Raw genomic sequence first — 72,089 nt, 5'->3', positions numbered from 1 at the left:
ATTTAAACTTATATGCCGCCACTCCCCTGGGGCTCGGAGCGGCTTACAAGAATAGATAAAATCTAACAAAGTTTAAAAGCAATTTAAAACAATTTAAAAACAACAGTATCAAACATTAAAAGCCTGTCGAAACAGGTATGTCTTGCATGCCCTGCGGAAAGCTGATAAGTCCCGCAGGGCACGAACTTCAGGTGGCAGAGCATTCCAGACTGATGGCGCTATTGCTGTGAAGGCTCTGCATCTGGTTGCCGTTAGACGCAAGGTCTTGACACTGGGGACTTCCAATAGATCTTGGTCCTCAGAACGGAGGGATCTCTGGGGTTGGTAGGGGGTGAGACGATCCCTCAGATACATTGGCCCCAGACCATGCAAGGCCTTAAAGGTGAGTACCATCACTTTGAAAGTGATCCGGTGCTCAATTGGTAACCAATGCAGCTGTAGTAAGATTGGTGTTATGTGGCATCTCATCGGAATTCCCGCAAGAAGCCGAGCAGCTGCGTTTTGTACCAACTTGAGCTTCCGAATCACCGACAGAGGGAGGCCAATGTAGAGGGTGTTACAGTAGTCCAGTCTTGAGATGACCGTGGCCTGGATCACCGTAGCTAGGTCATCCCTGAACAGGTAGGGGGCCAGCCGTCTAGCCTGCCGCAGGTGAAAGAAGGCGGTTCTGCTCACGGCGGAGACCTGGGCCTCCATTGTCAGCAGAAGGTCCAAAAGGACTCCCAGACTCTTTACCAATGATGACGGGCGTAACACCTCGCCATCCAGGGTGAGCAAATGGATGTCCCCACTGCCCGGTCCACCCAGCCATAGGATCTCCGTCTTTGCTGGATTCACCCTCAACCTGCTGGCACGCAGCCATCCAGTAATGGCCTCGAGGCACTGATGGAAACAATCGGGTACAGAGTCCGGTCGGCCTTCCATCTTCAGCACCAGCTGAGTGTCATCGGCATACTGATAACACTCAAACCCAAAACCTCGAACCAGCTGAGCAAGTGGTCGCATATAGAACTACAAGAAAGGAGATTCCATCTGAACATTAAGAAGAACTTCCTGACTGTGAGAGCCGTTGAGCAGTGAAACTCTCTGCCCCAGAGTGAGGTGGAGGCTCCTTCTTTGGAAGCTTTTAAACAGAGGCTGGATGGCCATCTGTTGGGGATGCTTTGAATGCGATTTTCCTGTTTCTTGGCAGAATGGGGTTGGACTGGATGGCCCATGAGATCTCTTCCAACTCTATGATTCTATAATTAGCCTGAAGGAGAGAATGTTGAGGTGAGACATGATTGTCATGTTTAAATATTTGAAAGGAGATAGATTAAATATATCTCATATATTTAAAATAATGATATATATATATATAAGGCTTATTTTCCGCTCCCTTGGAGACTAGGACCTGTAGCAACGAGTTCAAATTACAGGAAAGGAGATTCCACCTGAATATTAGGAAGAACCTTTTGACTGTAAGAGCTGCTCAGTAGTGGAACTCTCTGCATCTGAGTGTAGTGAAAGCTTCTTCTTTGGAGGCTTTTAAACAGAAGTTGGATATCTATCTTTCAGGGGTGCTTTGATTAAGCTTTTCCTTAATGGCAGGGGGTTGGACTAGATGATCCATGTGATCTCTTCCAATTCAATTATTCTATGGTTATATGATTAGGAATGGCTAAGAAAAAAAATTGGCATGCCCCATTCTCCCATTTTCTTGTTCTTGCAAAAAAGAGACCTCTCTGGATCCATTTTTCCAACTGCTTATGTTGTCTTGACTTGCAAGTATTGAGAAAGCCCTCTGTATTCACCTCTTCTCAGGTGGATAGCAGGGCTTGGTGTCAATTCTCATTCACTGGGTGGAATGGGATCTCTCCAGAGCCCACAGTTGTATATGTTGTTGTTCATTCGTTCAGTCGTCTCCGATTCTTCGTGACCTCATGGACCAGCCCACGCCAGAGCTCCCTGTCTGCCGTCACCACCCCCAGCTCCTTCAAGGTCAGTCCAGTCACTTCAAGGATGCCATCCATCCATCTTGCCCTTGGTCGGCCCCTCTTCCTTTTTCCTTCTACTTTCCCCAGCATAATTGTCTTCTCTAGGATTTGCTGTCTCCTCATGATGTGGCCAAAGTACTTCAACTTTGTCTCTAGTATCCTTCCCTCCAGTGAGCAGTCGGGCTTTATTTCCTGGAGGATGGACTGGTTGGATCTTCTCGCAGTCCAAGGCACTCTCAGAACTTTCCTCCAACACCACAGCTCAAAAGCATCGATCTTCCTTCGCTCGGCCTTCCCTAAGGTCCAGCTCTCACATTCGTAGGTTACTACAGGGAATACCATGGCTTTGACTATGCGGATCTTTGTTGCCAGTCTGATGTCTCTACTCTTTACTATTTTATCGAGATTGGACATTGCTCTCCTCCCAAGAAGTAAGCGTCTTCTGATTTCCTGGCCACAGTCTGCATCTGCAGTAATCTTTGCGCCTAGAATTACAAAGTCTGTCTCGGCCTCCACATTTTCTCCCTCTATTTTCCAGTTGTCAATCATTGTCAATCAGTTGTATATGCCTAGTGCAAAACCAGGCATCTTCTAGCACCACCTACCCTTCTTGAAAAGCAATTTACCAAATGCAAGCTTCTTTCTCTGTCGTGTTGCAATGCAAATCACTTGGCAGAAGACATTCCCATCTAAATAGCCTACTAAACATTACATGATATAGTCATAACAATTTTTAAAGTACAATTCTATACTGTTTTACTGAAACAGTTTGCAAGAGTAACATTTCAATACTTATGCTTATAGTTTAAAGCACAAGACATGTGGATTTAAAAAATAAAATAAAAAGGTTTATTGCCCTTGCAAAGTCAGCTGAATCTTTAGAAATTCTGACAATATTTTTTTTCGATTTTTTAAAAAAATATTTTGATACATCCCAACAATTATCAAAAATTTTGCCATACAGGACTTATTTCAATAAACATTATTTCAAAAGTAAATTTTCCTTAAATGACATTCTATACATTCCTTAATTATTTATCGCCCAACAAACCCCCCTCCCCCCATTCCCCCCACCCCCACCCCCACCCCCCTGGAACAGCAATTCTAAATCATGTCATTGCATCAATTTAACCATGTGGAAAGCCTGGTTCAAAATACTGTATTTGTCGTCTCCGTCTATTTTGTCAATTAACACAGACCATTTCCTAAACCAGTCTTGTTCTCTTTGACTATTTATATACTTGTTTTTCCCTTGATTGATAAAATCATTAATTATATATTCTGATAGATAAGCCCACCAGGTTTCCAAATCCCATTTTGTATCGTCTCTCCATCCCCGGGCTATTGTGGCCTGTATTGCGGCTGTCATATATTTTAGGATTTCTATCCAATTATTATCTTCCTTTGCCTTTATGGTGAGCGACATGAACCTGGCTTTATCCCACATTAATTCTTTCCCTATTATGTTTTCCACCACAGTCCTTATTTTACCATAATAATTCTGAATTTTTCTACAATCCCACCACATGTGGGAGAATGTACCTATCCCCCCACATTTGTGCCAGCTAGGGCTGGGCGGTTTCGTTCGTTAATTTCGTAATTCGTTATTAATTCGTTATTTTTTTATAACGAAGCGATATTGAACCATTCAGGAGCAACTAAAAATCGAAACGAATTTTTCAATTCGTTTCGTAATTGTTTCGAAATCGTTTCGAAATCGTTTCGTTATTATTTCCGCATGTCTGGTGCAAGTTTTATAGTTGTTGTTTGTTTTATCAGTGAAAAAAAATATAATTATCACACCAACAGTCAACAACAGAGGGAGAGGGAAGCTTCAGAAGTTCCCCCTGTCCCATTTGGAGGTTTTTTTTAGTGTATTGCGAGTCTGCGTCCGCCATTAACAAATCGATTCATTATTGTTTCGTAATTGTTTCGTAATTTCCGAAATTTCGTAAATTTCGAACTTTTTTAAAGAAAAATTTCGGAATTCTTTTAAAAATCGAAACGCAAAAACCCCCTAAAAACGAATCGAGTTTAGAAACAAATTTTTCCGTGGTTGCCCAGCCCTAGTGCCAGCATTTGTTTGAGATATTTCCCATTATGTGTGCTAATTGGGTGGGTGGTCCTATGCCATTTGGAGATTATTTTCCTTTGGGTTTCCTTGATCCTCATATGTTTAATTTTATGAATATTGTCAATCCAAGACACAATTAATTTCTCACTGAAGTTTTTCTCTTGTTGCCAATTTTCTATAAGGGTTGTTTTTTGTTTTGTAAGTTAAGGAGATTAATTCCTCATACAGTAGCCCAATAATCCCTTTGTCTATTTCTACTTTCCTTTTAGTTATTCTGCTACTTCTCTTCTTTTCATGGCCTGAGCTTTACTGGACAGGCCTAACCAGGCTATCCAGTTTCCTCGACCACATTTATCTTTATCTTATCCCTCATCTATGGAAAGCATCCTCAGAGGTTGTGAGGACCTCACAACCTCTGAGATGCTTGCCATAGATGCAGGCAAAACGTCAGGAGAGAATGCCTCTAGAACATGGCCATATAGCCCGAAAAAACCTACAACAACCCAATGATTCCAGCCATGAAAGCCTTCGACAATATAAAGAACACAATGTCGGATGAGGTCCTAAGTAAATTGCTTTTTAAATACCTTAATGTTACAGGTCTTTAGCCTGTTGTATAAAATTCACTCTCTGCTTATCCAACAGGCATCAACTCAACAACTGCAACGGAACACAAGACATAGCATAAGACAACACTTGAGTCATGCTATATCTCTGCTTCATTATTTAATGAAGCTACAGGCCTGTAACTACAAAAGCATCTAAAGGTTACAGTTATATAAGAGGCAAAGTTATCCTTGTGTTACAGTCATTGTGACCAGTCATTTGTAAGTAATCATGTCAAAGCTCTGTGTAGCACTGTGAATTAGGTACAGGAATATTGTTTTCAGGCACAATGAATTATCATATATACTCATGTATAAGTACGTAGACATCATGTATAATCTGAGAGCGGGTTTGGGGGTCAAAAATATGAATGTGTATATGACCCATGGATAAATCAAAGGTCACATTGCAGAGGGGAAAGAGATGATGCTGCCTTGATGCTGCCATTTTGCCACCCAGGCATTCAAAATAGCTATAAGGTAGTGCCACGGCAGAGAGAGTAGAGCGGGGTTAGTGCCTCTTTTAGGTTCTCTTGGGAAAGATTAGAAGAAGGAGGAGGAGGAGGAGGAGGAAGAAAGAAGGAAGAAGAAGAAGTTTATTTTTCTACCCCGCCTCCATCTCCCCGAAGGGACTCGGGGTGGCTTACATGAGGCCCAAGCCCAGGCAGAATACAATTAAAATAAAGCAATAACAATTAAACAATCGTAAAAACAGCATAAAACAACATAACAAAAATAACTAGCAACAACAATAACAGCAGACTAATTTTGGAGGTGGGAGGAAAACCACTACGTGAACTATTATTTATTTATATTATTTATTTACATCGCTTCTACCCCACCCTTCTCACCCCCGAGGGAGGACTCAGGGCGGCTTACACAGGCAACAATTCAATGCCATAATATCAATACAACAACATAAAATCAAATACATAAAAAATTAACAATAACATTAATTAAAATCACATACTCATATACTAACATAGTCGCCTAATCAAAATCACATATCCGTTTCCCATTGTCATAATCCTGTGGTCCGATTCAGTGCCTAAGTGCTGCTGACTCCAAAAACCTGACTCCAAAACCACGACTTCAGTTTTTTCCTAAAAGTGAGGAGGAAGGACGCCGATCTAATCTCATTGGGGAGCGAATTCCACAAGTGAGGGGCCACCACTGAGAAGGCCCTGTCCCCCACCCCCACCAGACGCGCTTGTGACGCCGGTGGGACCAAAAGCAGGGCTTCCGCAGTAGATCTTAAATTACGAGGTGGAACGTAGAGAGAGATAGTTCAGAAAAGTAAGCTGTGCCGGAGCCGAGTTAAAGGATAAAGTGGTTTAGTAAGGTAGATGATAATGAATAACAGCATAAGAAAAATCATAGAAACAGAGCAAATTAACAGGATTAGTTTGTGCTGGTTAGGCTGTACCAGGAGCTCCAACTTTATTTTCTTTCTGTTATCTGTTTGCAGTCATAGGGCAGGCCTCCTGTCCATCATAATTAAGCTTTGGTTCCGCCCCTTGTTCAGGGCTCTGGGAGGGAAAGGAGCCATTTTTTGGGCAGTCTCACATAAGGAAGCTAAACTATAGGAGGTAGACCAGCTTCTTTTCTCAAGAACATTCAGGGAAACAGAAACAGAAATTCCAGGGAAAATGTCTCAAGGCTCTGGCTGAGATCTCACAGCCTCTCAGCCTCACAGCAATCAGCGGGAAAACAACCCTGAGGTTTTCAAAGAATTCTCTGAGGGAGGACAACACTACAGATCCATGGAACTCCATCAGAAATCTCTACAAGCCTTGGCTGGTAGGTCTACTTGATACCCAGACGCATTTGGAATTGGTAGTAGGACCCACACTGATGAGGCATAGATAGTAAACAGCCCGGGAGAGGTTAAATAGGGTTTTTTCCTACAGAGAAAGTACAGTTAATTAAAGTCAGGTACCAGTCCATTGAGGACTATAAATATATAAATATGTGAGAGGAAGTCACAGGGAAGAGGGAGCAAGCTTGTTTTCTGCTTCCTTGGAGACTAGGACGCGGAACAATGGCTTCAAACTACAAGAGAGGAGATTCCATCTGAACATGAGGAAGAACTTCCTGACTGTGAGAGCCGTTCAGCAGTGGAACTCTCTGCTCCGGAGTGTGGTGGAGGCTCCTTCTTTGGAAGCTTTTAAACAGATGCTGGATGGCCATCTGTCAGGGGTGATTTGAATGCAATATTCCTGCTTTTGGGCAGGGGGTTGGACTGGATGGCCCATGAGGTCTCTTCCAACTCTTTGATTCTATGATTCTATGACTCCCAGGAATTTGGGTGCACTGCAATGCTCCAGTGGGATTCCTTCCCAGGTAATCCTCACAGCTCGGGATGCTTGTCTGTTCTTGAGGTGAAAAGCACATGTCTGTGTTATAGATGGATTAGGGATCAGCTGGTTTTCCCTGTAATAGGCGGTAAGAGCACCTAGAGCTTCGGAGAGCTTCTGTTCAACCATCTCAAAGCTCCTTGTTTGAGTGGTAATGGCACGATCATCAGCATAGATGAAACTCTCTGTCCCTTCTGGGAGTGGCTGGTCATTTGTGTAAATGTTGAACATGGATGGAGCAAGCACGCTCCCCTGAGGCAGGCCGTTCTTCTGTTTCCGCCATCTGCTTCTCTGGCCCTGGAACTCAACAAAAAAGCTCCTGTTTTGTAGCAGGTTTCCTATGAGGCGGGTGAGGTGGTAGTCCTTTGTGATATTATACATTTTTCTCAGGAGGCGGTGGTTTACAGTATCATAAGCCACTGGAGCAGTGCAGGATGAAGTCCTATGATAGATGCAAAATATTGTATTATGACTGCATTAACTGCTACATTTTGATATAAACCAACAGCACCAGCTAGTAGGTGCGAGCAACTGTTAGGGGGCCATGTTGACCCCCATAGGACACTGAAGAACCACATATCCCTTTTGCATTCCTTGCAAAAATTCAAGTTTATATCCCAAATGCCCTTTAGGGGGTCAGACGGCATTTCTACCATGCTTTTGATCCTCTCTGGGCCATTTTATGTCCAGGGAACACTGTTTTTTAGAACATGAAATTATCTGAAAGTCACAACGAAGTTCAGACGCCACTGCTGCTTAGTAAGGAAGGCTGGTACCACTGATTGCAAGTACACATTGTATAACCGTATTGCTGTGAGCTCTTTCCATAGCCCCAGCCATGAAACCCCCAATTATAGTGAAACAGAAACTTAATACCAGCTGGTATTGTGTTTTCCAATTTTTGTTGGTTCCATCAGGTGCTGCAAGACTTCCAAAGGGCTTCTGAAGTTGTTAGAAGATGACCAGAGAGGCCTACTGCCATCTACCGGCTATATGATTCAATTACACATATATTGGCAAAGTAAGCAAGGAACCAGAACCAAATATTAAAGGAGCACAGCCATTAAACCTTTCAATCTGATCCAAAGCCAGCTGTTACATTTGCCCGGAAGAATGTGCAGTGTCTTTGTGGACTTTGGGGCAAAAAGGATATTAGTTGGGTTGTGCCTGTAGGAAAAGGAAAACAATACCTTTCAGAACAGTCACTGCTGAACATTGCCACCTTCAAATAGATTGGTGAAAGGCTTCTATGGGTCAAACTCTTACTTCCAGAGAGAATGTGGATCTATACAGCATTTCATCATCCAATGTTACTTTATCTGTCATTCAATGGAAAACCAAGATTTGTAGATCACTTCAGAACTAGGCTTCTCCACTAGAGAGTTATTATGACTGTCTAAATTTTTCACCAAACTGTCCATAGACTGTTAAAATAGTATGAAATGATTATAACTATGTAGTGTATATCTACCTAGAGTGTATTTATGAAATACTAGCCATCCCCTGCCACGTGTTGCTGTGGCCCAGTCAGTCTAGATGTGTTTTGTGTGTGTATATATGTGTATATGTGTGTGTTTGCGTATATATGTGGTTTTGCGCATGCATTGTAATGTAATTTTTGGTTGTTTTTTTTTACTTTTAAGTCCCTTCTGCTGTATTTTTCAGTGTTTTTATAAGTGATGATCACTCGTTGGCCTGATAGGTGTATTGTGTCCAAATTTGGTGTCAATTTGTCCAGTGGTTTTTGAGTTATGTTAATCCCACAAACGAACATTACATTTTTATTTATATAGATGTACTAGCCGTCCCCTGCCGCACGTTGCTGTGGCCCACATGGGGGTTCTGTGTGGGAGGTTTGGTGGGGTTCAGGATGCTCTGTGATTGTAGGTGAACTATAAATCCCAGCAACGGCAACTCCCAAATGTCAAGATTCTATTTTCCCCAAACTCCACCAAGGTTCACATTTGGGCATATTGAATATTTCTGTAGAGTTTGGTCCAGATCCATCGTTGTTTGAGTCCACAGTGATCTCTGGATGTAGGTGAACTACAACTCCAAAAGCAAAGGACACTGCCCATCAAACCCTTACAGTATTTTCTGTTGGTCATGGGAGAACTGTGTGCCAAGTTTAGTTCAATTCCATCATTGGTGGGGTTCATAATTCTCTTTGATTGTAGGTGAACTATAAATCCCAACAACTACAACTCCCAAATGACAAAATCAATTTTTTTGAGTGGAGAACATACATTGGGTTGTTAGGTGTATCGTGTCCAAATTTGGTGCCAATTGCCCCAGTGGTTTTTGAGTTCCGTGAATACCACATACGAACATTACATTTTTATTTATATAGATGTATATTGTCCTGCTGGCAGCCTAGGCCAAAATGATCTTTGGTGCATAGCAAACACAATCCTACCCAGTGCAAATTCTCAAAAGTCTTTCCCTCTCCCCAACAACGAATATTTTAAATGTAGTACATTTAAAACTTAGAAAATAGAAAAGAAAAAAACAGATAAACAGAAAAAACTATATTGAGAACCAGATATTTTTTGTTATAGGATTTTAAGGAAAATGTTACATTTTCCTTAATGTTACATTCACATACAGATGACAGGGTTGTCATCTGTACACGGATGATGTCCAACTCTGTCACTCCTTCCCACCTGCTACTAAGGAGGCTGTTCAGGTCCTGAACCGGTGCTTGGCCGCTGTAACGGTCTGGGTGAGGGCGAACAAATTGAAATTGAATCTAGACAAGACAGAGGTACTCCTGGTCAGTCGCAAGGCCGAACAGGGTATAGGGTCGCAACTTGTGCTGGACGGGGTCACACTCCCCTTGAAGGCACAGGTTCACAGCTTGGGTGTGATCTTGGACTCATCGCTGAGCCTGGAACCTCAGGTTTCAGCGGTGACCAGGGGAGCATTCGCACAGTTAAAACTTGTGTGCCAGCTGTGCTCGTACCTTGGGAAGTCTGACTTGGCCACGATAGTCCATACTCTGGTTACATCCCGTATAGACTACTGCAACGCTCTCTACGTGGGGTTGCGTTTGAAGACTGCTCGGAAGCTTCAAATGGTCCAACGCTCGGCAGCCAGGTTACTAACAGGAGCGGCACTCAGGGAGCATACAACTCCTCTGTTGTGCCAGCTCCACTGGCTGCCAGTTTGCTATCGGGCACAATTGAAATGCTGGCGTTAGCCTATAAAGCCCTAAACGGTTCTGGCCCTACTTACCTCTCCGAACGCATCTCCTCCTATGAACCAACTAGGACATTAAGATCATCTGGGGAGGCCCTGCTCTCGGTCCCGCCTGCATCACAGGCACAATTGGTGGGGACGAGAGACAGGGCCTTCTCGGTGGTGGCCCCTCGGCTATGGAATGCCCTACCGGTAGACATCAGACAGGCCCCTTTGCTGCTGGTGTTTCGGAGGAAGGTCAAGACTTGGCTCTACGAGCAAGCGTTTGGCTAAACAGTGCAATTGAACAACTGAACACAGGAAGTCGGTAAAATTGAACATAGGAATGGCACAAGGATTATGAGAATTGATCTTGTTCTGTTTTGAGGCGTCATGAATTGATAAGGAATTGATAATAATTGTTGATTTTGTTGTAATGTGTGATGTGTTTTTTAACTGTATATTACTGTATAACTTGCATTGTGTAAACCGCATTGAGTCGCCTAATCTAGGCTGAAAAATGCGGTATAGAAATAAAGCAAATAAATAAATAATTTTTAAAAGAAGCATTGCAAGTAATGGGTAAACATACACAAAATATGAAGGAAAATAATTGTTTAGCTGAAAAGAAAACAAAGGGTGGGTGCCAATTACTCTGGTTCTTAGTCTGAATGTTGTGATGCCTGTGGGCGTCTTTCCCCGTTTTTCTTGCTGTTGTCTTTGCTGAAGAATAAAGCTGTAAGAGGCAGAAAATCCAGGACCTGTCATCACATCCATGACGTATCGGTGTTGCCTGGCGAGTGGCATCTTTATTGCTGTGTGACTTCTAATCCCAGCGTATGCAGATGAGTTGGGGGGAGGATGGTCAGTCATGCTGCAAAGATGCCTTTCTTTTTTTAAACAGCCATTGCTTCTCTGAGTGGCAGTGATATGACTGTCAGCTCCCATTTCCTGATGCCCCATCTCACATGACTGACTTCTGGAAGCGGGGCAGCGTCACATTCACAGAGCCGCTATCCAATTCCTAATCAGTAGACAACAGCTGGCATGGACAGTAAGCGGGAGAGTGACTGCCACTGGCTTCACTCCACAATGTACTTGGAGGAGGACAAACAGTTGCTGCTCACATGTGAATTTTGGAGTCCCCTTTTATAATCAGGAGGTTGATGGAAAAAGAAATCCCTACTACAGTACAAATATAATACGAGTCGGGTTGGGAGCCAAATAGCAAGTGATCTCCTCAGGTGATGTCCTAGGGTCATGAGGGGACGTTCCTCATATATAACCATTGGCTTAGTAACTCTTTCCTATTTTAGTTCAGCAACATGGGCAATGTTACGGACAGACTCCTGGTGACAATGCCTGTGGTGTGTCAGTTTGAGATTTCCACACAATGGTACGTGGAAATTATGATTTGACCTTTCCACTGCTCCATTCTTAAATCTCAGATGGCAATGAGAAATTGAGAAGTCGCACAATCAGAACCCCCGAATGGGAAAAGATATGGAATTGCAAATTAAGATACACAAATTCTTATGATCTAAGGTAATGTTCTGGTACGGCCGTACCAGGAGCTCCAGCTTTTGCATGTGCAAGTGTGATACACCTCCCGCAGCCAACCCAAGAAGTACGCTCAAACATGATGTTGGGATGAACAATGGACACAACTCATTTATTGATAACAGGAACAAGGGTTGGCAGCCAAGCATGGGTCCTGGATCACGATCGGGCAGCCCAATACTGCCCGATCCCGCACACACCAGGGTGCCGCCGGCACAATACCAAGCAAACGCAACTCGGCACCCCTGGGACCACCAGCCGTTCCCCCTTTCCACTAGGGGGGATATCAAACCAGATCCAGGGCCCATGCCCCACACTAACAAGGAGTTGTGACGAGAAGCATGAAACAAACAAGTAACTGTTAACGGGTAACTAGGACAAGGTAAACAACAACAAAAGTTATCCCAGTGCGTGCTGGGGAGCCTGGGGCAAAAGTTATCCCAGTGCCTGCTGCCCCAGTGCCTGCTGGGGAGCCTGGGGCAGCCTTATAAAGGCTGCCCACAAAGAGGGAGAGGCCAGCTCAGGCCTCTCCCGCAGCGAGGTGTGGTCAGTTGGTCATTGGCCAAGTGACCTGCCGACAGGAAACCTTCCCACCATCTGAGGGGGGCTTCTGGGAGGAAGAAGCCCCCCTGAGGCAAGAATGGTGGGGGGGGATGCCCTGCACCACAACTTCTTTGGCCGGGTAAGTCGGGCCATGTCTTATCTTGCTATTTGTTGAGTGTTGCATGTTTTTTAAAGTTTTATGCATTTGCAGTTAGATGGCTTTCCTTACTTTGCAGTTATTGGGTCAATGACCTGTCAATTATCATTAGGTTCCCTAGTGCCACCCCCTTTTAGGGTTTTGGAGGGAATAGGAGCCATTTTAGGTCAGTCCACACAGAGAAGTCTTTCTTACAGGACTTGAACCAGGACCTCCTGTAAAAGGCTTCATCATTTACAGCTTGGCCAGGAGAAATAGCCCCATAGCCTGGCCAAGGATATACAGTCTCAGCACAGCTTTTGCTGGGAACTTTACAGTTTGCTGAGGAACTTACAGCCTCTCAGCTTTCTTGCTAGGAATCCAGTCCCACAGCGCTTCAGCCAGCCATCACTGGGAAGTGAACATCTTCCTCCTCCTGGAAGTTCTGCAAAGGTCTCTGTTCGGTAAGGGCCCTTCGCGGCAACCATAAAGCAGATTGGACCGGGTGTAGAGGCCCCACGCCAACAAAAGAGGAGACAGATTGCCCAGGGAGAGGTCGGGGATTTTCCCAACAGTGAAGGAACAGTTGCCTGCCCTTGGGGCCAAGATCGAAAAAGCCAACAGTTTATTAAGAAAACTTTGAATCCAATCGTTGAAGCCTTGTTATTTGTTCAGTAATAATGATTTTGTTGCATCTTTAAAGACTTTGAAGCCCATCTTTTCAGGAAAATCCCAAAAAACCTCTCTCTGAGGCAACCCCGGCGTCCCGTTGGGCTCACAAAAATTAAGTCCTGTTTATAGTCTTTTATAGGAGACCAGCGCGCGACAGCACAGGTAAACTGGATTAAAATGATGTACAAATGATACATCACACCTAGTAATGATACATCACACCTAGTAAAAACATTTCTGATTTATTTATTTATCGTGTCAGGGGCAGACCAAACAGTTGCATTGCATTTTTTAACAAACAAACAAGCAGACAAACAAAACACAAAGTTTGCAAGCTTGGTAGTTGATTAAATGTCCTTTGACCAGTATCTGGCCACTTGGAGTGCCTCTGGTGTTGCTGCAAGAAGGTCCTCTATTGTGCATGTGGCAGGGCTCAGGTTGCATTGCAGCAGGTGGTCAGTGGTTTCCTTTTCTCCGCACTCGCATGTCAAGGATTCCACTTTGTGGCCCCATTCTTAAGGTTGGCTCTGCATCTTGTGGTGCCACAGCACAGTCTGTTCAGCGCCTTCCAAGTCACCTGGTTTTCTGTGTATCCAGGGGGGAGTCTCTCATTTGGTATCAGCCATTGATTGAGGTTCTGGATTTGAGCCTGCCACTTTTGGACTCTCGCTTGCTGAGGTGTTCCAGTGAGTGTCTCTGTGGATCTTAGAAAACTATTTATTGATTTAAGCCGTTGACGTGCTGGTTGATATCCAAACAGGGGATGGCCCTTTCACTATTGGTTGCTACTTCCTGGCGGATGTCAGGTGGTGCAATACAGTGTAATTTCTCCAGTGGTGTAGGGCACAGGCACCCCGTCTGCCCTGAGCTCCTCTCGCTGCTTTTCAAGGCTTCCACCAGAAGTGGACTCCTCGAAGGGTGGCGAGAAGAGGGTGGCACAGGGCAGCAGCAGTGAGGTCTTACCTCTTTCTCCTCCAGGGTCTTCCTTCTCCTCCTCTCCATTTGGAAGTCCTCAAATATAGAGGAGGAGGAGGAAGAGGCCAGGGGAGAAGGAGATAGGCAGGCATTGCTGTTGCTGCTGCCCCACACTCCTCTCGCCTCTCTACAAGGCTTCCACGAGAAGCAGAGGCCTCGAAGGGTGGCAGGAAGAGCACAGCACAGGGCAGGAGTAATGAGGCCTGCTCTCGTCCAGGCTCTTCTTTCTCCTCTTCTCCGTTCTCATCTGGCAGTGCCTCCAAATCGAGGTGCAGGCCTTGAGGCAGGGATGCAGCTTCCTCCTCCTCCTCCTCCTCCTCCACCTCACCATCACCTCCTTCAGCCCCGGACCTCCGCCATCAAGGAATGGCTGTGGGGGTTCTGAGGGCATTGCAGCAGGGTGAGTCCCGAGCAAGAACATTTCTGGTGGCGGCAATGGCAGCAGGGAAAGCCTTCCTGGCTGGCCCAAGCCCTCCTGCATTGCGCCCGGGACCCAGCAGCTATTCCAGGGAGTCGGAGGGGGCAAGGCCAAAGGAGTCAACGTTGTGACCCCTCTGAAATGGCCAGGTGACCCCTCTGGGGGTCATGACCCCCAGGTTGAGAACCACTGCACTAGAACCTTCAATGTCATTGGAGGGAGGGCCATTGGTGTCTCCTGAGTAGTAGGAGCTATAGCTGTTTGTGGAGGCAGGACCTTGCCATACACGCATACATATTTTCGTCAACGACTTAAATCTAGAAATAGTTTTCTAAGATCTACAGAGACACTCACTGGAACACCTCAGCAAGCGAGAGTCCAAAAGTTGCAGGCCCAAACCCAGTACCTCAACCAATGGCTGATACCCAATGAGAGACTCCCCCCTGGGCACACAGAGGACTGGGCGACCTGGAAGGCACTGATGCAGAGCCAACCTTCAGAAATGGGGCTACAAAGTGGAATCCTCGACATGCGAGTGTGGAGAGGAGCAAACCACTGACCACCTGCTGCAATGCACCCTGAGCCCTGCCACATGCACAAGGGAGGACCTTCTTGCAGCAACACCAGAGGCACTCCAAGTGGCCAGATACTGGTCAAAGGACATTTAATCAACTCTCATACTCACAAATTTTGTAATCTGTTTGTTTGCTTTGCTCTGTTAGAAATGTAATATAATTGGACTGGTTGTTCTGATACGACAAATAAATAAATACATATTTTCACTTTTATTGTGTGTATAGATGAGGGTGCATACAAGCACTCTTTAAGATAACATAAATTTGGCAATTGATTTTGCTGATTGTGAATTTTGGTTCTATGGCAGGATGTGTAGCTTGAGCTTTCCTGATAGCATAAAGGGAGAAATAAGAATGCAACAAGAGGCGGGGGAATAGCAAAAGTTTCTACCCAAACCAATGGAAGCTAGATTGAGACAGCTCTCCAAAGCGCCACCTGTATATGTTCATCACCGAGAATGATTGTGTCTTCGTGCAAAGACAGTGCACAATGAGAGGATGAATGAATAGTCGGGTGCCTATCAGTTACATATACCTCTAACCTACAAAGCTTAACAAAGTATACTGTCACTTGCTTGCCCAAACCGAAAATTAACACAAGAATTAATTAGTGCCCAGAAGAAGAAGAAAACAGCCAGCTTTTAACTTGTTTAACAAAAGGTCAAAAGAAATTCAATTTACAATCTGTACAAAAATAGGATCAACAATCCCCATTTGGTGCTAACGCATGGAATGTTCTTGGCTTTATTATTGCCTGTGATTTAAAAACTAACTATGCCACTTTGGCATTATGACTGAGCACCATGATAACACATTCAGGGAAAGATTAAAACATGTTAATTATATATTCAAGCTATTTTCTCACTATTGGCCAGAATAATATTTTTATTTTTATCTACACACAGTCCTCAAGTTACAAACAGCTGACCTACAAATGACTCATAGTTAAGAACAGAGTGGGACAGCAGGAAGTGAGAGAAACCTACCACTCGAAAGGGAAATTCACTCCTGAAAGGGTTATTATCAAGGGGGAAAGGGGTCTCTGCTTCGACTTACGAACAAATTCAGCTTTAGAACAAACCTACAGAACCTATCTTCTTCATAACTTGGGAACTGCTTGTATTATTGTGTACTTTTAAATATATCTATCTAACATTTACAAGGCCTGGACAAAGGTTTTTCGCAAAGGACCACATAAAAAAAGATTTCTCATAATAATTTGTCAGGGGGGATTAAAGAGTGATGAAATCATTCTCCAACACAGAATGAGGGGAGAATACACTGCCATAGAATCATAGAATCATAGAATCAAAGAGTTGGAAGAGACCTCATGGGCCATCCAGTCCAACCCCCTGCCAAGAGGCAGGAATATTGCATTCAAATCACCCCTGACAGATGGCCATCCAGCCTCTGTTTAAAAGCTTCCAAAGAAGGAGCCTCCACCACACTCCGGGGCAGAGAGTTCCACTGCTGAACGGCTCTCACAGTCAGGAAGTTCTTCCTCATGTTCAGATGGAATCTCCTCTCTTGTAGTTTGAAGCCATTGTTCCGCGTCCTAGTCTCCAGGGAAGCAGAAAACAAGCTTGCTCCCTCCTCTCTGTGGCTTCCTCTCACATATTTATACATGGCTATCATATCCCCTCTCAGCCTTCTCTTCTTCAGGCTAAACATGCCCAGCTCCTTTAGCCACTCCTCATAGGACTTGTTCTCCAGACCTTTTATCATTTTAGTTGCTCTCCTCTGGACACATTCCAGCTTGTCAATATCTCTCTTGAATTGTGGTGCCCAGAATTGGACACAATATTCCAGGTGACCAAAGCAGAATAGAGGGGTAGCATGACTTCCCTAGATCTAGACACTATACTCCTATTGATGCAGGCCAAAATCCCATTGGCTTTTTTTGCCGCCACATCACATTGTTGGCTTATGTTTAACTTGTTGTCCACGAGGACTCCAAGATCTTTTTCACACGTACTGCTCTCGAGCCAGGCATCCCCCATTCTGTATCTTTGCATTTCGTTTCTCCTGCCAAAGTGGAGTACCTTGCATTTGTCACTGTTGAACTTCATTTTGTTAATTTTGGCCCATCTCTCTAATCATTCTGAACTGGTACAGTGTTGCTCCATGTGGTGTCAGCATCCGGGTGGGTGAAACTGTGGGTGTCTTCAGACACTTACGGACCCATTGCTAAAATTCTACCCTTGGAAGACAATCATACTTGGCCATGAATGATCACCGATGGTGGTGGTGATTGTTGGTAAGAATGAGTATGATGGAGCAAGTGGCACCACCTATGTATAGAACTGTTAGTTGCAAGATTTAAACTGTTGTATCATGCTTAATCGTGCCCCTTTTACCTGCCTATGTATAGTTGTATGGATTGGTTACTTATAGCTGTCAATCAGTACTGTTTGGCTCCACCTCTTCCTGCAGGAGGGGAGTGCTTCCTTTCTTTTCATTCTGCCATCAGAGTTCCTACCATATGGACATGAGTAAGAGACTTGACTCTAAAAGACCCTGATTTAAATTACCTCTTAGCACCAGTTCTGAGGTTTTTTACCCTTGAGACTTGTGCTTCATGTTCAGACCAACCTGAATGACGTTGGAAGTCTCAAGCGCCTTCAAACCGGTTCTTTTGGCACCAAAGGAAGATCCTGAGTCTTCAAAACATAGGCCATCTGAACTGGGGTTGTGGTTTGCTCCGGCATTCACAGCCATTGAGGAAAGAGGAAACTTGGTGAGGCTTCTCAGCTTCAAACACCTTGGACCCAGGACTGAGACTGTAACGTATATTTTCCTTCACCCCTCTGAAGTTTCCAGCTCATTGCTTTAAAGAAATAACTCTTTGTGATCAATAAAACTTATTTTGAGTTATTTACAGCGTTTTGGGTTTTTGAGAGTTCCAGTTTCCTATTGGAGGGCAACAAGCAGGTGCCTTTCCACAATGATACCGAAAGTGTAGATAAGGATTTGACCCGAGAAGCTCACCTTGGTCAGGTGGAGCTCGCGTCTGGCAAACAGACGGGAGGCTAGCTCGGTGAGAGGTCATCGCAATGCTTTTATGATGCTGAGAGCCTAATGTTTTGATGTTAGAAAGGTATTTAGGCTTTCTGGAAACTCTGTGAAAGCGTCAGTTCAACATAGCTTATTAGCCTGAAAGCTTCATGGAATAACTTTAGCCTGGAAAGCAGTACGCTTGGGATTTCTTGCATTGTGATTCTTGGGGCAAATGTTTCATTGCTTGTACCTGGGACTCTGGTTTGAACTTTGCCAATGGGATTATGTCTCCTGCTTTTACCTGAAGATTTTTGGAACTGTATTCTGCATTTAACCTTAATTTCTGGGACTTTGCAATGCTTATTCTTTATTTTGACTTGGATTTTTTCCTGAATAAACTGTAAAACTACAGCTCTTGTGTGGTGGTGTTTGGAAGCAAGGTGAAGCCAACTTTGAGTTGCAACACTGTGTTCTCCACTCAGAGTGGCCATACAACCCCTGAGTGAGCAGCATCTACAAAAATGGTAGTCACATTATAAATAGGTTATTATTAATAATAGTATTTCAAAGTATTGCATTCTGCGTTTTGAAAAAAAATACACAATTTTTCAAGTAGTTGACATTTATAACAACTTTAAGACAGTTCCAGGATCTCTGCTAGAAAATCTTCTGCTTTGAAGATAACAGGGGAATTGTTTTGCTTTGGAAAAGACATGAAAATATCTTCAATGTGATGGCCATGACGAGAATGAATGCTAGGGATAGGCAAATGCACTGAGCGCATGGTACTAATGGTCCATCTGTGCCTGACATCAAATACCAGATGCTTTTGTTCAGCTGAGTTTGGAGGCACCTACTTAATAAACAGATTGGAAGGTATGTGCATGAAAGAGAAATAAATACAGATTTCATCTGTGATTGACAAGCCATTTACACTGCAGTGTTTCTTGGATCCATGCGTTTTGGCTTAACAAATTTGCAGTATTAAGCCGCTCCAGCAACAAAACAGGGCTGGCTTCCAGCTCTGTTTTCAATCTCCTTTATTGCAGTTCTATAGGAAATCTGTCAAGTAGGAAAGAATTTCAGATTGTACATGGGCAAAAACATTGTAGGGTATAGATAGCTATGTTAAATATTTTAATATGAAATTACTCAGTACCATTAATACTGTAGTATTCATTAACTTATCCACTTTAATTTCTTAAATGCCACAATTAAAATCATACCTTGTTTGCTATTGGTTATGAAAATAGTGTTTAATATCACAAAATTATGATTGCTGGTACTACTATATCTTAAGGATGTAAACCAATTAAAGAACATTATCACCTGCCGTTAGAAAGATTCATAAATGAGGTGAGTGACTAGGTGTGACCCAAAATGGCCACCATTATTAAACCCTGGGTAACACTCCATGCTTTTTTTGTAGTGAAAACACAAATTTGCACCAAGAAGAGGTAATTTTTTGCTGATGTTGGCAACACTAATGGAAATAACAGAACACCGGAAGATGTTGAACAACTTTATCCATGTGTTCCTGATTGGACAATTGCACTAGCCGAGAAGCGTGCTTACAATTTGGGACAAGCTAGAGGCATGAAGACAAAGGATGATTTTTTGCATATTTAATTTAGAAATATTTTATATGCTAACCAAGAGGCCTCCCCATGGGGTTCGCTACCTTCCCTGATGATGTTTTCAAGAAATAATTCTTCAATGGCACATGTGGTGTTATCTTATTGTGGTCTGAAATCTGATGATGCTGGATGTAATTTTTATTTGGCTTTTACATTATAATACTTTTCTAGTGTTGATGAAAATGACTTTTTTTGTAATACACATCAAAATAGAACATTTAAATTGTAGTGTAGTGTATTGTTTTAGTATCCGCTGCTTTTTAGGGAGATAATGCGGGATAGGAATAATGATGATGATGATTAGAAACAAATGCGGTCATCGCTAATAGTCAACATGGATTTATCAAAAACAAGTCATGCCAGACTAATCTGATCTCTTTTTTCGATAGAGTTACAAGCTGGGTAGATGCGGGGAATGCCGTGGATGTAGCGCACCTGGATTTCAGTAAGGCCTTCGACAAGGTCCCCCATGACCTTCTGGCAAGGAAACCAGTCCAATATGGGTTAGGCAAAACTACGGTGAGGTGGATCAGTAATTGGTTAAATGGACGAACCCAGAGGGTGCTCACCAATGCTTCCTCTTCATCCTGGAAAGAAGTGACAAGTGGAGTGCCGCAGGGTTCCGTCCTGGGCCCAGTCCTGTTCAACATCTTTATTAATGACTTAGGTGAAGGGCTAGAAGGCAGGATCATCAAGTTTGCAAACAACACCAAATTGGGAGGGATAGCCAATACTCCAGAGGACAGGAACAGAATACAAAATGATCTTGACAGACTAGAGAGATGGGCCAAAACTAACAAAATGAAGTTCAACAGTGACAAATGCAAGATATTCCACTTTGGCAGGAAAAACAAAATGCAAAGATACAGAATGGGGGATAATGCCTGGCTCAAGAGGAGTACGTGTGAAAAAGATCTTTGAGTCCTCGTGGACAACAAGTTAAACATGAGCCAACAATGTGATGTGGTGGCAAAAAAAGCCAGTGGGATTTTGGTCTGCATCAATAGGACCATAGTGTCTAGATCTAGGGAAGTAATGCTACCCCTCTATTCTGCTTTGGTTAGACTACACCTGGAATATTGTGTCCAATTCTGGGCACCACAATTCAAGAGAGATACTGACAAGCTGGAATGTGTCCAGAAGAGGGTGACTAAAATGATCAAGGGTCTGGAGAACAAGCCCTATGAGGAGCGGCTTAAGGAGCTGGGCATGTTTAGCCTGAAGAAGAGATGGCTGAAAGGAGACATGATAGCCATGTATAAATATGTGAGAGGAAGCCATAGGGAGGAGGGAGCAAGCTTGTTTTCTGCTTCCTTGGAGACTAGGACTTGGAACAATGGCTTCAAACTACAGATTCCATCTGAACATGAGGAAGAACTTCCTAACTCTGAGAGCAGTTCAGCAGTGGAACTCTCTGCCCCAGAGTGTGGTGGAGGCTCCTTCTTTGGAAGCTTTTAAACAGAGGCTGGATGGCCATCTGCCAGCGGTGATTTGAATGCAATATTCCTGCTTCTTGGCAGGGGGTTGGACTGGATGGCCCATGAGGTCTCTTCCAACTCTTTGATTCTATGATTCTATGAATTTTGCTATTGTGAACCGCTCTGAGTCGCCCGACGGCTGAGAAGAGCGGTATACAAATATAGCAAATAAATAAATAAATAATCTGTTCTTCATGCTGACCAACTCCTTCCCACTGCTGCTTATCAGCAAAAAAAAAAATGATTTCATGGGACTGATGTCAAAATTGATGCAGGAAGAGGCACTCACATTTGCAGAAAGTCCTAATACCTAGAAAGAAATCAACTAATGTTTCAGCAAATAACAAAGATGAGATAACATAGGGAGTTCAAACAAGAGAAGTGTATATGTTTCTTGAGTAACCTGTGACAGTCTTATTAAAATATTTAACTCATTGAAATCATTTGATGATTTAAAAAAAAAAAACACTGAAAGAAATCAGGAGTCTAGCGGTTTATTTCTGGCTTTGTGTCTGGACCAGAAAAACAACAGCTTTACTTGGGTCTGCTAGCATTTGAATTTTCCAAGTTTAGGTGCCAAGAAGAAAGCTGTTTATCTTGCTTCTATTCTTCACACATTCTCATACACACATTATGTAGAACTAAATATGACATTTACACTCGGGGAAAAGCAATGAGGAAATCACCCAAGATCAGAAAATGTTTGTGACACAGGTGACTTTCTGTTGGTATCTGACAAAGCAAGCAGAAGCTAGTATAACACAGAATTATTAGAGAAAGGGAAATGAAAACCACCCTGCTCATCCCTACAGTTTTGTGGGCCCAGGTTCTGACCTTTCAGAACCTGGGTCCACAATAGAGAGGTACCAGAGATTTTCTCAAACCTCATGCCCTCAGAGGCGGCCCTAGGTCATTTTCCATGGTATTTTGGTGCCCCCAACCAATCACTTGTATATATTTTCTGTTCGTCGTGGGAGTTCTGTGTTTCATATTTGGTTCAATTCCATCATTGGTGGAGTTCAGAATGCTATTTGATTGTAGGTGAACTATACATCCCAGTAACTACAACTCACATGTGTCAAGGTCTATTTTCCCCCAAGAGCGCCTCAAGAGCACCCCTGAGCAAAATCAACTATACTGCAAGTGCTTACTTTGCGTATGGGTTGAGCCGCCCCTGCATGCCCTCCTAATGAGGAAATCACCCAAGATCAGAAAATGTTTGTACCAGGGGTGACACAGGTGACTTTCTGTTGGCATCTGACAAAGCAAGAGGAAGCTAGTATAACACAGAATTATTAGAGAAAGGGAAATGAAAATCACCCTGCTCATCCCTACAGTTTTGTCCCTACATCACATGGCTGTGATGGCTCAGAGCATTAAAGGGAATCTGTATAATATCGACATGAAATCCCTGAGAGATGTGAAGCTTCTGTGTCAAAATATGCTGATGACACCCAACTCTAGCTCTCCTTCCTATTGGATTCCAAGGAAGCTCTCTGAAGTCAGGTCTATTGCCAATAATGGACTGAATTAGGGCAAACAAACTGAAACTTAATCCAGACAAGACAGAGGTTGACTCTTGGCTAAAAGGCAGAACAAGGATGTAGGGACTCAGCCTGTTATACTTCCCCTGAAATCACAGGATAGCAGTTTCAGTGTTCTTCTGGACACAATCCTGATGCTGTATGTGCAGGTTTTCAACAGTGGTGCATTTGTATAGTTAACTTGAGCGTGTCCTTTTCTTGAGAAGCCAGATTTGGTTATTGTAAAATGAACCTTGATTACACCACATTGGGTCTACTGTAATGCATTCTACATGGGATTGGCTTTGGAAACTCTTCAGACACTTCACTTCACTTCACTTTATTTCTTAATTAGTCGCTCTCCATCAAGGTGTCCCAAGCGACTTACAATTTAAAATAGCATTTACACAATATAAAAAACATTCAACATAAGAACATTCAACTGTGACTATTTGGCAAATTAGATCTGATCACTTTACTTAAATGCACAACCAAACAGCCAAGACTTGAGCGCCTTTACAAAAGGTCGCAACTCCGACATTGCTCTAATATATGGAGGCAATGAGTTCCACAGAATTGAAGCATAGGTCGAAAAAGCTCTATGCCTTGTAGCTTCCAGGTGTACCTTCCTAGGGCCCGGTATGTATAGGAGATTTTCTTGATGGAAAAAAGGAATGAGGCGGTCCCTAAGATATAAAGGTTCTTGGCCATTTTGATCTCTAAATGTCAGGATCAGTATCTTGTAAGAGGTCCGATGTTCTACTGGTAGCCAATGCAGTTGTTGCAGAATCGGTGCAATATGGGATCTTATACATGATCCTGCTAGCAGCCTGGACCATCCGAATCTTCTGGGTTGTTGACTTCGGAAGACCAGCATATAAGGCGTTGCAATAGTCCAACCTCGTGGTGACTGTTGCGTGGATTACCGTTGCCAATGCTTCTACCGAAAGGTAGGATGCCAATTTCCTTGCCTGGCGAAAATGAAAAAAGGCCTGCTTCCTTATGGCAGTGATCTGGGCCTCCATCATCAGCAATGAGTAAAACACAACCCCAAGGCTTTTAACAGTGGCAGACGGAACTTCAGTGGTTTCAAAATGATGCCACCAGCATGCTGATGGGATCGGGCATAGGGAGCATATTACTCCTTTGTTGGAATGGCTCCAACGGCTACCAGTTCATTTCCAATTCAAAGTGCTTATTATGACCTATATATCTCTAATTACTATGACCTATATATCTCCACGAGGTTGGACTATTGCAACGCCTTATATGCCGGCCTTCCGAAGTCAACAACCCAGAAGATTCGGATGGTCCAAAATGCAGCGGCCAGGCTGCTAGCGGGATCATCTATAAGATCCCATATTGCACCGATTCTGCAACAACTGCATTGGCTACCAGTAGAACATCAGATCTCTTACAAGATCAAATCACTCTCAACAAAAGATTCCTCCCAGGCACTTCCAAGCCATTAAATGCTAATCAAGGTGGTCAGTTAAAACATTCACACCTAGCTGCAGCAGACAAAAAGTCCTTTGTCCCACCCTGATCATTCCACAGATATATAAACCCATTTTCCTACTTCCAACTACCTTTGAGGATGCTTGTCATAGATGCAGGCGAAACGTCAGGAGAAAATGCCTCTAGAACATGGTCATATAGCCCGGAAATGCCTGCAACAACCCTATAATCACAATATTTGAACACAGAATATTGGTCACAATGGCAAGGCCAGTTACAGAAATTAAAAGTTTAAAAACACTGGGTGAGAGAGCAATGTAATGTATCTGGACAGGGGATCCGAAGAACGAAGTAGCGACTAAACAAGGTGATATAATTCTTGAACCAGCTAAGAATAACGGTAGCCATGGATGTGAGTCTCCCTAGGTGGGGACCTTCTTGAGAAGGCCATTCAGTTCAAGGGAAATGGACCTGCATAGATCTGAGACACAGCAAAACTTGAAAGTGTGCAGCAATGGGATGGGCAGTCATGATCAAAGGCATACATGTTCAAGTGTGTATGGACACTTCATGGTGAAATCTTATATTTGCAACCAAAGGAAGAATATGCTCCATAAGCCTAAAAAAACAAAAAAACAGGATACTTCAGTGGACAAAGGCAACTTTGAAGTCAATTACAGCAGTGTGCCTGAGTGTGCATGCAGACTATTTGAACAGGCACACAATTAATCATGGAAACTTCAGAAACTGTTTGAACATTAGACACATCCTTTGGAACATTCCAGATTGATTTGTTCACCTCTGGAAATTAAGTAGCTATTTTACCATAGATGGAAGCAAAAAAGCAAGAACAGCATGGTTTTCTGGCAATGCTTTGGCTTCCTGCCGTCCATTATGCATGTCTTCCTCTACCAATTATTCAAAAGGCGTTGGCAAGGATTTAGATCAAAAGAACTGCAGCGGTGTTTATAGCTCCATATTGGCTGCGCTGTCCGTGGTTCCGGAGTCTGTTCCAGATGTTCATCAAAAGACCATGGCAGTTGCCACAAAGGCAAGATTTGATTAATCAAGGTCTAATACTTCATCAAGATCCAAACTGGTTAATGTTGATCCTGTGGAAATTGAGATGTACATGTTACATTACTGAGGCTATTCAAAGGAGGTAGTTGATATCATTTTAGCATGGTCAAAGAGATACCATTCATAGAATCTAATGACTTCAAGGTCATTCAGAACTTGGTGTCTGAGACGATCAATTAAGTGGGATGATATCCGAGTCAATTATGTGCGTGGGTTTACCCAGAATGAACTTACTAAGTGTTTAAGACCAGATGCAGAATGGGGGATGCATGGCTCGAGAGCAGTATGTGTGAAAAAGATCTTGGAGTCCTTGTGAACAACAAATTAAACATGAGCCAACAATGTGATGTGGCAGCAAAAAAGCCAATGGGATTTCGGCCTGCATCAATAAGATTATAGTGACTAGATCCAGGGAACTCATACTACCCCTCTCTTCTGTCCTGGTTAGACCACATCTGGAATACTGTGTTCAGTTTTGGGCACCACAATTGAAGGGAGATGTTGTTCCGTCCCCCAGGATCCGGGTTTGCCTTACCTCTCAGCTGCTTAAGGTTGCTTTCTTTTGCATTTTGTCCCAGGGCTGCTGCAGTTTGCAAGGCCTGGAGGTTAACAGTCAGAATTTGCAAAGCCAGTCTGCAAAGCTAGTCTTCAGGTCTTCTTTGCAATGATTGTTCTAGGGAGCAGCCCTTTGAGCCCGCCCCTGCTCCTGGGGAAGAACCTCCATTTTGGAATCCTCCCTGCCCTATTCAGTTTGAGGAAGGACTTTCAGGCATGCAGACGGCTATGCAGCTAAGCTCTGGAAAACCATTGCAAAAACTACTTTAACCTAGACTACTTTATAGATAAGTATTAAGCTATACTGAGCTAGTATAGATAGTAAATTGTGTTTTGAATATATAGTTATAGAGAGAGTTGGCACTCCTTAGTCTCCTGAACTAACTTTAAGTTATAGATAGGGAAAGAACCTGCTTCTTTCTAAACCACAACAGCTTAAAATTAGGGTGTTAAGATTCCAGAATCTTATCTGGAGAAAGGGGTTGCCTCTGTAACTATAGAAAGGAAAGAATATTTCTAAAGTTCCATTTATTGTCCATTTATTGACTGTTTGATTGTAACTTAATGATCTGTGCCAAGTCTTCAAGGACTTCGTGTAAATAAATATTCTTTTTGATATTTAAAACAAGTACTAGTCTCAGTTGCTTAGTATCTTAAGGTTTCAAGATAGACAACTGCAGTGGTGGACGTGCCCTGTAATTAATACATATTGGAAAATGATAAAACAAGAATGCGAGAAGATCTTAAAAACAAAGATTCAGACGAAACCAGAATACTTTTTATTGGGAATAACAGATGAAGAAGTGGAACTAGACCAGAATAAGGATATTTTGTTCAATTACTGTATCACAGCAGCAAGAATAGTTTTGGCAAAGAAATGGAAACAGAAAGACGTAGCCACAAAGGACGAATGGTTAAGCAAGGTGAAGGAAATCAAAGATATGGACAAACTGACCTTTGCATTAAAACACTCATATGGAAGACCAATGAGAAAAACAGACTGAAAGCTATTTGAGGATTACGCATCAGCCGACCAAAATAGGAAAGACACAAAAGGAGAGGAAGAATGACTTTTCAGAAGAAGGAAGAAAATAAAAAAGACTGAACCAGAGAGAAGGAGATAAAGGAAGTCAGAAGACCCTCATCACATCACATCCACCCCCCCCCCTTCCCACCCCAGATCCCATACATCTCCCATTTCCTTCTTCCCCAACCTAGTCTCACACCCCCCCCCTTCCCAACCCAGTTGTTCCGTCTGACCTTTTTCCTATCTTGAACCCTAATATTTCCTACCCCCTACTTTTACCTATATATCTGTAAGGAAATACCTCAATAAAAATATTTAAAAAAAAAAAGATAGACAACTGCAGTTCTCTCAGCAATAGAGGGAAGCACGTCAAAGTTTTATTTTTTATAGTGTCTGGGCGGACAGCACAGATGTTGACAAGCTGGAATGTGTCCAGAGGAGGGCGACTAAAATGATCAAGGGTCTGGAGAACAAGCCCTATGAAAAGTGACTTAAAGAGCTGAGCATGTTTAGCCTGAAGAAGAGAAGGCTGAGAGGAGAGATAATAGCCATGTGTAAGTATGTGAGAAGTCATAGGGAGGAGGGAGCAAGCTTGTTTTCTGCTGCCCTGGAAACTAGGATGCAGAACAATGGCTTCAAACTGCAAAAAAGGAGATTCCATCTGAACATTAGGACGAACTTCCTGACTGTGAAAACTGTTCAGCAGTGGAACTCTTTGCCCCAGAGTATGGTGGAGACTCCTTCTTTGGAAGCTTTTAAACAGAGGGTGGATGGCCATCTTTCAGGGGTGATTTGAATGCAATATTCCTGCTTCTTGGCAGGGGGTTGGACTGGATGGTCCATGAGGTCTCTTCCAACTCTTTGATTCTATGATTTCTTTGATTCTATGATTCTATGAGGGGGGATAGATTGCCTTGGAAGGTGATGGGATTCCTTCCAACCCCGTGATTCTTTGTAACTATTCTATTAGATATGGATTTTCTTCAAAAGCGGGGGATTGGAGAAGATGTCTCTTCAAATTTCTATGATTCTAAACAAACACAAGCTTGGGCCAGGTTTAGCAAACCTGAAGTTTATGGGAACTGCTTTGTATTTCATTAGAACTCTAAAATCTACCAAAAGACACCTGGAGCAAAAGGCAAATCCACAATAGCTCTACTCAGACATAAGCATGAACAGAATATGCCATTTATATTCTCGTTTCATCCAATTCAATCCAGCCAATCCCCTGAGTTCTAATATTGCTGCATTGAGATGTAAAGCTGAACAGGAGTTTTGTGTCTCTAATCATGAACACTGACAACACTCTTATTTTTTCATTTCTACTAAATGTGGCAAAATTAAAACTAGTGGAGGTGGAAGATCAATCAGAACCTGTATGAGTATTGTGTGGCCCCAATTTAAGTATTAGCATAAATAGGGCAATAGAATTAAAGAATTAGAGGACCACATGGTCCACAGACTTGTATGCAGAACACATCATGCGATGTGCGGGGCTTGATGAATGCAAAGCTGGGGTGAAAATTGCTGGAAGAAACATTAACAACCTCAGATATGCAGATGACACCACTCTGATGGCCGAAAGCGAGGAGGAGCTGAGGAGCCTTCTAATCAAGGTGAAAGAAGAAAGCGCAAAAGCCGGGTTGCAGCTAAACGTCAAAAAAACCAAGATTATGGCAACAAGAATGATTGACAACTGGGAAATAGAGGGAGAAAATGTGGAGGCCGTGACAGACTTTGTATTTCTAGGTGCAGAGATTACTGCAGATGCAGACTGTGGCCAGGAAATCAGAAGACGCTTACTTCTTGGGAGGAGAGCAATGTCCAGTCTCGATAAAATACTAAAGAGTAGAGACATCACACTGGCAACAAAGATCCGCCTAGTCAAAGCCATGGTATTCCCTGTAGTCACCTACGGATGTGAGAGCTGGACCTTAGGGAAGGCTGAGCGAAGGAAGATAGATGCTTTTGAGCTGTGGTGTTGGAGGAAAGTTCTGAGAGTGCCTTGGACTGCGAGAAGATCCAACCAGTCCATCCTCCAGGAAATAAAGCCCGGCTGCTCATTGGAGGGAAGGATACTAGAGACAAAGTTGAAGTACTTTGGCTACATAATGAGGAGACAGCAAAGCCTAGAGAAGACAATTATGCTGGGGAAAGTGGAAGGCAAAAGGAAGAGGGGCCGACCAAGGGCAAGATGGACGGATGGCATCCTTGAAGTGACTGGACTGACCATGAAGGAGCTGAGGGTGGTGACGGCCGACAGGGAGCTCGGGCGTGGGCTGGTCCATGAGGTCATGAAGAGTCGGAGACGACTGAACAAATGAACAATAACAACATGGTCCACAGACTATTTACTGGCCCAACTCACCCTACTACATCTTTATTTTTTAATATAATTTAGGGTTAGAGAAGGTCATTTTGCTCCTATCATTGTTAAACAACTGGGAGTCAGAAATTCTTGCTGATCCCATCCCACCCAGAGGTCTCCAAGTCAACCCAGATCTAAATTCTTCTCACTCCAGATCTTGGCAGTTTGTACTTTTAAGCAGTAAATGGGGGGCTCTTTAATTTCTATTCAACCTGAAAGTGTTCCCTTCAACATAATTCATCAACAATCTGCCATTTCTTTGGCAGAAGGAAAAGTCTTGGGCAACTAAGCACTGAGTTGATAATGCTGTATCTTTTTGTCCTCTGGGTTAAAAAGATTTCTCTTTGTTTGGATGTGACAGACAAGACAATCTTTCTATTTATTCAGATGGATAGCTTGTCCCAAGAGGAGCAAATCAAGAACCTGGAAATAAAACGTTAACATGTCAGTTATCTAATACAATAGCTTTTGGCAACAAGGGTCTAACAAGGTGGCACTGAAAAGTAACCGAACCCATAGGAATAAAATGAATAGGCTTGTGCATTTCAGCTGAACCTCAATTCATTTCTGCTGCCCAGATTCCAGTAGGCCCCACATCCATTTCCATATGCCTCCCAAAAAAAGGTGGCTAGCCAGGTAGCCTTTTTTGCTCCTCATCCGAAAAATACAGCTAGATCCGCCCAGTGGCTCCCCTTTCCATTCCTGGAACCCTTTCCTTTCTTCCCTTCAAGGGAGCCTGGTTTCAGCAACAAGGTTAAAGAAGCATTCTATCCAGCCCATTATGGAGGGAACTTCCCAGGCTCCCCTTCCTGTCATTTTAGGCATTGCTTGTCATAGAATCATAGAATCAAAGAGTTGGAAGAGACCTCATGGGCCATCCAGTCCAACCCCCTGTCAAGAAGCAGGAATATTACATTCAAATCACCCCTGACAGATGGCCATCCAGCCTCTGTTTAAAAGCTTCCAAAGAAGGAGCCTCCACCACACTCCGGGGCAGAGAGTTCCACCGCTGAACAGCTCTCACAGTCAGGAAGTTCTTCCTCGTGTTCAGATGGAATCTCCTCTCTTGTAGTTTGAAGCCATTGTTCCGCGTCCTAGTCTCCAAGGAAGCAGAAAACAAGCTTGCTCCCTCCTCCCCGTGGCTTCCTCTCACATATTTATACATGGCTATCATATCTCCTCTCAGCCTTCTCTTCTTCAGGCTAAACATGCCCAGCTCCTTAAGCCGCTCCTCATAGGGCTTGTTCTCCAGACCCTTGATCATTTTAGTCGCCCTCCTCTGGACACATTCCAGCTTGTCAATATCTCTCTTGAATTGTGGTGCCCAGAATTGGACACAATATTCCAGGTGTGGTCTAACCAAAGCGGAATAGAGGGGTAGCATGACTTCCCTAGATCCCATTATGCTCCTATTGATGCAAATGTTTTGGCCCATTTGCACAGTTAAAACTCATGCACCATCTGCGCCCGTACTTTGGGAGGGCTGATCTGGCCACAGTGGTCCACGCTCTGGTTACATCCCGAATAGATTACTGCAACGCGCTCTACATGGGGCTGCCTTTGAAGATGTTTTGGAAACTTCAGTTAGTTCAATGCGCGGCATCCAGATTACTAACCGGGGCGGCATACAGGGAGCATACCACTCCCCTGTTATGCCAGCTCCACTGGCTGCCAGTCCATCTCCGAGCCCAATTCAAAGTGTTGGTTTTGACCTATAAAGCTCTATACGGTTCGGGCCCAGCTTACTTGTCCGAACGCATCTGCCCCTACATCCCACCTCGCAATTTAAGATCATCGGGGGATACCCTGCTCTCGCTCCCGTCAACAGCGCAAATGCGGCTGGTGGGGACGAGGAGCAGGGCCTTCTCAGCTGTGGCCCCCCGTCTATGGTACACACTCCCAAAGAAGGTGAGATCTTCTCCCTCACTCCTGACCTTTAGGAAAAAAAATTAAAATCATGGTTCTGGGACCAGGCCTTCGGACAATAGATGTATGCAGCTTTTATTGGGACAAGGACTGGAACAGCGACTCGACTGATGAGATTGTTTTATGGTTTTAATAACTTTTGATATTTGGTGATGTACTGTTTTTAATTTGATTTATGTTTAAAGTGTGGTTTTACTATTGTAGTTGTAAGGCATTGAAGTTTTGCCATTATTTATGTGTAAACCGCTTTGAGTCCCCCTACGGGTGAGAAAAGCGGTATATAAATACTGTAAATAAATAAATAATCTATATAAATAAAAATGTAATGTTCGTTTGTGGGATTAACAGAACTCAAAAACCACTGGACGAATTGACACCAAATTTGGACACAAGACACCTAACAACCCAATGTATGTCCTTCACTCAAAAAAAAAAAAAGATTTTGTCATTTGGGAGTTGTAATTGCTGGGATTTATAGTTCACATACAATAAATCTGATCCACGCACAAGCCTAAAAATAACATTACTGGTAGCATTGCTTCTTTTCTAAGTTATTTTGCAAAGGCTTTTTATAAAGGACTACTGTAAGTTTTCCTCCATTCCCATCTCAGTCCTCTTTTCTTTTTCTTTTTTAAAAAGTAACAATCACAGTGAGCAACTTAATGAATAACCTTTTAAACAAATTACAAAAATGAATTTCTGCAACAAGCAATTCATTACTTTTAAACAGTAAATTTACGTTATCCCCATTAATTCCTCTGTTGATTTTTTTTAAAGAAAAAATTGAACAAAGAAGCTACCAATGTTGCATAGAAATCTCCTTTTTTTCTAGCTATAATAATCTCTGCTTCCAAGCTTAGATTGGAAAATTTGGTGAAACACCAAGGGGCATGTTGGAAGCTTATTATTGACTGAAGTGCCACTCTAAATGTGCATTTTTTTATTAGGGTAATTGGAAATGGTGACAATTAACATGTTGAGACTTGTAACAAGTCTCCTCTCCCCAGGTGTCTTCTAGCCAGCAAGGATGAACACAAACTATTCACAAACCAGAAAACATATAAAGTATTATTATTATTATTATTATTATTATTATTATTATTTTACTGACACAAAAACACAGTATGTCACAGCAAAATTCTGGATTTCATATCACAGAATCACAAGTCAAACACTTCCCAAGTGTCTAGGACTGTGTGATGTATTTTCGAATGATGCACACAGATCCAGGTAAGGTGGCCTTTTGCAGTTGACAGATCGTGCTTTTGTCAATGTTTATTGTTTCCAAATGCCGACTGAGATCTTTTAGCACGTCACCCAGTGTGCAGATAACGACTGGGACCACCTGTACTGGTTTATGCCAGAGCCTTTGCAGTTCGATTTTGAGGTCCTGATAACGGCTGAGTTTTTCCTGTTGTTTTTCCTCAATGCGACTGTCACCCAGTATGGTGACATCAATAATCCAAACTTTTTTCTTTTCCACAATCGTGATGTCTGGCGTATTGTGTTCCAAAACTTTGTCAATCTGGATTCGAAAGTCCCACAGTACTTTTGCATGTTCATTTTCTACTAAAGCCCTAAACGGTTCCTGCCCAAACTACCTATCCGACCGCATCTCTGCCTATGAACCCACCAGGACTTTGAGATCTTCCGGGGAGGCCCTGCTCTCGATCCCGCCTGCATCTCAAGCACGTCTGGTGGGGACGAGAGATAGGGCCTTCTCAGTGGTGGCTCCTCGGCTGTGGAACGCCCTCCCTACCGACATTAGACTAGAACCATCTCTAATGGTATTCCGCAGGAAAGTGAAGACCTGGCTATTCGAGCAGGCGTTCGAATAATGAGTGCAATTATTGGTTAATGAACACTGGAATGGATCATTGGATGACGAATCTGGATCATGTTTTGATGATGAGACGATAGTGAATGGCTATTGTAGTAATTGTTAATTGATAATTGTTTATTGTTATTAATTGTGCAACTTTATTAAGTTGATAACTGCTTTTATACTATAACATTGAATTTTGTTGTCTCTTGTGTTGTGAACCATAGAATCATAGAATCATAGAATCATAGAATCAAGAGTTGGAAGAGACCTCTTGGGCCATCCAGTCCAACCCCCTGCCAAGAAGCAGGAATATTGCATTCAAATCACCCCTGACAAATGGCCATCCAGCCTCTGCTTAAAAGCTTCCAAAGAAGGAGCCTCCACCACACTCCGGGGCAGAGAGTTCCACTGCTGAACGGCTCTCACAGTCAGGAAGTTCTTCCTAATGTTCAGATGGAATCTCCTCTCTTGCAGTTTGAAGCCATTGTTCCGCGTCCTAGTCTCCAAGGAAGCAGAAAACAAGCTTGCTCCCTCCTCCCTGTGGCTTCCTCTCACATATTTATACATGGCTATCATATCTCCTCTCAGCCTTCTGTGAGTCGCCTTCGGGCTGAGAACAGCAGTATATAAGCAAGATAAATAAATAAATGAATAAATACTACTTTTGCAGGCTTATGATCCCACCAATTCTTTACTACTAGCAGGTGGTACTTGTGACATAAGTTCCAATGAATAATTTGGGCCACAGAGTTGTGCCTCTGTTTGTAGTCCCTTTGTGCGATTTTCTTGCAGCAGCTGAGGATATGATCAATGGTTTCTTCAGCTTCCTTGCACATTATTATTATTATTATTATTATTATTATTATTATTATTATTATTTTACTGGGAGGATGGAGCCTGCTGGATGTCATCAAACAACACACAGTGTGACGCCGCGAGTGGCGCCACCTATGTGTAGAACTGTTAGTTGCAAGATTTAAACTGTTGTATCATGCTTAATCCTGCCTTTTTACCCTGCTTATGTATAAGTTGGATTGATTGGTTACTTATAGCCGTCAATCAGTATTGTTTGGCTCCAAAGGGAAGTGCTTCCCTTTTCATTCTGCCATCAGAGTTTCTATCGGATGGACGTAAGAGACTTGGCTCTAAAAGCCCCTGCTAAAAATTACCTCTCAGCACCAGTTCTGAGGTTTTTTACCCTTGAGACTTATGCTCCATGTTCAGACCAACCTGAACGACGGAAGTCTCAAGCGCCTTCAAATTGGTTCTTTTTGCACCAGAGGAAGATCCTGAGTCTTCAAACATAGGCCATTTGAACTGGAGTTGTGGTTCACAGCCATTGAGGAAAGAGGAAACAGGAAAAGCTTCTCAGCTACAAACTCCTTGGACTTCAGAGACTGTAAAGTATATTTCTTTTATCCCTGTTGAAACATCAAGCTTATGCCTGAGAAAGATAACTCATTGTGAACAATAAATACCATTTCGAGTTATCTGTTATGTTTTGGTCTTTGGGAGTTCCAGTTTCCTATAGGACAGTGGTTCTCAACCTTCCTAATGTCGTGACCCCTTATTACAATTCCTCATGTTGTGGTGACCCCCAACCATCAAATTATTTTCGTTGCTACTTATAATTGTAATTTTGCTACTGTTATGAATCGTAATGTAAATATCTGATCTGCAGGATGTATTTTCATTCACTGGACTAAACGGCACAAATACCCAATACACCCAAATTTGACTACTGGCGGGGTTGGAGGGGTTGATTTTGTCATTTGGGAGTTGCAGGGATTTATAGTTAACCTACAATCAAATAGCATTCTGAACTCCGCCAAAGATGAAATTGAACCAAACTTGGTATACAGAACTCCCATGACCAACGGAAAATACTGGAAGGATTTGGTGGGCATTGACCTTGAGTTTTGGAGTTGTAGTTCACTTGCATCCAAGGGCACTGTGGACTCAAACAATGATGGATCTAGACCTAACTTGGCATGAATATTCAATATGCCCAAATGTAAACACTAGTGGAGTTTGGGGAAAATAGACCTTGACATTTGGGAGTTGTAGTTGTTGGGATTTATAGTTCACCTACAATCAAAGTGCATTCTGGACCCCACCAACGATAGAATTAGTGCAAACTTCTCACACTGAACTCCCATGACCAACAGAACATACTATTTTCTGATGGTCTTTGGCGACCCCTCCAACATCCCCTGACGACCCCCCTGGGGGTCCCGACCCCCAGGTTGAGAAATACTGCTATAGGAGGACAAGAAGCAATCCCCTGGGGAAAGATGCCACGTCCATGCATCTCTCATTAAAGGTTATAGCCCCCAGGCGCGACGGCACATACAGCTACTTCTAGCAGGGCTCTGTCCTTCCAACATGCTGCAAGTGTCCTAGGATGCTGAAAAGAGAACACTGAAGGATTCCCATGTTCTCATAGAGAAGAACAGGGCTAGTATGGGGTGGATCTCTAGGCAAAACTACAGTGAGGTGGATCTGTAATTGGTTAAGTGGACGAACACAGAGAGTGCTCACTAATGCTTCCTCTTCATCTTGGAAAGAAGTGACAAGTGGAGTGCCTCAGGGTTCCGTCCTGGGCCCGGTCCTGTTCAACATCTTTATTAATGACTTAGATGAAGGGCTAGAAGGCATGATCATCAAGTTTGCAGACGACACCAAATTGGGAGGGATAGCCAATAGTCCAGAGGACAGGAGCAGAATTCAAAACGATCTTGACAGATTAGAGAGATGGGCCAAAACTAACAAAATGAAGTTCAACAGTGACAAATGCAAGATACTCCACTTTGGCAGAAAAAATGAAATGCAAAGATACAGAATGGGGGACGCCTGGCTCGAGAGCAGTACGTGTGAAAAAGATCTTGGAGTCCTCGTGGACAACAAGTTAAACATGAGCCAACAATGTGATGTGGCGGCAAAAAAAGCCAATGGGATTTTGGCCTGCATCAATAGGAGCATAGTGTCTAGATCTAAGGAAGTAATGCTACCCCTCTATTCTGCTTTGGTTAGACCACATCTGGAATATTGTGTCCAATTCTGGGCACCACAATTCAAGAGAGATATTGACAAGCTGGAATGTGTCCAGAGGAGGGCGACTAAAATGATCAAGGGTCTGAAGAACAAGCCCTATGAGGAGCGGCTTAGGGAACTGGATATGTTTAGCCTGAAGAAGAGAAGGCTGAGAGGAGATATGATAGCCATGTATAAATATGTGAGAGGAAGCCACAGGGAGGAGGGAGCAAGCTTGTTTTCTGCTTCCTTGGAGACTAGGACGCGGAACAATGGCTTCAAACTACAAGAGAGGAGATTCCATCTGAACATTAGGAAGAACTTCCTGACTGTGAGAGCCGTTCAGCAGTGGAACTCTCTGCCCCGGAGTGTGGTGGAGGCTCCTTCTTTGGAAGCTTTTAAGCAGAGGGTGGATGGCCATCTGTCAGGGGTGATTTGAATGCAATATTCCTGTTTCTTGGCAGGGGGTTGGACTGGATGGCCCATGAGGTCTCTTCCAACTCTTTGATTCTATGATTCTATGGAGGGAAGCCTTGTGATGCTTCTTCCGTGGGATAGGTAAGTGGATGATGCGGGCGATGGGTTCCCCCACTGTCTGCTGTATTCACCACGATGCATAGTCAATCCCCCTGCTGTTGTTGTTGTTCATTCGTTCAGTCGTCTCCGACTCTTCGTGACCTCATGGACCAGCCCACGCCAGAGCTCCCTGTCGGCTGTCACCACCCCCAGCTCCCTCAAGGTCAGTCCAGTCACTTCAAGGATGCCATCCATCCATCTTGCCCTTGGTCGGCCCCTCTTCCTTTTGCCTTCCACTTTCCCCAGCTATTGCCCGTAAATTGGACTTCAATGTGATAAGCTCCTTAAGGCCATCCTACAAAAAAGATATGTGCAGCGTGTATAGGAATTTGTTCATGTTTTTTTCAAACAATAATGCCACCTTCCCCCTCCACCGCAATAGTCTGGGGGATTGTGAACTGGCCCTTGGCTTTAAAAGTTTAAGGGCCCCTGCTTTACTTAGGCGATCCCTCGTTGGACGAGTAAGATGGTCTTCCATTATGGATTTCCTTGTGGGTCCGTATGTGGCTGTGGAGCCCTATTCTTGCTCTGCATCTTCTTCCGCAGTGGGGGCATTGGTTTCCAGGTGGAAGGCGGTCCCGGTCGGGGTTGGCTTGACGCGCCTTCCTCCTGGCACGTTTCTCTCTTTCACCCTCCACTCGTGCCTCCTCAAATTCTGCAGCACTGCTGGTCACAGCTGTCCTCCAGCTGGAGCGCTCAAGGGCCAGGGCTTCCCAGTTCTCAGTGTCTATGCCAGAGTTTTTAAGGTTGGTTTTGAGCCCATCTTTAAATCTCTTTTCCTGTCCACCAACGTTCCGTTTTCCGTTCTTAAGTTCGGAGTAGAGCAACTGCTTTGGGAGACGGTGGTCGGGCATCCGGACAACGTGGCCGGCCCAGCGGAGTTGATGTTGGAGGACCATCACTTCAATGCTGGTGGTCTTTGCTTCTTCCAGCACACTGACGTTTGTCCGCTTGTCTTCCCAGGAGATTTGCAGGATTTTCCGGAGGCAGCGCTGATGGAAACCTTCCAGGAGCTGCATGTGACGTCTGTAGACAGTCCACGTCTCACAGGCATACAGCAGGGTTGGGAGGACAATAGCTTTATAAACAAGCACCTTGGTATCCCTACGGATGTCCCGGTCCTCAAACACTCTCCTGATCTACAGGGCCCCTGATCTACAGAGAACTAAAAAGCATTAACTATGTTGCCACTACTGTTGTTTCAGAGATTCTTCCCAGAGCTCCTCAGCTAATGCCTGTCTGACATAAAAGACCCTACCACCAGTATTCCTAACCTCAGCACAACTTCTTGCCTCCAGCATTGCAGTCCCACCACCACCATTATGGTGTTACACTATGAAATCGGGAAAAAAGAAGTAAACAGTACAGCTTTTTTTTCCAAATTGAATAACTTAGCATTTTGACAGGTTTGCCACATCTTTCACAATAACCATGAAAACCGCACTAAAGATACAAGATGCTCGTTATTATTACCATGAAAAGGCCATCTTTTACAGACTAATTAATTTATTCACAAGATAAAGTGGGTCATAAATTGTAAAGAAATTGTTGCACATAAAAAGGTTCTTGCAGAATACATTTAGAAAATTGGATATAATATTCTAGAATTGTGGCGCAGCTGGCTGAGTGTCAGCTGCATTAAGATCACTCTGACCAAAAGGTCATGAGTTCGAAGCCAGTCCGGGTTGGAGTGGGTTTCCAACCAATTGTGTAGCCTGTTGTCGACCTTTGCAACCCGAAAGAGTTGCATCTGTCAAGTAGGAAAATTAGGCACCACCTTAAAGTGTGGGGAGGCTAAATTAACTAATTTATGAGGCCATAAAAAAAGACTCCAGCAAAAGCATGCGGGGAATGCGGAAGTACTTCATCAGTGTTGCAGATGGATGATGAAAGTGATAGCTCCCCTGGTGGCCAGAAAAAGTTAAATAGTCTCTGTGTATGTCTGTATATGTTGCATGTCAAAATTGGCACTGAATGTTTGCCATATATTTCTACACTGTAATCCGCTCTGAGTCCCCTGTGGGGTGAGAAGGGCAGAATATAAAAGCTGTAAATAAATAAATAAATAAATAAATAGAATCAACTATCTCTATCCTAATTGTTTGCTTCAGCTTTCAAACATCAAATAATAAACATCGGAGCAGCTTTCTCTCATGGATTGACAAATAAATAATTGTCCATTTGTGTCACTGACATATTCTCTTCCAACCAACTGTATATTCTGTAAGAAGGAATGTGCCAGTTCAGTGTCAATAACTGATGGGAGAGAAAAGCTGGTACTTGTCCCGTAGAAAATAAGTTCATGTAGTCTCCTAGTTAAGAGACTGTGCAGCCAATCAGGAAGTTCCCAGTATGACTTTTAGGCTGGATCTACACTGCCATATAACCCAGTATCTGATCCCAGATTATCTGATTTGAATTATATGACCTACACTGCCATATAAACCAGTTCAAAGCAGATAATTTGAGAACAGATAATGGACTATATGGCAGTGTACAAGGGCCTTAGTTTGCTGGGACACCAGCAGCAGTCTGAACTGCATTAGAATAATAGAATCATAAAATCAAAGAGTTGGAAGAGACCTCATGGGCCATCCAGTCCAACCCCCTGTCAAGAAGCAGGAATATTGCATTCAAATCACCCCTGACAGATGGCCATCCAGCCTCTGTTTAAAAGCTTCCAAAGAAGGAGCCTCTACCACACTCCAGGGCAGAGAGTTCCACTGCTGAACGGCTCTCACAGTTAGGAAATTCTTCCTCATGTTCAGGTGGAAACTCCTCTCTTGTAGTTTGAAGCAATTGTTCCATGTCCTAGTCTCCAGGAAAGCAGAAAACAAGCTTGCTCCCTCCTCCCTGTGGCTTCTTCTCACATATTTATACGTTAAGATCACTCTGACCAAAAGGTCATGAGTTCAAAGCCAGCCCGGGTTGGAGTGGGTTTCCAACCAATTGTGTAGCCTGTTGTCGACCTTTGCAACCTGAAAGACAGTTGCATCTGTCAAGTAGGAAAATTAGGTACCACCTTAAAGTGTGAGGAGGCTAAATTAACTAATTTATGAGGCCATAAAGAAGACCCCAGCAAAGCATTCCAGCGGGGAAGCATGCGGGGAATGCGGAAGTACTTCATCAGCGTCGCAGATGGACGATGAAAGCGACAGCTCCCTGACGGCCAGAAAAAGTTAAATAGCCTCTGTGTATGTCTGTATATGTTTGTATGTCAAAAATTGGCATTGAATGTTTGCCATATATGTATACACTGTAATCCGCCCTGAGTCCCCTGCGGGGTGAGAAGGGCGGAATATAAAAGCTGTAAATAAATAAATAAATAAAACAGTGGTTCTCAATCTGTGAGTCTCCAGATGTTTTGGCCTACAATTCCCAGAAATCCCAACCAGTTTACCAGCTGTTAGGATTTGCATTGAATGTTTGTCTTGGAAATCGCCCTGAGTCCCTTTGGGGAGATAGAGCAGAATATAAATAGAGTATTATTATTATTATAATTATTATTATTTCTGGGAGTTGAAGGCCAAAACATCTGGGGACCAACAAGTTGAGAACCACTGATCTAAAGCATCCCTATCACCAGGCCTCTCACTCTGGAAAAGAGAAGGCAAGTTCAACATGTGTTTATACATTAAACCAAACAGATGTAAACTCTATTTAGGACGCAGAACAATGGCTTCAAACAAGAGAGGAGATTCCATCTGAACATGAGGAAGAACGTTCTGACTGTGAGAGCTGTTCAGCAGTGGAACTCTCTGCCCCGGAGTGTGGTGGAGGCTCCTTCTTTAGAAGCTTTTAAACAGGGGCTGGATGGCCCTCTGTCAGGGGTGATTTGAATGTAATATTCCTGCTTCTTGGCAGGGGGTTGGACTGGATGGCCCATGAGGTCTCTTCCAACTCTTTGATTCTATGATTCTATGATATGTTTGAATGCACGTAAAGCTACAACCAGCTCCATTGGCTTCAGTTTATCTTCTAGTCCCAATTCAAGGTACAGGTTCTTACCTACAAAGCCCTAAACGGTTTGGGACCCACCTACCTTCATGACCGTATCTCTCTCTATGAACCATCCCGAACCCTTTGATCTTCTGGTGAGGCCCTCTTTTCGCCCTTGCCAGTTTCTCAGACTCGCCTTGTGGGTACAAGGGAGAAAGCCTTCTCCTCTGTGGCCCTCCGACTCTGGAATTCATTTCCCAGAGAAATTAGGAAAGCCCCTACATTAGAAACCTTTAAAGAGTCTTAAGACCTGGTTCTGCCGTTGTGCTTTTGGAGAGTAGCCACATAACTTTATGCTAGTGCTCCCTCAACGTTCTTGTCCCAGGAGTCCCCCGTCCCCGTCCCCCATGTACGAAGGTTTGTTTATTTTCCTATCTCTCTATGAGTTCTCCCTTACAATTAGTTCTGCCCCCTTATCTCACCCGGAGTTTTTAAATCATTTTATGTACATGCGGCCCGCTCTCTGTCATTATGTTTGGTTCCTATCTTCTGTGTATATTGTTTTATATGTTTTGATGTTTTACATTTTAATGTTATGTTGTTTATTTTACTGCAATTTGTATTGTTATGTTGTAGTTTGTTGTTCGGGCTTGGCCCCATATAAGCCGCTCCGAGTCCCCGTTGGGGAGATGGTGGCGGGGTATAAATAAAGATTATTATTATTATTATTACTAGCTGTCCCCTGCCACGCATTGCTGTGGCAGGGTCTGGTGATCTGGAAAATAAAGTAATGAGAAAGTGTTGGTTTCTAATATACTGCTTGTGAGTAAGCAGTATTTCTTGTTGTTTCTTTGTCAGTGTTGATGTGGAGAGTGTCTGATTTGCCTACTCTGGAATATGCAACATATCATAGTCCTTCTTTAAGGGTCTCTTTCAAATCTATACTATATCTGTGTGTGAGAGAGAATCATGTTGTTGTTCATTCGTTCAGTCGTCTCCGACTCTTCGTGACCTCATGGACCAGCCTACGCCAGAGCTCCCTGTCGGCCGTTACCACCCCCAGCTCCCTCAAGGTCAGTCCAGTCACTTCAAGGATGCCATCCATCCATCTTGCCCTTGGTCGGCCCCTCTTCCTTTTGCCTTCCACTTTCCCCAGCATAATTGTCTTCTCTAGGCTTTCCTGTCTCCTCATGATGTGGCCAAAGTACTTCAACTTTGTCTCTAGTATCTTTCCCTCCAGTGAGCAGTCGGGCTTTATTTCCTGGAGGATGGACTGGTTGGATCTTCTCGCGGTCCAAGGCACTCTCAGCACTTTCCTCCAGCACCACAGCTCAAAAGCATCAATCTTCCTTCGCTCAGCCTTCCCTAAGGTCCAGCTCTCACATCCGTAGGTTACTACAGGGAATACCATGGCTTTGACTAGGCGGATCTTTGTTGCCAGTCTGATGTCTCTACTCTTCACTATTTTATCGAGACTGGACATTGCTCTCCTCCCAAGAAGTAAGCGTCTTCTGATTTCCTGGCTACAGTCTGCATCTGCAGTAATCTTTGCACCTGATCATATCTATCCATATTTATGACTGGATGGCTCTTTGTCAGGAGGGCTCTGATTACACTTTCTTGCCCTGGTGAAGAGAGTTGGACTGGATGGCCTTAAGTATTTTCTGTTGGTCATGGGGGTTCTGTGTGGGAAGTTTGCCCCATTTCTGTCGTTTGTGGGTTTCAGAATGCTCTTTAATTGTAGGTGAACTATAAATCCCAGTAACTACAAATCCCAAATGTCAAGGTCTATTTCCTCCAAACTCCACCAGTGTTCATATTTCGGCATATGGAATATTCATGCCAAGTTTGGTCCAGATCCATCATTGTTTGAGTCCACAGTGCTCTCTGGATGTGGGTGAACTACAATTCCCAAACTCAAGGTCAATGCCCACCAAACCCTTCCAGTGTTTTCTGTTGGTCATGGAAGTCCTGTATGCCATTGGTTCAATTCCATCATTGGTGTAGTTCAGAATGCTCTTTGATTGTACGTGAACTATAAATCCCAGTAACTACAAATCCCAAATGTCAAGGTCTATTTCCTCCAAACTCCACCGGTGTTCATATTTGGACATATGGAATATTCATGCCAAGTTTGGTCCAGATCCATCATTGTTTGAGTCCACAGTGCTCTCTGGATGTGGGTGAACTACAATTCCCAAACTCAAGGTCAATGTCCCCCAAACCCTTCCAGTTTTTTCTGTTGGTCATGGGAGCCCTGTGTGCTAAGTTTGGCCCAATTCCATCATTGGTGGAGTTCAGAATGCTCTTTGATTGTAGGTAAACTATAAATCCCAGCAACAAGAATTCCCAAATGACAAAAGCATTTTTTTGAGTGGAGGACATACATTGGGTTGTTAGGTGTTTTGTGTCCAAATTTGGTGTCAATTCCCACAGTGGTTTTTGAGTTCTGATGGTATCACAAACGAACATTACATTTTTATTTATATAGATCATCATCATCATCATCATCATCATCATCATCATGGCAGCTTCACACCCAGTGGTGGCCCCGGTGGCGCAGTGGGTTAAAGCCCTGTGCCGGCAGGGCTGAAGACCGACAGGTCGCAGGTTCGAATCCGGGGAGAGGCGGATGAGCTCCCTCTATCAGCTCCAGCTCCTCATGCGGGGACATGAGAGAAGCCTCCCACAAGGATGCTAAAACATCAAAATCATCCGGGCGTCCCCTGGGCAACGTCCTTGCAGACGGCCAATTCTCTCACAACAAGACACTCCTGACACGACAAAAAAACCCAAAAAAACCCAGTGGTGGTGACTTTTGCCCTATTGGAGCAATTAATCCATTCAGGGCTTTAGTATGAATTTTGAAGGAACCGTCTAACATGTTGAATCGGATGAGGTTCAGCAATTTGGATAGCACCAACTGAAACTTAGTGGGGGAATTATTATTCCACTGACACTGAAGTCACCAGACACGGATGCTTTCCAAATTTTTGTATGTAGAGCATGAAAGACTGAATGGGGCTTCACTATTACATAAAACCAAAAATAGTTCACATGATTGGAAAGGGAAGCCATCCTTGTTATGGCCTCTAGTCATGGACACTCTGTAATTGCATTGAACTGAATGTAGTCACAAAGAACTTCTCAGATCTTAAGCTTGAGAAACTGCCAAGCATCCTGTGACTTCTGAGGATAGGCTCACATCCATGCCTCCAGTGTAGCCATACGCTTTAGCAGGAAATGCCTGCATGTGGCTCTCGAAAGGGCCTATACATGTGTTCCACCATTTGGTAGCTCAGCAAGAAAATATCAAAAGAAAAAAAGGAAGATTTTTTTTCTCCCAACAAGAAGGCCAAAGAAATTTCCCTCTGTGTTGTGCCACTATTTTGGCTGGAACCTGGTGTGGTAAAATCTGCTGGACAAGTCACTTCAGCACTTTTTAAAAACCAATATGGAAACATGACACTTACAAAAGGGAAAAAGAACTACGTGGTTTCATTTATGTAGACAATTTTAATGAAATTAACCACAATTTGAGTGTATAGTCAGAAACTGGACAATGTTTGATAGAAAAGAAAATCCTATGTAGCAGAAAGTTTAAGAATCCATTCAGCAAGAAAACCAAATGAAATACACTTCTTTAATAGTTCCATCCAGAAGAACACACTAAAGAACTTCTTCTACCAGATTTTGGTCCATGTTGTAGTTTACGTTGGCATGTGGGAAACACAATGTCTACGACCGAGTATATTTGCCCCAGATGTGCAACATAAATACAGATGCAATAAAGAGGAGGCTCATAACAAGAACTGGAACAGGGCCCCTGGAAGTAAGAGAAAACAAGAAAGTTATCAACATTAAAAATCTCCTTTTTATAATACTATGCATTTTCAAATTGTTTACTTAAGGTTTTCATAATGATTTTCTGTCCAATATACACCTAAAGTAGCTAACAATACAAAAACAAAACAGTGCAATACGATGAGACAGTACTTAATGATAATGCATATTGAGGTAAAATAATTCAGTATCTCAAAATGTGATGTCAGTTACAAGTGTTAGGCCCCTTCTACAATGCCATATAATCCAAATTATCAAATGAGGTAATCCACAATAATAATAATAATAATAATAATAATAATAATAATAATAAACCTTTATTTATACCCTGCTACCATCTCCCACAGGACTCGGTGCGGCTTACAAGAGGCCGAGCCCAAAGTACATAATCAACAAAAACACAACAGACAACAATACAATGCAACAATACATAAGCAAACAATAAAACAGTAACAAAAGCACGACACTGTTATAAACCTGTGGCAGGGCCAAATGTAATAGTTAAAATTCTAAAAATGCTGGGCATGTCCAGGTGAAGTAGACTGGATATTTTGGGAATAGAAGGGTGTGCAGACAATTCTAACTCTCTCATAAAGTGCATTAAGGAAAATTGCTTGGGATTCTATAATCTGGGAAGGCACACTGGAACATCCATGTTTTCAAGCTCCTTCTGAAGACTGCCAATGTTGGGGAGTGCCTGATATCCTTGGGGAGGGAGTTCTAGAGTTGTGGGGCTACCACCGAGAAGGCCCTGTCCCTCGTCCCCACCAATCGCGCTTGCGATGCTGGTGGGATCGTGAACAGGGCCTCACCAGATGAACGAAGGGATCTTGTGGGTTCGTATACGGAAATGCAGTCACGAAGGTAGGTGGGTTCCAAACCGTTTAGGGCTTTGTAGGTAAGCACCTGCACCTTGAATTGAGCCCGGAAAATGAACGGCAGCCAATGGAGCTCCTTGAACAGGAGGGTTGACCTCTCCCTGTAAGGAGCACCAGTTAACAGCTTGGCCGCCGCCTGCTGAACCAACTGAAATTTCCGGGCCGTCTTCAAGGGCAGCCCCATGTAAAGTGCATTACAGTAGTCCATTCTGGAGGTGACTAAGGCATGGACCATCCTGGCCAGATCCGCCTTCATGAGATACATTATTTACTTTGAACAGGATTATATGAGTCTACACTGCCAGATCCAGTTTAAAGCAGATAATCTGGATTTTATATGGCAGTGTAAAAGGGACCTTAGATTAAATTAAAAAAAATTAGAATGCCATGGCAGATAAATCTTTTCCCTAAGGTGAAAGTGCTTTTTAGGGGGCAACTGAGGGAGAGAAGTTAGGGCAACCACGGGACTGCATGCAGCCAGAAAATCAAACATTCCTGATGTAAGGACAAAGAGTTTCAAAGCTGAGGGGCTGATAGCAAAGATTTATCCCTAATACCTGCCAGCCTCATAGTCTCACTTGTAGGCCAAAACAGGCATTTTAACTGTATCCTTAGTATTAGCCAAGCTCATGTAGGTGGCACACCAAATGAGAGTCACAAACCACACTGAATATAGTCCGGAAGTAAACATATAATGTAGACTGATGCATAGCAGCTATAATGTGATTCAGACTCCTACAATCATTCCATAGGGACCCACAATGAAAAAGAGGTGAAAACAAAGCAAACAACACAGTTCTAAAGCACAACAGAGGATTTCTGAAAATTTTGAGGGAATTTGGGATCTTTGTATCCCTACTTCTGTTCTACTAGCAATTTGCACATTTCCCACAAACTGCACTGCAATAATCTGACGTGAACATAGCTAAGGCAGTGGTTTGATAGAATCATGGCTGTAGAAACTGTTTTCTGATTAAAACATCCTTAATAATAACAATAACAACAACACTTAATTTATACCCCGCTACCATCTCCCCAAGGTACTCGGTGCGGCTTACATGAGGCCGAGCCCAAATACAACAGTACAAGCAATAATAACAACAGTACAAGCAATTAAATCAAAAACAAAGACAATAAAATATACATCATTAGCAATAAGACAACACACAATTAAAAACAGTGGGAAGGCCAAATGTAAAGTTAAAATGGGGAAGAATGCTGGGACATGGACAAAAAGGTGATAGTGGCGTTTGTGGAAGGGCATACAAGCAGATCTAAAAATATAAGTGCTTGGAGGACAAAGTGCTATGGGATCATTATTCCGGGAAGGCACACTGGAACAACCACATCTTCAAGCTCCTCCTAAAGACTGCCAGAGTTGGGGCCTGTCTGATATCGTTAGGGAGAGAGTTCCAGAGTTGAGGGGCCACCACCGAAAACGCCCTCTCTCTCGTCCCCACCAATCATGCCTGCGAGGCTGGTGGGAGCACGAACAGGGCCTCTCCGGATGATCGAAGGGATCATGTGGGTTCGTATACAGAGATGCGGTCACGCAGGTAGGCGGGTCCCAAACCGTTCAGGGCTTTGTAGGTAAGAACCTGCACCTTGAATTGGGTCCAGTAGATGAATGGCAGCCAGTGGAGGTCCTTGAACAGGAGGGATTACCGCTCCCTGTAAGGAGCTCCAGTTAACAACCTGGCTGCCGCTCGTTGGATCATCTGAACCCCATCCAGCACAGGTTGCCACCCTATACCCCGGCCTGGTTTACGATCGACCAGTAGGACCTCTATCTTGTCGGGATTGATCTTCAGCTTGTTTGTCCTCATCCAGACAACCACATATTTTTGGCTGGAGTTAACACTTAAAATGTATCTGTTCCAACTTACATATAAATTCAACTTGGGGACTGCCCTCTACATAGTTTAATGTAAAATATCTAGATATTTTACATAAAACTATGTAGAGGGCAGTCCCCAAGTTACAAACAAGATAGGTTCTATAGGTTTGTTCTTAAGTTGAATTTATATGTAAGTTGGAACAGATACATTTTAAGTGTTAACTCCAGCCAAAAATATGTATATTATGAGCTTTGGATAGAATAGGCCAGAGTTAACCACCAGGCAAACTACCCTATTCATCCATCTCATCCAGGGTTTTTATATTCTATATTTTATTCTACTTCTTGTAACTTGGCCCAGCTCACTGTGTTCATTTTTGTTTTCTTATTTCATTTTTTGCATTTGATTTTGTTTTGTTTACATTTCATTTGACATTTTTCCATTTTGTATTAAGTGAAATATTTCTATGAAGGAACATCTTGTACTGTAAAGTTCAGGTGACTTCTTATTTTACTCAGTACTATGGTAGTCCATTTCAACAAGTTCAGTGAAGGCACTCAAATCAGGAAGTTTTAACATAGAAAGCAAAAGTATGAAAAGTAAACAAATGTCAAAAAGTCAGCAAAAAGCATCGAGCCACAAAATTTACCTGAGAAAACTGAAAAGCAGATGACAGGCAGAAACAAGAAATTACCTTCCCTGTTGGTTGGAGTTGGGTAGAGAGAAAATATAAAACTCAAGAGACAGAAATTCAGAAACAGAGGAAGGGAAATACGAGGGGTATTTTTTAAGTAAGGTCCGTTTTGTTGTAGACACTAGTAGTTCGCGTGCATATCGCAACGAGCGTGTGCGCCGTGTACCGGCATGCCTCGGGAACAACTATCCTCAGTTTCCACTCTGTAGCTAACCTGTACGGTTCTGTTCTGTGCTTTAAAAATGTTTAAGACTATCAACTCACCCGCCGCATGTGAGGTTCGCTTAGTGATACGGTTTTTGTCAGCAAGGAACCTGCCTGCTGCAGAAATTCATCGACAGATTTGTGAAGTGTACGGTGATACTGTTATGAGTGAAAGCAAAGTGCGTAAGTGGGTTCGGCAATTCAAAGATGGCCGTGACAACGTCCATGATGAGGACAATGATGAAGACGACGTGAAAACGGCAGTGAACTCTTGGTTATCGGAGCAGGCGGCAAGTTTTTATGAAGAGGGTATTTTAAAATTGGTTCAGAAGTATGTTAAGTGTTTGAACAAACCTGGCAACTATGTCGAAAAATAAAGTGAAGTATGTACATTCTGAAAATAAATTTACTTTTTTGAAATAAACTTTCATTGTGTACTTATGTTCAAACGGACCTTACTTAAAAAATACCCCTCGTAAATACACTAGATGCTGAGCTTCTAGTAAAAACTAGCTAATTCCTGCAAGCCTAAAAGATGTCCATCTCAATGTAATTCTTGAAGAAAACAACCAGAAATGCCAACAAAATGGGCCCCTACTGCTGACTTATTTTATACTTACACTTTGAGGCCAGGGGAATCCTCTGTATAGAATCTCCACATTCCTCCAGTGCCTGCAGAAGTGGTACGGCCTGCACTCCTTGTTCCACAGCTGGCATTTTTTCTACAAAAGGAAATCAGTAATTCAAATTCAACAATGGTCAAACATAATAATAAATAAGAAATTTCCTCGCCATATTCTTGACTTGTTCGACTGTAAGATTTTAAAAACAAATGTAGAGTCATGCCAGTTAATTTAGGAAGTCATTATGGCCTCATCTACCCTGACCATTTAATGCAGTTTCAAACCGATACTGATGAAAGCATTTTGCTGTGTGAAAATCCTGGAACCAGTTTAAGGCCTGGATGGCTGGCAAAAACTCGACCCCACAATGCTAGACATACGGTCACAAATAAATGCAGTCTGGTTGAAATGGTAGCAAACTACTGGCAATCTGTGTGATTCAAAATTGCCTGAACAACTCAAGGCTAAGATCTACACTACAGTTGTTTGCCAAGTAGCCCTCTATGGGGCAGAGTGCTAACATGAACAAGCCCTTAAGACAATGGGAAAGGAATGCTGAGATGGACACTTGGCTTCACCCTTCTTGACCATGTGCCAAATGATGACAACCGTCAAAGACTAGGAATAAAAGTGATTAGCAAGGAAATGCAGGAAGCAAGACTACAGTAGTACAGCCATGTAATGAGAAAAGAACCAACATCAGTAGCACAAACAGAACTTCATTTGGAGATTGCAGGACGAAAACCACATAGACAGCCAAAGAAAACATGGATGGACACAATCAACGATGTCATGCATGCTACCAACCCGAGAATGCCCAAGACAAAGGCCTTTTGAAACAACAGTTACAATGCTAACCCCTCCATTGGGAAAATATTTATTTATTTATTTATTTATTTATTTACTGTATATTTAATTGTATTAATTTTCCGGTTAAATATGCTTTTAGTGTGTCCCAAATTATACTTTGAGGCATTCCTTCTGTTTCATTTATCTTGAAGAATTTTTTAATTTCTTTCAAATTTTCAAATGTGGCAATCACAAGTGTTCACTTAAGACACAAATGAAGACCCTTCTCTTCTGCAGGCCTACCTACAGTTTTAATGACAAATTTTACATTTCAATTTTATGTGTGATTTTTGTTTGTGTATTTTGATATGTATTGCATGTAAATATGTTTTAATATTTGTATCTTGCAGAGTGTTTTTAATTGAGCATGTGTTTTGATTTTGTTTTAATGATGTCGTAACCTACTTTGAGTCGTGAGAAGAGGTGGGTAGGAAATAACATTATTATTATTATTATTATTATTATTACTATTATTATTATTATGACATCCCTTTTCAACCTTCTCTTCTGCGGGCTAATCATATCCAGCTACCTAAACCATTCCTCATAGGTTTGATTTCCAAAACTGTGATCATTTTGGTCACCCTTCTCTGAAAGCATTCTAGGCCCTTTCAACAAAGTATAAAATCCACATTGAACCCAATTATATGGCAATGTGGACTCAGATAACCCAGTTCAAAGCAGATATTATGGATTGTCTGCCTTGACATTCTGGGTCATATAGATGTGTGGAAAGGCTCCTAGCTTCAAACTGCATTCAATGAGAGCATACATAAGTTGTAAAAGTCTGAGAGACTAAACAGTGCCTCATGGCCCTTCCAGAGTGGCCCTAGACCCCAGGACCCGAACACAGGTTTTCTGTTTTAAACTGGATTATATGAGTCTGCACTGCCAGATAATCTGGGATAAAAAGAAAAGCTGGGGTTAGATCTTGGAATATAGGGCCTGTAAGGAAGGGTCCTAAGCCTCTGCTCTGGGTTGGCCCCATCATCAGGAAAATGAGCAGGTTTGCTTTGGTTTTGGTGGTGTCTTTCTAGGTCTTCCACAGTTGACTTCTGAAAGCAGATGCTCTGATCTCTCGCTTACCTCTGCCGGACTGTGGAGCCCGCGGCTCTTGGAGCAACCGCCTTGCTCGGGGAGCGGCCAGAGGCGCCCACATTGGTTGCACTGGGGTTCGGGCCCGGCTGAAAAACAAAATAATAACAACACAATGATTATAATAAACTTTATTTGTATTCCACTCTAACTTCCTTTGGGGACTCAGGTCGCTTTCCAACAAAACAGGCAAAGATTCAATGCCTATAAAACAGAAACAATAATAACCTTTATTTACATCCCACCCTCTCTCCCCAGAGGGACTTGAAGTGGCTTACAACAAAACAAACAAATACACTAAATGATGTAACACAGACAATAATCACATATCAGTTGATCAAAAGAAAATAGCACAATAATATAAACATAACTAAATAAAACAATTCAAAAGGCTACAAGACCCTCTAAAACCAGTTTATAAAGCCATTTTAAAAAAGACATTCCTATGATCAGAGTATCTAGGCTATAAATCAGGGGTCCTCAAACTAAGGCCTGGGGGTCGAATACGGCCCTCCAAGGTCATTTACCCAGCCCTCACTCGGGGTCAGCCTAAGTCGGAGACGACTTGAAAGCATACAACAACAACAACCCTATCTCATTAGCCAAAAGCAGGCCCACACTTGCCATTGAAATACTAATAAGTTTATATTGGTTAAAATTGTTCTTCATTTTAATTATTGTGTTGTTTTTAAGTGTTTTTTGCACTACAAATGAGATATGTGCAGTGTGCAAAAGAATTCATCCTTTTTTGTTTTTCAAATTATAATCCGACCCTCCAACAGTTTGAGGGACTGTGATCTGGCCCTCTGTTTAAAAAGTTTGAGGACCCCTGAATTAGACTAACCTAACCTAAACTTTTTTTTTTGAGGATCCTTGCTATAAATTATAGTTCTAATAACCATTTAAAATCCTGTCCGGGTGGTTGATACTTTAGCCTAGGCATGGGCAAACTTCAGCCTTCTAGGTGTTTTGGACTTCAATTCCCACAATTCCTAACAGTCTACCGGATGTATTGTCGAAGGCTTTCATGGCTGGAATCACTGGGTTGTTGTAGGTTTTTCGGGCTATATGGCCAGTCTCAAGACCTGGCTCTGCCGTTGCGCTTTCGGAGAGTAGCCGCATAATTTTATGCTAGTGCTTCCCCAACGTTCTCTGTCCCAGGAGTCCCCGTCCCCCCATGTATAAAAGTTTGCCTATTTTCCTATCTCTCTATGAGTTCTCCCTTACAATTAGTTCTGCCCCCTAATCTCACCGGAGTTTTTAAATCATTTTATGTACATGCAGCCTGCTCTCTATCATTATGTTTGGTTCCTATGTTCTATGTATATTGTTTTATATGTTTTGATGTTTACATTTTAATGTTATGTTGTTTATTTTATTGCAATTTGTATTGTTATATTGTAATTCTTGTTTGGGCTTGGCCTCATGTAAGCCGCTCCGAGTCCCCATTGGGGAGATGGTGTCGGGGTATAAATAAAGTTTATTATTATTATTATGTTCTAGAACAGTGGTTCTCAACCTGGGGTCCCCAGATGTTTTTGGCCTACAACTCACAGAAATCCCAGCTAGTTTACCAGCTGTTAGGATTTCTGGGAGTTGTAGGCCAAAAACATCTGGGGACCCAAGGTTGAGAACCACTGTCTAGAAGCATTATCTCCTGACGTTTCGCCTGCATCTATAGCAAGCATCCTCAGAGCTTGTGAGGTATGGGGATGCTTGCCATGGATGCAGGCGAAACGTCAGGAGTGAATGCTTCTAGAACATGACCTTATAGCCCGAAAAACCCAAAACAACCCACTCTACCGGATGTTAGGAATTGTGGGAGTTGAAGTCCAAAACAGCTGGAGCGCCGAAGTTTGCGCAGGCCTGCTTTAGCCATTATTAAAAGCCTGCTTAAATGGCCAGGTTTTCAACTCCTTCCTAAATGTTATAAAGGTGGGTGAAACCCGCGAGATTAAATTATCTATATAAATAAAAATGTAACGTTCGTTTGTGGGATTAATAGAACTCAAAAACCATTGGACGAATTGACAGCAAATTTGGACACAAGACACCTAACAGCCCAATGTATGTCCTTCACTCAAAAAATTGATTTTGTCATTTGGGAGTTGTAGTTGCTGGGATTTAGAGTTCACCTACAATAAAAGAGCAATTTGAACACCACCAACGATGGAGATGAACTAAACTTGGCACACAGTTCTCCCATGACCAACAGAAAATACTGGAAGGGATTGATGGGCAGTGTCCTTTGGTTTGGAGTTGTAGTTCACCTACATCCGGAGATCACTGGACGCAAACAATGATGGATCTGGACCAAACTCTACACGAATACTCAACATGCCCAAATGTGAACACTGGTAGAGTTTGGGAATCATAGAATCGTAGAATCAAAGAGTTGGAAGAGACCTCATGGGCCATCCAGTCCAACCCCCTGCCAAGAAACAGGAATCTCTACGTGGGGTTGCCTTTGAAGACGGCTCGGAAGCTCCAACTAGTCCAACGGGCGGCAGCCATGGTATTAACAGGAGCAGGGCGCAGGGAGCATACAACTCCCCTGCTGTACCAGCTCCACTGGCTGCCGATTAGCTACCGGGCCCAATTCAAAGTGCTGGCATTGGCCTTTAAAGCCCTAAACGGTTCTGGCCCAACATATCTATCCGAACGTATCTCGGCCTATCAGCCCACCAGGACCCTAAGATCTTCGGGAGAGGCCCTAATCTCTATCCCACCTGCTTCACAGGTGCGGCTGGCGGGAACGAGAGACAGGGCCTTTTCTGTGGTGGCCCCGTGGCTTTGGAATGCCCTCCCTGTAGAGATAAGATCAGCCTCCTCGCTGATGGTATTTCAAAAAAAACTGAAGACATGGATGTTTGAACAGGCATTCGGCTAATCCGATGCGATGAAGTTTCTGATCATGGACTGGCAATCACAGACAACGAAATTGGATTATGATTTTAATTAAGAGATGCTTTGGTCTGTATTGGTGGCCCAATACTGTGTATTGTATATGTACTTGTGTTTTATATTTTTAATCTGAATATTGTTGTTTTTAAATGTTGTAAACCGCAATGAGTCGCCGATTTAGGCTGAGATATTAGCGGTATACAAGTGTACTAATAAATAAATAAATAAAATAAATAAATAAATATTGCATTCAAATCACTCCTGACAGATGGCCATCCAGCCTCTGTTTAAAAGCTTCCAAAGAAGGAGCCTCTACCACACTCCGGGGCAGAGTGTTCCACTGCTGAACGGCTCTCACAGTTAGGAAATTCTTCCTCATGTTCAGGTGGAATCTCCTCTCTTGTAGTTTGAAGCCATTGTTCCATGTCCTAGTATCTAGGGAAGCAGAAAACAAGCTTGCTCCCTCCTCCCTGTGGCTTCCTCTCTCTGTTTAATTCCTATTGGATTCCAAGGAAGCTCTCTGAAGTCAGGTCTATTGCCAATAATGGACTGAATGAGGGCAAACAAACTGAAACGTAATCCCCCTGACAGATGGCCATCCAGCCTCTATTTAAAAGCTTCCAAAGAAAAATAGAATCTTGACATTGCTGGGATTTATAGTTATAGTTCACCAACAATCACAGAGCATTCTGAACCCCACCAACGATAGAATTGGGCCAAACCTCCCACACAGAACCCCCATGTGGGCCACAGCAATGTGTGGCAGGGGACGGCTAGTAAAACATAAGACAACACTACCATTATACAACAAATTAAAATACGCAATTTAGATCCGATTAAAACAATAGTAAAGCCAGCCTGGGCAGACTGTCAGGCTCTCCTCGCCTACCATGGCAATCCCTCCTGCTGTCCTTCCTCTCACAGACTACGCGACACGTCTCAGTCGCCCAAACAGGGGAAAAGAGGGCCTCACTCTGCCACAGGACCCCAAAATGCAGCTGACTATTGCAGTGCCCGGCTCCAAGAGGGACTTCCGTTCTTACATCCGAAATTGGGAGTGGACAAAGCGACAGAAAACAGGCAGTGCTTTAGCCACCCCAAGCCGAAGCACCTATCTAACACTGACGTGGCGGAGAGAAGGGCGCATGCGCAGTGGAGCCGCGCCACGTGAGGCGGAAGCGGAGGCTAAAGATGGCGGCGGAGACTCGGGAGAGGGAAGAGCAGGGCGGGCCGGCCGTGTTTTTCCTGCACCCGGACTTGGGCATTGGAGGCGCCGAGCGGCTGATTGTGGACGCGGCGGTCGCGCTCCGTGCGCGAGGCTGCCGCGTGCAGATTTGGACGCCGCGCTTCGACCCCTCGCGCTGCTTCTCGGAGGCGCTTCAGCTGGATGTGCGGACGGCCGGGGGCTGGCTGCCGCGGAGCATCCTGGGAAGGGGCCACGCGCTCTGCGCCGCGCTCCGCATGGTCTGCCTCGCGCTGCACGTGCTGCTCCTCAGCGGAGAGGCGCCCGACGCCTTCGTCTGCGACCAGGTGAGGGAGGAGGATCATAGAATGAAAGAGTTGGAAGAGACCTCATGGGCCATCCAGTCCAACCCCCTGCCAAGAAGCAGGAATATTGCATTCAAAGCACCCCTTTTTAAATTTATTTCTGGTGTTGCTGCAAGGAGGTCCTCCTTTGTGCATGTGGCAGGGCTCAGGTTGCATTGCAGCAGGTGGTCTGTGGTTTTTCTTCCTCTACACACTCGCATGTCGAGGACTCCACCCTGTAGCCCCAATTCTTAAGGTTGGCTCTGCATCTTGTGGTGCCAGAGCACAGTCTGTTCAGCGCCTTCCAAGTCTCCCAGGGGGGAGTCTCTCATCTGGTATCACCTTCGGATTGAGGTGCTGGGTTTGGGCCTGCCACTTTTGGACTCTCGCTTGCTGAGGTGTTCCAGCGAGTGTCTCTGTAGATCTAAGAAAACTATGTCTTGATTTAAGTTGTTGACGTGCTGGCTGATACCCAAACGGGATGAGCTGGAGATGTCTCTGCCTTGGTCCTTTCACTATTGGCTGCTACTTCCTGGCGGATGTCAGGTGGGGCAATACCAGCTAAGCAGTGTAATTTCTCCAGTGGTGTAGGGCACAGACACCCCGTGATAATGCAGCATGTCTCATTAAGAGCCATATCTACTGTTTTAGTGTGGTGAGATGTGTTCCACGTTGGGCATGCGTACTCAGCAGCAGAGTAGCATAGCGTAAGGGCAGATGTCTTCGCTGTGTCTGGTTGTGATCCCCAGGTTGTGCCAGTCAGCTTTCGTATGATGTTGTTTCTAGCGCCCAATTTTTGCTTGATGTTCAGACAGTGCTTCTTGTAGGTCAGAGCACGGTCCAAAGTGACTCCCAGGTATTTTAGTCACCCTCCTCTGGACACATTCCAGCTTGTCAATATCTCTCTTCTCTTTTTCACTACAATTCAAGAGAGATATTGACAAGCTGGAAAGTGTCCAGAGGAAGGCTACTAAAATGATCAAGGGTCTGGAGAACAAGCCCCATGAGGAGCGGCTTAAAGAGTTGGGCATGTTTAGCCTGTAGAAGAGAAGGCTGAGAGGAGATATGATAGCCATATATAAATATGTGAGAGGAAGCCACAGGGAGGAGGGAGCAAGCTTGTTTAGTGCTGCCCTGGAGACAAGGACAGGAAGCAATGGCTTCAAACTACAAGAAAGGAGATTCCATCTGAACATGAGGAAGAACTTCCTGACTGTGAGAGCCGTTCAGCAGTGGAACTTTCTGCCCGGAGTCTGGTGGAGGCTCCTTTGGAAGCTTTTAAACAGAGGCTGGATGGCCATCTGTCGGAGGTGCTTTGAATGCAATTTTGAGGTCTCTTCCAACTCTATTATTCTATTCTGTTTACTTCAGTAAATTCCCCTTGCGGCTATATTAAAGTCCACATTTGTCTTTCTTTCCAGGTATTCAAACGCCAGCCTCCATTTTTGACAAACCCTTCCAATGGACGCAGCCTTAGAGGGGTTTTTAATTCCATCCCTTCCTTATATCTCTTCCAGATCCTTAAGAGACGACATCTTATTAGATGTCTGTTAAATTCTTTGTTTACCTTATCTTTTCAATACCATAAGCAAGCATGCCATCCATATTTTAAGTTATAGCTCTCCAGATTAAGTGAAGTGTGGTCCTGTAATCTAAACCATTGCAGTAACCAGCTAAATCTTTCTGCTTTATAGTATTTATTTATTATTATTTATTTAAAAGTTTTGTATACCGACCTTCTCACCTCTTTTGAGGGACATAAAGTCACATACAGTTAGTAAAACAACATAATTCATATTACAATAACACATTAAAACAGCAAATATATTCAAAACTACAATGGTCAGTCATCATACTAAAATCGATTGTACATCATCTTCCATCCATATCTCAGGGTGTTGGCTCACTCATCGAATGCCTGTCTCCATAACCACGTCTTCACCTGCTTCCTGAATGTCAGGATAGAAGGGGTGGTTCTGATCTCCAGTGGGAGAGAATTCCAGAGTCGCGGGGCCACCACCGAGAAGGCCCTATCCCTCGTCCCCACCAAACGCACTTGTGAGGCCGGTGGGACCGAGAGCAGGGCCTCTCCAGACGATCTTAATAATCTTGATGGTTCATAGGGGAGAATACGTTCGGAGAGGTAAACAGGGCCAGAGTAGTAGAGTAGAGCCAATCCCTTAGATGAGAACACATACATACATTGATGTAAGAAAATGCATGGGGACACAACCTATTTTTATATTGTATTTTTGAAGATAGACTATTACTCATTCCAGATACACGCAGAGGTTTCTCATTGCATTTGTATGACACACCTATACACTGAACCCAGCTGTTAATATGTCGTGACACACAGTTTGGAAAGTTGTGAGTTAGAAGCTAGCTTCAAACTGTACTGGCCAGACAGACTCTCACAAAAATCATCTGCACAGGGAAACCACTTTCTTTAATGCCTGTTAGAAACTGCATTAAAAGGTGAGTGTGGATGGGGTCTAAGAGGGTGTAACCCTCAGACTGCACAACCTGAGGCTTTGCAGGTGTTTGGGATTCCAAGTCAGTTTGTCCAATGATCAGGAATTCTGGGAGCTGAAGTCCAAAATGCCTGGAGGGCTGCAGGCTATGCAGGCCTGGACTAGAGCAAATCATACAAATCAGGTATAAAATCACAGTCCTCTTCTTCATGGGAGTTGTTTTCATTCATACGTTGGTTTTTGTGTTTCTCCAGGTGTCTGCCTGCATTCCAGTCCTCCGCCTTTTCCGGACCCGCAAAAAGGTTTTGTTTTACTGTCACTTTCCTGATCAGCTCCTAACAAAGAGGGAATCTTTTATTAAGCGTCTCTATAGAGCGCCATTGGATTGGTTGGAGGAGTATACAACTGGCCTGGCGGACTGTATTCTGGTCAACAGTTGTTTCACAGCAAGTGTTTTCAAAGAAACCTTCAAATCATTGTCTCATTTGAATCCAGATGTCTTATATCCTTCCTTGAATTTCAGTAAATTCGATACCGTTGTTTCATCCGACGTAGCTAGCATAGTTTGCAAAAGGAGATTCCTGTTTCTTTCCATCAACAGGTATGAAAGGAAGAAAAACCTAATATTGGCTTTGGAGGCCTTGCATGAACTTCGTAGTAGACTTGATGCTCACGAATGGAGTGAAACTCATCTGGTTTTAGCTGGTGGATATGATGACGCAGTTCAGGAAAATGTGGACTATTATGAAGAATTGAAAGCTGTTGCTGCTAAGCTTCGTGTTGAAGAGCAGGTCACATTCTTGCGATCATTCTCTGATGAACAGAAAATCTCTCTTCTTAGTAGCTGTATTTGTGTGCTGTATACACCAAGTAATGAACATTTCGGCATTGTTCCTTTAGAAGCAATGTACATGAAATGCCCAGTCATTGCAGTAAATTCCGGGGGACCTTTGGAATCCATTGTAAACAATCAGACCGGTTTCTTGTGTGAGCCTCTTCCAACCCAGTTTGCAGAAGCCATGGAGAAATTTGTGAAGATTCCTGCTTTAAAGAGAACAATGGGAGCTGCAGGAAGAACCAGAGTTCTGGAAAAGTTTTCCTCTGAAGCATTCACTGAAAAGCTATATCAGTATATTCATAGTTTAATGCAATAAAAATTAAGGTATTATGTAATGTTGGTCTGTAATGTCTAATTTTTATAGTCTGAGCTAAACACTGTGAATGGTTTAAACTGGATGTGCTTTCACTGACTACAGTGTTCCTTCACTTATCGGGGGGTTCCGTTTCAGGACCACCCACGATAAGTGACAATCCGCGAAGTAGGGGCGCTATATTAATTATAATATTTATATAGCCAAAACATGTATACAGCCAAAAATTGGGCGAAATGCCCAAACAAACCCGCTTCCAGCCACTAGAGAAACCATTGCCGGACACAGGGAAGGCACGCTGCAGCCCTTTTGAAGGCTGCCCGGAGCTCCTGAGGGTGGCCAGCCCAGCCAATCGAGAGAGAGCAGGGTCCGTCCCCCATTGACTGGCTACTCCACTGGAATTTTCCCGCTGCCGAGGGGGCAGCTAGGAAGAACCCCCCTCTGACACCTTTGCGGTGTAAAAAAGGCAAGGAGGGAGGCAGGGAAGGCAAGGAGGAGGAGAATGGATGTGGGGGCGCTGGGCTCACCTCGGGCTGCACAGGAAAAACCTCGGGCCGCGCAGGAAAAACGCGAAATAGCGAATCCGCAGTAAGCGAACCGCGAAGCGGCGAGGGAACACTGTACACCTTTGTGAATCATTTGACCAAATCCCATTCTGCCATGTAATGAAATACTTGAATAACATACTTGAATGGTTTTATGAAATTTGGATAATTTTGTTTACATGATTTGTTGAAAAGAAATAAAAATATTAAAATGTTTGCCTTGTGAAGCCTGCCATACATTATTTCACTTCACTTCACCTTATTTCTTAATTAGTCGCTCTCCACCAAGGTGCTCCGAGCAACTTACAATCTAAAATAGCATTTACACAATATAAAAAACATTCAACATAAAAACATTCAACAGTGACTATTTGGCAAATTAGATCTGATTACTTAAATGCACAACCAAACAGCCAAGTCTTGAGTGCCTTTACAAAAGGTTGCAACTCTGACATTGCTCTAATGTATGGAGGCAAAGAGTTCCACAGAATTAGAGCATAGGTCGAAAAAGCTCTACACCTTGTAGCTTCCAGGTGTACCTCCCTAGGGCACGGTATGTATAGCAGATTTTCCTGGGTGGGTCAAGGTGACCACTGATGGAGAAAAGGAATGAGGCAGTCCCTGAGATATAAAGGTCCTGGGCCATTTTGAGCTCTAAATGTCAGGATCAGTATCTTGTAAGAGATCCGATGTTCTACTGGTAGCCAATGCAGTTGTTGCAGAATCCGTGCAATATGGGATCTTATAGATGATCCTGCTAGCAGCCTGGACCATCCGAATCTTCTGGGTTGTTGACTTCGGAAGACCAGCATATAAGGCGTTGCAATAGTCCAACCTCGTGGTGACTGTTGCGTGGATTACCGTTGCCAATGCTTCTACCGAAAGGTAGGATGCCAATTTCCTTGCCTGGCGAAGATGAAAAAAGGCCTGCTTACTTATGGCAGTGATCTGGGCCTCCATCGTCAGTGATCAGTCCAATACAACCCCAAGGCTTTTAACAGTCACAGACGGAACCAGAGCTTCCCCATCGAAATAAGGCAGAGACTGGATTAATTCTGGCAGCTGGCCGGGTCAGAGTATCTCAGTTTTTGCAGGACTCACTTTTAGTCTGCTCGCTCGCAGCCAACTCATCACTGCTTCCAAACACAGCCTAAAGTTCTCAGGAATCGCAGTTGTCCCAGGTTCGAGACGCAAGAGTAGCTGGGTATCATCTGCATACTGGTAACACTCTATGCCAAAGCTCCGCACCAGTCCAGCAAGTGGCCGGACGTAGATGTTAGATAACGGGCGAGAGGATAGCACCCTGGGGAACTCCACAGCAAAGGCAGGAGCTCTCAGAGCTTTGGCCTAACCACTCCACCCTCTGTCTCCGGTCTTGAAACTGGTGTAATACAGCTTCCTCCAGTAATATCACATGTAGTAACCAATAGATACCCATAAAACTAATTTGCTTAAAAGGCCTTTACTCTAGTACAGTTCAGGAACTCCATATATCCGTATGAGTCGCTAGTTCAGATCTCATTCTGTATAGCAGTCTAGTTATAGACTGAGACAGAAATGCATTTTAAGGAAGCAAGGCCTTGACTCAACTCTTGATTGGAGTAAGCATAACACAGGCAAATTCTTTTCAGTTTCATATCAGTTTTGTGATTCAAAGAGTTTGTCACTTAACACAAGAGTAGTCACCTTGGTACTTTATTTAGCACCCTCATCAGATTGGTGAAAATAAACTGAAGTATTGATATGATCGAATAAAGTTGAGTGATGCTATACCTGCTGAATTTAAATATATTTGTGGTTACGCTATTAAAATTTGCCATATCAATATAAGAAAACACCAAAGAACTATGAATGAAACCATAAACCCAATCAAGGGGAGAGAAGACGGGCTATAAATAAAATAGTAGTAGTCGTTGTTGTAGTGCAAAGTAGAACTGTGACTAAATATGGAAAATCTAGACATCTCGCAAATCTGTCCTGGATGCCACCATTAAGATATGGATAGCTTCAGCATGTTATATTCATTTTTAAGGTACCTTTCCATGCTGGGCTCAAGCAGTTCTCAATAAGATCTCTTGTATATAAGTCATTTTAGTATGGTCGCTCTATTTAACTCACACTTTTACAGCTAGCCCTTTCTTTTGAGTGAGCTTCAATATTTTGCTTACTTTTTTGCCTTTATTCTCACTACTATGGCTTCCAAGCAACAGCCCTGTGTTTCCATTGTCTCTGGTGTCCCCAAAGTACTTTATTTTTTCCTGACATGTTATCATCAAAATCATTTCTATATCAAGTTCAGATTAAAAACAGACAAGAGAGGGATGGAAAGTCTCCAAATTCACAGACTGAGATAAAATTGTTGGGGAGGAACTGCATTCCATTAGTATAAGGCCAAAGGCAAACATTTGGGACCAAAAAGGCCAGCAAAGTTTAACTTGAAATTCTGAAATTACTGTAACTCTTAGGAATGACATTTCCGTTTTTTAGAAAGGGACAAATGAATACAAAATCCTTTTCCATAAAAATGCTATTAGACATTTAAAAGTCCTGGTCTCTTCCCGAACACAAACACGTGGTTATAGAAATGCGTAATATTCCAAATGCAAGAGACAGCAATATGGTAATTATGATTACGTGGGGTTGCCTTTGAAGACAGCTCAGAAGCTCCAACTAGTCCAAGGCTCGGCAACCATGATTTTAACAGGAGCGGAGCGCAGGGAGCATACAACCCCCCTGTTGCGCCAACTCCACTGGCTATCGGTCTGCTACCGGGCTGAATTCAAAGTGCTGGCGTTGGCCTTTAAAGCCCTAATCGGTTCCGGCCAAGCTCTCATCTGACCGCATCTCTGCCTATGAACCCACCAGGACTTTGAGATCTTCCGGGGAGACCCTGCTCTCGATCCCGCCTGCTTCTCAAGCTCGGCTGGCGGGGACAAGAGATAGGGCCTTCTCGGTGGTGGCTCCTCGGCTGTGGAACGCCCTTCCTACAGACATTAGACTAGCACCATCTCTAATGGTATTCCGCAAAAAGGTGAAGACCTGGATGTTTGTGCAGGCGTTTGAGTAATTTAGTGCAATCTGGTAATGGAACATAGGAATGGAACAATGGACGATGAACCTGGACTACGCTTGGATGATGAGAAGATTGGGTACGGTTGTTTTTTGTAATAATTGTGCATTGTAATTGCTTATTGTTAACTTATGGATAATGTGTTAAGTCAATTGTTATATGTTGTATGGAACCACTGCTGTTTCTACTGTTTTTACTGTTTGTGAACCGCTGTGAGTCGCCTTCGGGCTTGAGATACAGCGGTATATAAGCAAAGTAAATAAATAATAATAATGATGTTGCTGCCTAAATATTCTCTCTGAATATTTAGGCAGCAACATCAGTTCACAAAAGAACATATCCATAAAGTTTACCAACCTAACAATTTATTTACAGTTCACATAGGGACATATTGACCAAGGTATTAGAACTCCTTTGGCAAGTCTTAATTCTGGGGCCAAGTACTTAGAATCATAGAATCAAAGAGTTGGAAGAGACCTCATGTGCCATCCAGTCCAATCCCCTGCCAAGAAGCAGGAATATTGCATTTAAATCACCCCTGACAGATGGCCATCCAGCCTCTGTTTAACAGCTTTCAAATAAGGAGCCTCCACCACAGTCCGGGGCAGAGAGTTCCACTGCTGAACGGCTCTCACAGTCTGGAAGTTCTTCCTCATGTTCAGATGGAATCTCCTCTCTTGTAGTTTGAAGCCATTGTTCCGTGTCCTAGTCTGCAAGGAAGCAGAAAACAAGCTTTCTTCCTCCTCCCTGTGGCTTCCTCTCACATATGTATACATGGCTATCATATCTCCCCTCAGCCTTCTCTTCTTTGGGCTAAACATGCCCAGCTCCTTAAGCCGCTCCTCATAGGGCTTGTTCTCCAGACCCTTGATCATTTTAGTTGCCCTCCTCTGGACACATTCCAGCTTGTCAATATCTCTCTTCAATTGTGGTGCCCAGAATTGGACACAATATTCCAGGTTTGTTCTAACCAAAGCAGAATAGAGAGGTAGAATTACTTCCCTGGATCTAGACACTTTGCTCCTATTGATGCAGGCCAAAATCCTATTGGCTTTTTTTGCTGCCACATCACATTGTTGGCTCATGTTTAACTTGTTGTCCACGAGGACTCCAAGATCTTTTTCACACGTACTGCTCTCGAGCCAGGCATTGTCCCCATTCTGTATCTTTGCATTTCGTTTTCCCTGCCTAAGTGGAGTATCTTGCATTTGTCCCCGTTGAACTTCATTTTGTTAATTTTGTTAGTTTTGGCCCATCTGTCTAATCTGTCAAGATCGTTTTGAATCCTGCTCCTGTCCTCTGGAGTATTGGCTATCCTTCCCAATTTGGTGTCGTCTGAAAACTTGATGATCATGCATTCTAGCCCTTCATCTCAGTCATTAATAAAGATGTTGAACAGGACCGGGCCCAGGATGGATCCCTGCGGCACTCCACTCGTCACTTATTTCCAGGATGAAGAGGAAGCATTGGTGAGCACCCTCTGGGTTCGTTCATTTAACCAATTACAGATCCACCTAACCATAGTTTTGCCTAGCCCACATTGGACTAGTTTCCTTGCCAGAAGGTCATGGGGGACCTTGTCGAAGGCCTTACTGAAATCCAGGTACGCTACATCCACGGCATTCCCTGCATCTATCCAGCTTGTAACTCTATCGAAAAAAGAGATCAGATTAGTCTGGCATGACTTGTTTTTGATAAATCCATGTTGACTATGAGCAATGACCACCATGACTCACAACCACCATGTCAGACTACACAGAGAAGACATTGAAATCCACAAGCATGTGGACAATTTCAACAGAAAGGAAGAAACTATGAAAATGAACAAAATCTGGCTACCAGTATTAAAAAACTCAAAAATTACAGCAGCAAAACCACAGAGGGGAAACAAACAGGCACATGAAATCACTCTCAATAAAAGATTCCCCCCAGGCGCTTCCAAGCCATTGAATGCAAATCAAGGTGATCAGCGGAAACATTCACAGCTAGCCCCAGCAAACAAAAGTCCTTTGTCTCACCCTGGTCATTCCACAGATATATAAACCCATTTTTCCCAGTTCCAACAGACCTCATTACCTTTGAGGATGCTTGCCATAGATGCAGGCGAAACGTCAGGAGAAAAATTGCCTCCAGAACATGGCCATATAGCCCGGAAAAACCTACAACAACCCACACCCATTAATGTTTTTGATATTAAAGGGGCTTCGGATACTTTTAGTCTTCAACTGATGTCTCTACTCTTTACTATTTTATCGAGACTGGACATTGCTCTCCTCCGTGACAGACTTTGTATTTCTAGGTGCAAAGATTACTGCAGATGCAGACTGTGGCCAGGAAATCAGAAGACCCCTCTATTCTGCTTTGGTTAGACCACATCTGGAATATTGTGTCCAATTCTGGGCACCACAATTCAAGAGAGATATTGACGAGCTGGAATGTGTCCAGAGGAGGACGACTAAAATGATCAAGGGTCTGGAGAACAAGCCCTATGAGGAGCGACTTAGGGAACTGGACATGTTTAGCCTGAAGAAGAGAAGGCTGAGAGGAGATATGATAGCCATGTATAAATATGTGAGAGGAAGCCACAGGGAGGAGGGAGCAAGCTTGTTTTCTGCTTCCTTGGAGACTAGGACGCGGAACAATGGCTTCAAACTACAATGGAGGAGATTCCATCTGAACATTAGGAAGAACTTCCTGACTGTGAGAGCCGTTCAGCAGTGGAACTCTCTGCCCCGGAGTGTGGTGGAGGCTCCTTCTTTGGAAGCTTTTAAGCAGAGGCTGGATGGCCATTTGTCAGGGGTGATTTGAATGCAATATTCCTGCTTCTTGGCAAGGGGTTGGACTGGATGGCCCATGAGGTCTCTTCCAACTCTTTGATTCTATGATTCTATGATTCTAACTGTTGCAGTGGAAATTGAAGTTTCAAGGCCTCAAACATTAATGAGCATGCCCAACTTACTTATATGTGCAGTTTTTAAAAATCCTGAGATGGGAGTTAATTCTTTTAAAATTAAATTAAAATGCAAAATTTTACTATGTTAATAGAAGAGGAGGGAAGGGCTGCATTATATTCCTACATGAATTGTGCCAAGCTGACAAAGGCAAAGAGGCTACGAGAAACGATCTGATTAGTGTCAGTGGGAAGTGCTAAGAACTCAACCGCTGGCAAATGTCCAGTAGCTATCATTGAATAATCATCGCCTCATCTTTCACCCTCCTCAACTGACATGCAAAACATCCCAATATTCATTGCACATCTGTGCTCGACAGATTACACATTAGCAATTTAAATCAGCCCAATGCACAGGCAGTTTCTGCAAAAGGTGTCGGTTTGGGGGGAGCTGCCTTGTTGTCTCGGCTGGATAATAAGGCAACTCTGTGTAATCTTGGAGAACAATCAAGCCATCTTGAGAAGGTGACTGACCACATCCGCTCCTGCCCTGACAGTGCTAGAACAATGGCCCCATAATGCACTTGACTCATCTGGTAATAAAATCTACTTTTGATTAGCAGCCCTGGCTTGTGTCAATCACTGTATGATGCGCCATTGTTCTCTGGTCCCAAACACAGTTTATTTACAGGGAAACAAAGCCCTTTTTGGATATGGCAGCCGCCCAAAGATTGCAAAATAGATTGAGCTGTCAGCCCCACACACTGGATGAAGATTAATGAGTTGTGCAGACAATAAATATGAAGCAATGACCATAAATATGCTAATAGGAATTATCCATATACTGAATAATTGGTACAAAAATTAAAACGTAGTGTGAAGAAGATGGGTCACCGGGTGACAGAGAGATAATCTTGAGTGTGGAAGAGCTGCGCCTCCATTCGATTTTCTACAGGTTTATCTTCTCCAATTAAATATTTCAAAGGACTAATTGTTTAAAAGCCACTTGTATAATCTCTTTTTAAGAAGGTTTATGAGGGAAAGTGTTTATTAAAAAAAGTGACTTCAATGGAAGTGTCATTAGAAATTTTAAAAAGTTAATTATCAAAAGCTAGACATAAAAGATTTATATTTGTGATCGACTGCCAAGTTTCATTAAGGGATAGAATTTTTGTTGAATCATACATCAATCAAAACCTTCAGCAAAACTAAGAAGTAGTAATAACTACACACATATAGGTCTTTTAACCCGCTGGGAAATATACAAGACTGACAAGTTTATCATTGTAACAGTAAAAGCCTGAGATATAAAAGTTGTCAGAGGAAAATCATTAACTAACATAACTGTCCTATATTTGAGGGAAGGAAATGAAGTGAAGGAGGCTCTAGAAAAGAGGAGTCTGAACCAGGGAGGGAGGGAATGAACTACCATATTTTCTGGCGTATAAGACTACTTTTTAACCAAAGAAAATCTTCTCACTTCCTTTTTTAAAAAAAATGATTTTTATTGAGGGTTTTCTAGGGGGTACATCGAGAGAGTGTTAATCATCGACATATTTTAGATTAAAAGAAATATAGTGAAGGCCGGTGGCGGTGGATAAGGGGGGGGGGAAGGGGGGAAGAAAGTGTGGGTAGTAGGGCTGTCCAAACACGGAAAAATTTGTTTCTAAACTCGATTCGTTTTTAGGGGTTTTTTGCGTTTTGTTATTTAAAAGAATTCCGAAATTTTCCTTTAAAAAAGTTCGATATTTACGAAATTTCGGAAATTATAAAACAATTACGAATCGATTCGTTAATGGCGGCCGCGATCGCGCAATACGCTAAAAAAACTTCTGAAGCTTCCCTCTCCCTCTGTTGTTGACTGTTGGTGTGATAATTATATTTTTTTTCACTGAGAAAACAAACAGCAACCCTAAAACTTGCACCAGACATGCGGAAATAATAACGAAACATTTACGAAACATTTACGAATCAATAACGAATCAATAACGAAACAATTCCAAAACAATTGCGAAATAAATTGGAAAAATTCGTTTCGTTTTTTAGTTGCTCCTGAATGGTTCAATATCGCTTCGTTATAAAAAAAATAACGAATTTTTAACGAATTACAAAATTACGAAACGAAACCGGCCAGCCCTAGTGGATAGTATGGGGGGGGGTGAACGGGGAGTAAGAAGGGAGGGAAGGGGGAGGATTAGTAGAATAGTATACTGATTGTAACATGTTAGTACTTGTTTTGGTGCTGTTTCCTTTGCAAGCTCTTCTCTAATTATGTTTGATCGATGTTAAAGTAATTTTTGACTGGGAACCAGTCAGTTTTGCCTTTCGTTGTTTGTATGTTTTTCAGGTGTTCTGTTAAACAGTCCATGTTCATAATATCTAATAATTTATATGTCCATTCTTCAATTGTTGGTGTCTCTTTATTCTTCCTTTTTCTTTTTGCAACCACTATCCTTGCTGCTGTCATCATATGGAATAGTAGTTTGTCCTTATTTTCCTCTAGTTTGAAATCAAAGATGCCCAGGAGGGAGTATTCCGCCATCATCTCCATTTTTGCACTCAAGATTTTATTTATTGTGTCGTAGATTTCCTTCCAGAATCTTTTAATTTTGTCGCAGGTCCACCAGCAGTGGAAGAAGGTTCCCTTTTTTTTCTGGCACTTCCAGCACATCCCTGATACGTTTTTATACCATTTTGCTAATTTGCTGGGGGTGATGTACCACCGGTACATCATTTTGAGCCAGTTTTCCCGCAGGTCATAAGAGTTTGTCCATTTTAGCTTTGTATTCCAGATCTCTTCCCAATCTCTTATTCTTATCGTGTCTCCTATATTTCCTGTCCATTTCATCAAGCACTCTTTATTTTGGTGTTTCTCCATCTTCCATTCCAGTAAGTTCTTGTATATTTTAGTGATCCCCTTTCTTTCTGATTGCATGATCTTATCCCAATATTTTTCTCCTGGCTCGATGCCCACTTTCTTGTCTTTATTGAACGCTTCCATCAGTTGTCTGTGTTGGAACCATGTGATTTCTCCGTGAGTTAATCTTATTTCTTCCATTGTTTTTATACTGAATTCTTCTCTGTTTTTCTTTAATATATCCTTATAACGGGGCCAATTCTCCCATCCCAGTTCCCGTCTTTGGAGTGCTTCGAGTGGAGATACCCAGAGGGGTTTTTTTTTTTTTTAAAAAAAAATAGAATTTAGCTTTGTATTTTTCCCAAATTTTGATCAGTGAGGACTGAATGAAATGTTTACCAATTTTTTTTCTATTTTTCTTTTGGAGTACCACATGTAAGCGTGCCAGCCGCTATGCAAGTCATGGCCTTCTAAAGCTAGATCTTTTATCTTGTTGATATTGGCCCATTCTTTTGTCCATAGTAGTCCGCAGGCGTCGTGGTAGAGTTGTAGGTCTGGAAGCCCAAACCCACCTTTTTCTTTCTTGTCTGTTAAGTGTTCATATTTAATTCTGGGTTTCTTCCCAGCCCAGATAAACTTTTTGATTTCTGAATTCCATTTCTTAATTGTCTTCAGGTTCCTCATTATTGGGATGGTTTGAAAGAGAAACAGGAGTTTGGGCAGGACCATCATTTTGATGGCCGACATTCTTCCAAGAAGTGACAGTTTAAGATTCTTCCATTTCGCAATCTCTCTGTTGATCTCACTCCATTTTGTTTCGTAGTTATTTTTCAGCAAATGTGAATTTTTTTTCTGTTAAGGTTATTCCTAGATATTTAATTTTTTTTTCACCACTTGGATGCCGCATTTCTCCTCCAGCTTTTTTGTCGCTCTTTTGTTATGTTCTTTGGTAATATTTTTGTTATGCTTTTATTCAGATTAAAGCCTGCTAGTGCGCCGAACTCTTCTATTTTGTTTATCCAATTTTGTAGGGTCTCCAATGGCTCGTCTACTATGCAAATGACGTTGTCCGCGTAAGCTCTTATTTTGTAAGAATGTTTCCTGATTTTGGTCCCTCTAAGTTCTTTATCATTTCTTATGTTGTTAAGCAGGATTTCTAGTGTCAGTATGAATATTAGCGGCAACAAGGGACACCCTTGTCTTGTTCCTTTTTGGATTTTTTTCCTACTGTTTGTCCGTTTATGCATATTTTGGCTTCCTGTTCGCTGAATACTGCTTTTACTGAGTTTATAAAGTGGTAGCCCATGTCCAATTCTTTCATTAGAACCAAAAAGAAATCCCAGTTGACTTTGTCAAAAGCCTTTTCAGCGTCTATAGCCAGGAGGGCACATTCTTTGTCATTGTTTTATTCGTAATATTCTATTATATTGACAATATTTCTTACATTTTCTCTGAAAAAATCTTCTCACTTCCTGAAAGCACTGCAACCCACACCAATGACTTATCAAGACCTAACTTGGCACACAGAGCCCCCGTGACACAATCTACATCTGGGTGGGGTATGTGGAAGCAAAACGGCCAATTCAAAGCTAACTAGAAATTGAGGATATAAGAGTTTAAAAAGCACCCCTACACTAATTCACTCAATCAGGTTGTGCCGGGTTGAATCCCATTCTTGGAGAAAGTGGGATATAAATCCAGTAAGTAATTAAATAATATTATTCAATTTTATGAATTTACTTTGGTAATTTATGAATTATTTTTATTCAATGTTTATGCAACTTTTTCTAAAAAAGTTTTTTTTGTGATAATTTTTTCAATACCATACAAATATTCACAGAATATATCACCTTGATACAGAAATGTATACTTAGAACCATGGATAATATATTCCCTTATATTTTTCATCTAAAAATGAATTTTCCACATGGCTGTTTTAGTCTAGCCCTATGATTTACGGTTGTCTATAAGCAGGTTTCTAATTTTTCTTGTTAGCAAGTTTGGATGCAAGACAAGTTTAAACATTTTTGCATCCTATGGGAGCAAGTACAGAAAATGTTTTATGATTTATATTCTCTCAAGAAGCATAATAAAACATAATGTATTCTATGACCATGAATGATCAATATTCAAAAATGTATGTATATTTTGTATCCCTATGTCAGCCTAGATTATCCAATTTGAATTTTATAATCTTACTAAACATTTCATAACTTTAGTATTTGTTTAAATCTGCCTAGCCATTTTAACACTTTGTTTATTTTTAGATGCAGTTATTCACTTGCAGTTCCCTGGGTTGTGGTAAGAACAATGCATATAAAAACCAAAATGTCTTCTTGCAAAATGCATAGTAATCTAGTATCTATATATATAAAAATGCTCTATGCATAATGAGTCCCCTAAAAACAAAAGGACCAATGAACGAAATCACACCAAATTTGGCAACAAAACGTCTCACAACACAAGGAGTGACCGTCACACAAAACATTATGATTTTGTCATTTGGGAGTTGTAGTTGCTGGGATTTATAGTTCACCTATAATCAAAGAGCATTCTGGAGTCCACCAATGATGGAATTGAACCAAACGTAGCACACAGGACTTCCCTGACCAACAGAAAACACTAGAAGGGTTTGGTGGGCATTGACCTTCAGTTTTGGAGTTGTGGTTCACCTATATCTAGATAGCACTGTGGACTCAACTTGTATGCAGAACACATCATGCAATGTGCAGGGCTTGATGAATGCAAGGCTGGGGTAAAAATTGCTGGAAGAAACATTAACAATCTTAGATATGCAGATGACATCACTTTGACACTTAGTCTGACATGGTGGTTGTGAGAGTGGTCCAGCATTTCTGTGTTCTCAAATAAAATAAAAGGACCACTCTCACAACCACCATGTCAGACTACACAGAGAAGCCATTGAAATACACAAGCATGTGGACAATTTCAACAGAAAGGAGGAAACCATGAAAATGTACAAAATCTGGCTACCATGATTCTATGATTCTACCAGTATTAAAAAAAACTCTAAAATTGCAACAGCACAACAACAGAGAGGAAGCAGGCAGGGACATCTAATTACCTCTCAACAAAAGTTTGCCCCAGGCATAGTCAGGCCATTGTATGCTAATCAAGGTGGTCAGTTGAAACATTCACACCTAGGTTCTTGTGGGTTTTTTCGGGCTATAGGGCCATGTTCTAGAGGCATTTCTGACGTTTCGCCTGCATCTATGGCAAGCATCCCCAGAGGTAGTGAGGTGGCTCCAGCAGACAAGAGTCCTTTGTCTCACCCTGGTCATTCCACAGATATATAAATCCTTTTGCCTAGTTCCAACAGACCTCACTACCTCTGAGGATGCTTGCCATAGATGCAGGCGAAACGTCAGGAGAGTATGCCTCTAGACCATGGCCATATAGCCCAAAAAAAACCTACAACAACCCAGTGATTCCGGCCATGAAAGCCTTCGACAATACGTTATAAGAGTGCCTTGGACCGTGATAAGATCCAACCAGTCCATACTTCAGGAAATAAAGCCCGACTGCTCACTGGAGGGAAGGATAGTAGAGGCAAAGATGAAGTACTTTGGCCACATCATGAGAAGACAGGAAGGCTTAGAGAAGACAATGATGCTGGGAAAAATGGAAGGAAAAAGGAAGAGGGGCCGGCCAAGGGCAAGATGGATGGATGGCATCCTTGAAGTGACTGGATTGACCTTGAAGGAGCTGGGGGTGGTGATGGCCGACAGGGTGCTCTGGCGTGAGCTGGTCCATGAGGTCACGAAGAGTCGGAAACGACTGAACAAATGAACAAACAAATGTTATATTTTTGAAAAAATAATAAAATATTTTTGTTTATTTATTTATTTACTACATTTTTATACCGCTCTTCTCAGCCCTCAGGGCAACTCAGAGCGGTTCACAACCACAATACAATACATAAAACATGATAAAAACAGTTAAGAAGCATTTAAAAGGATAAACACTTATAACAATCAATAAGCATCAACATCTCATATCGTCTCATAGTTAAAATCAAGACCCAGTCTCGTCATCCAATTGTTCCATATTTCTATATTAGTTACACTGCCTATTCAAATGCCTGCTCAAACAACCAGGTCTTCAATTTCCTCCAAAATGCTAGCAGGGAGGGGGCC

The 72,089-nt window shown here is 42.8% G+C and overlaps 3 protein-coding genes across 3 annotated transcripts in view; 2 read left to right on the top strand and 1 right to left on the bottom strand.

The window, feature by feature from the left end:
• Nucleotides 1–14,460, top strand: part of LOC137097443 (ferritin heavy chain A-like) — a 14,880-nt gene extending 420 nt beyond the window's left edge. Inside the window, exon 3 of the mRNA XM_067470562.1 lies at nucleotides 14,330–14,460. Within this exon, the coding sequence (XP_067326663.1) occupies nucleotides 14,330–14,460 (131 nt within the window). The remainder of the gene's footprint in view (nucleotides 1–14,329) is intronic.
• A 29,526-nt stretch (nucleotides 14,461–43,986) lies between these two features.
• SEC61B (SEC61 translocon subunit beta) lies at nucleotides 43,987–54,508 on the bottom strand. The gene is made up of 4 exons (XM_060781487.2): nucleotides 54,308–54,508; nucleotides 50,506–50,603; nucleotides 48,568–48,669; nucleotides 43,987–44,316 (listed from the first exon to the last, which is right to left on the bottom strand). The coding sequence occupies exons 1-4, from the start codon at nucleotides 54,308–54,310 to the stop codon at nucleotides 44,229–44,231; spliced, it is 291 nt and encodes a 96-aa protein (XP_060637470.1). The 5' UTR covers nucleotides 54,311–54,508; the 3' UTR covers nucleotides 43,987–44,228.
• A 45-nt stretch (nucleotides 54,509–54,553) lies between these two features.
• On the top strand, nucleotides 54,554–59,331 carry ALG2 (ALG2 alpha-1,3/1,6-mannosyltransferase). Its single transcript, XM_060781486.2, has 2 exons — nucleotides 54,554–54,948; nucleotides 57,674–59,331. Exons 1-2 carry the CDS (start codon nucleotides 54,610–54,612, stop codon nucleotides 58,571–58,573), a joined length of 1,239 nt encoding a protein of 412 aa, XP_060637469.2. The 5' UTR covers nucleotides 54,554–54,609; the 3' UTR covers nucleotides 58,574–59,331.
• The last annotated feature ends 12,758 nt before the right edge of the window (nucleotides 59,332–72,089 follow it).

The sequence above is a fragment of the Anolis sagrei genome, chromosome 6 (assembly GCF_037176765.1).
Source record: "Anolis sagrei isolate rAnoSag1 chromosome 6, rAnoSag1.mat, whole genome shotgun sequence".
Taxonomy (NCBI): Eukaryota; Metazoa; Chordata; class Lepidosauria; order Squamata; family Dactyloidae; genus Anolis; species Anolis sagrei.
This window is presented reverse-complemented; position numbering and strand designations above follow the sequence as displayed.

Excerpts from the sequence above, each read along its gene's own strand:
- SEC61B (XM_060781487.2), bottom strand. Across the intron at positions 48,670-50,505 it reads GGCTCCACAGTCCGGCAGAG|AAAAAATGCCAGCTGTGGAA; the intron begins GTAAGCGAGAGA and ends TTCCTTTTGTAG. Across the intron at positions 44,317-48,567 it reads GATTCCCCTGGCCTCAAAGT|GGGCCCTGTTCCAGTTCTTG; the intron begins GTAAGTATAAAA and ends TCTTACTTCCAG.
- ALG2 (XM_060781486.2), top strand. The coding sequence starts at position 54,610 with ATGGCGGCGGAGACTCGGGAGAGGGAAGAGCAGGGCGGGCCGGCCGTG. Across the intron at positions 54,949-57,673 it reads ACGCCTTCGTCTGCGACCAG|GTGTCTGCCTGCATTCCAGT; the intron begins GTGAGGGAGGAG and ends GTGTTTCTCCAG.